At 33.6% G+C, this 72,089-nt stretch overlaps 2 protein-coding genes across 6 annotated transcripts; one reads left to right on the forward strand and one right to left on the reverse strand.

The window, feature by feature from the left end:
- The first annotated feature begins 11,738 nt into the window (after positions 1–11,738).
- On the forward strand, positions 11,739–39,321 carry LOC117788933. 5 transcript variants are annotated; one of them, XM_034627919.1, is made up of 5 exons: positions 11,739–11,770; positions 29,292–29,497; positions 29,567–29,683; positions 38,867–39,016; positions 39,080–39,321. In XM_034627919.1, the coding sequence occupies exons 2-5, from the start codon at positions 29,312–29,314 to the stop codon at positions 39,182–39,184; spliced, it is 558 nt and encodes a 185-aa protein (XP_034483810.1). In that variant the 5' UTR covers positions 11,739–11,770; positions 29,292–29,311; the 3' UTR covers positions 39,185–39,321. The 5 variants fall into 5 exon arrangements, with proteins under 5 accessions (XP_034483810.1, XP_034483800.1, XP_034483784.1 ...); XM_034627909.1 differs by having other exon boundaries at positions 11,758–11,855; XM_034627893.1 differs by having other exon boundaries at positions 11,761–11,897.
- Positions 39,322–70,577: 31,256 nt separating this feature from the next.
- On the reverse strand, positions 70,578–71,245 carry LOC117793721. Its single transcript, XM_034634100.1, has one exon. The coding sequence runs from the start codon at positions 71,183–71,185 to the stop codon at positions 70,694–70,696; it is 492 nt and encodes a 163-aa protein (XP_034489991.1). The 5' UTR covers positions 71,186–71,245; the 3' UTR covers positions 70,578–70,693.
- Between the last annotated feature and the right edge of the window lie 844 nt (positions 71,246–72,089).

Here is a 72,089-nt window from a genome sequence, read left to right on the forward strand (position 1 = left end):
AACCAAGTAAAATGCTGATGTATCAGTTTGGTCGAGATATCTCATAGAACCTAAAAAGTTTTTCGTACTAAAACGTGATTTTCGACCGACAGAAAAATGTGTATATTCAGTTAACAGGTAATAATTTAAAAACCCCTCAGCCAAAATTTATGATTCTTATACCAAAAAACTCAGAATTATAGGTTCTACAACATACTCATATTTAAAATGTAAAATGTTACCAGAGTAATTAAAAAAACAAAAACAAACAATGCGTGTTCTAAAAGTTTGGATAAGAAATCTCAAAAAACAAAAAACTTTTTCATACTAAAACTTCATTTTCGATGTAACATTCCTATGGCAGCTATATTTTCAATGAGCTCAGGGTATAAAAATGACACACGCGAAACTATGAACAACTTTCGGGTTTCTTAAATCACTGTGTTTATCACTGCAGACTACGTTATTAATGCCCCACTGAACTAATATATCACTCGGTATTATATTAAACGTATTTAAAATTAATTAGAAATTGATAAATTGGTAAATCGCAAGTCGTAATCGTAATCGCTTGCAATCGATGTAGAGTGTGTCAAGAGTAGCCACAAACTACAACTTTGCTCAGCCTGCATTCTGGCAGCACCCATTTTCCTCTCTCACGCAACACATTCGAGCCTGCCAAAGACTGCTGCAGTGCGCGCGAAATTTGAAATAAAAGACAATGTCTACTTTTATGAGATTTTTAAAGCGGAAAATGTTAAGTTTTTTTTACAATGATAACAAGCAGATACTTATTGTATATATTTGTGAGGAATCGGAAATATTAATAATTAAAATTATTATTTTGCAGCTTTCAAAATGATCGCTATTTCTCTCATGCAATTTCATGCATAGCTATCAGCTTCTGCCCGACTATATTGAAAATTGTGACGCCATAAGGAATTTCGTCATGCAAAAATACATTTTTATATATTAACACAATTATATTTTAATCTTATTGTATATTTGTATATATATAAAATATACATCAACAATTTCATTACATGATATCGATAATACATTTGCTCGATTCTTACTCAATACCCAAAAAAAAATTGGTAACTATTTCCTACTGTCTTTGTGCGCGCCTTGCATATAAACGTATCATGCTGTCTCGCTCGCACGTTCAACTTGCCATGCAAATGTAATTATTAAATTAAATGTAATTCCGAAATATCTTCTCTATTTATGGGTCAATCGATTTGAAATTTTCAGGGTCGTTTAATAGACTCACTCCCCACCTGATTGTTCAGTTAAGGAGTAATATCTTAAAAATTGCGCCTGTAAATCATAATGTGCGATTTGTGGGAGAAGGGGGCGTGGCATCCAAAATTGGAAACAAACTTGACCTGCGTATGGTATCCAGGAACCTACATAAAAAGTTTGAAGTCTCTAGCTCTTATAGTCTCTGAGATCGACGCGTTCAAACAGACGGACAGGGCTAGATCGACTCGGCTGTTGATCTTGATCAAGAATATATATACTTTGGGAGGTCTGCCACGCCCCCTTATGCCTGTTACATACATTCTGCCAAACACATTATACCCTTTTTTGCCCATTTTTAATGGGCTTAGGGTATAAAAAGGTACGCCTTAAAGCCCTCGAGCACACCTTTCCAATGATATATAGAAAATATATGTAGCTTCTATGGTTTGGAAACAGTTAAGGTTTCAATTTAAGCGGGACTTAGCGTTTTCCCGCTAAACTAGCGGTTTTTTCAAAAAGTCGTAGAACAAACGTTTCTAGATTTTTGAAGAGAAATAAATCCCCATCATTTCATCTAAGGTTTTTTAGCGCTTTGATTCCAAACGGACAAACAATTTTTTCATCTCATTTTGAGAAGTCCACTAAAAATTTCAAATTTTATTATCTTTTGAACTAATTGTCGGATTCGGGTGATCGAGGTATCAATCGACGCTTATTTTTAATTAGAATTTAAAAAAAAAACAAAAGGCTCCATCGGCCCCATGAGCAGAAATCATTTAAATTTTCCCACTAACACCCCCTTATCACATAATCCAGGTGAGTTAGAAAAAGTTTTAGTACGCCATTTTGTTAGTTTTGTCAGTAGTAGCAAATTGTCAATATTAGCTGTATGTATTGCTAGTCGCCTTTCGCACCCTTCGTGCTGCTTTAGTCACTAGCCCGAGCTGCCGTCCGCAGTAATATACCTTAAGAAACCGTAGAAGTTTTCATACTAAAGGCTGATACTGAACCGATCCCTCCTATGGCAGCTTTATGATATAGTAATCCGATTCAAACCAAATATGGTACCAAACAACAAATTGATATTCTGTGGGATTGGTTAAGGTATAACAAAAAAATACAAAAATATTTTATACCAAAGGTCATGCTGCTCCATAAGGAAGTTATAAAGATCGAAAAAAACATCTCTACAGATAAAATATTATATTATTTCGCCATAGATTTTTATGAATCATATCTTAAGCAACGCGTAATTAATACAGCTATGTAAATTAAATAAAAACAAAATTTAATTAAGTTTTTTCGGGTTTTCCTTAAATGTTAAAGTAAAAAAACCTGAAAAAAGTGAGCAAAAAATCATAATTTTGTTAATTCAAAAATGTATAGCTTCAAAACTACTGGTTTAAATCTAAGAGTGTGTATGAATGAAATATAGATATATTCATTAGCTATTAGAGAAATAAAACTTTTGAAAATCGGTTTTGGCATTCACCTCTAAAAAAAAGTAAGAAAAAAAGCTAGATTTTAAAAAATTGTAAAAAAAAACTGCCATAGAAATAAAGTGTTTTTCGTCATTTGTGGCCCCAAATCTCTCCAAAAATGTGGGTTTCTTCGTTTAATAGCCAAAAAAGTCAAATTTGTTGCCTACTGTTATATATACTGTCAAGCTATAGCAATCAGCTTTGGGTCACTCGCTATTATAATATTATTGTGTGATTAAATCCCACAAAAAAACCTCTACACGAGGTAAAAGTCTAGTGACGAAAGCAATTTCTTGCCCCGAAATTTCTGATATCCAATTTTGTGACGAACAAAATTCAGTTTAATATAAAAATTTTAAATAAAAATATAAATTAGTATACTCTTGTATTGTAACTGCCATAAGGCCGTCCATCAAAGGGACTCCTTCCAATGTGAGTATTGTATTCCGTATGTATATGATTTCTATAGATAGCTTCTGCATCCTGCCATAATGCAGTGCTTTAGCTCTTTCCTCATTGGAATTGGCTCTGAGGAGTGGTGCTATTCCAAAATATATATATGCCGGCCTACCGCACTTGTTATCTTCCCAGAATACCGAATTCACGATAACTCCTTGAATCTTGGAGCAGAACTGGGATGGAAGTAGACTGGATTTGGGGACTAGTTGGTTCAAGTATGGGCAACGAAGATCGAATGATTTGGAAAGACTTGAAGCATGCGGTTGTTGATGAGGATAGTTCTAGTATAGGACCAACATTTCAGGTGAAACTGTTGCCTGAGTGTCTTGGGAAGCATTGAAAATCTTGAAGAAATGCATCGGAATTATAATTTTCAATAATTTTCCAATGTTCTAATGGTTTCAGAATAGTCTGGGTTTCTAGATCAAATGTTGTCGACAACATAATCGGAGTCCCATCACCTTTATCACTGCTAAACTTATCATCGCTTCTACCGAAACTATCAACTTAAGCAAATGTTCATTTAAAACTGCTTACAAATTAATATATTTTATAAAGAATTGACACTCAAATTTAAGAAAATTGCATATTATTATTTATTGCACTTTAGAAGCAAGAAATTACAATACTTATCGTCAAAAGTCGCGTACGTTGTTCCCTTGTGATGCAAGCGAGCGGCCATATTTATTTACGCTCAAACCGACAAGACCTAGTCTACAGTCTACAGACGGTCTCACCCGTTAGAGGGTTAAAGAGTTTAATTTTGAATTTCGTCAAATAAATTATGAAAGTGAAAATTCCAAATCTACACAGGAGCTTTTGATTTCTCAGATTAAGCAGGAATTTGCTGAGACATTTAAAGACGAGCTAGTAACCTTCACAGGAGGTAAAATATCTTAAAAATTGTGCTCAGACGCTAAGCCAGTGTTTCTTAAACCTAGACCCTTGCCACTGATGTGGAAAGAAAAAGTTGAACTTTAACTCAGAGATCTGATAAAGCAAGGAATGTTAGAATTGATTGACAATTCAGAGTGGGGGACACTATTAGTACCGATTGCCAAACCCACCGGTGACATACGGGCTTGTGCCGACTATAAAATCACAATCAAAAAGTTTCTTGTTGATTTCAAATACCCTTCACCTAGAATTGACGAAATTTGTATGTCTTTAGAGGGAGGCAAGATATTTACAAAGCTTTATCTGCCTCAAGCATACAATCAATTGCTGCTTGAAGATAAGTCGCAATTGATGTGTTCATGGAGCACACACATACGTGTTTTAAGAGTAAAAAGATCACCCTTTGGTATAAAGACGGCGACAGCCATCTTTTAAAAGATCGAGAATCTGTTGAACAGAATTCGTCATGTTGTCGTTTATCAGGACGACATAACAGTAACAGGACCAGACACCAGAACACATTTGAGCAATCTCAAAACTATACTAAAAAAACTAGAATCAGTGGGACTTAACTTTATAAAGATAAATGTCAGTTCTTTCAAGAACAAATTTCTTATCTTGGGTTTACCATAGGTGCAATGGTCTTAGAAACGATAGTGGGAGAACGTCTTGCATTATACTAGCACCTGTTCCGACTAATGTTTCAGAAGCTAGAGCCTTCACAGGCGTGGTGAATTATTACTCAAAATTCATTGAACAGTTTGCAAAGAAAATGAATCTTCTCTATGAGCTTCTCAGAAAAGATACGGGTTTAAAATGGTCACAGGACTGCAAAATGGCATTTGAAATCATAAAGTAGCCGGTATATTGTCTATATCGCCTTTGTTTCTAGAGCATTGCAGACCAGTGAAAAAAATTACAGTACTATTGAGAAACAGGCTTTGGCCATTGAATTTTCAGTTACCAAACTCAAACAGTATCTCTTGGGTCAAAAATTCATTTTAAAAACAGACCACAAGCCGCTTCTCTCTATATGTGGTGAAAACAAGGGTCTGCCGCTTATGGCATCGGCCAAAATTCAAAGACGGGCACTGACTTTATCAAGATTGAATTTAATTACAAGATTGAATATGTCAAAGGAGCATCGAAAGAAGCAGCTACAAGAAAATGCTACAAGTGCGAGAAGATACAACTTCCATTCAAGATTACAATTAGTATACATAAATCCAGTTAGCGAAAATAACTATCTTCAGCTAAATTTCAAGAATTAAACGATTCAGTCTTGGCACGATGCAATTCCTTCAAAAGTGATTAACTCAGTTGAAAACGGTTCGCTCTCACAACTTAAAGACGACGAGTTTAAGCCATTTAAGATATAAGAATCTGAGCTATATGTTGAGTATGGATGCTTGTTATAGGGATACAGAACGGTCATTCCAAAAAGCATGCAATCTGACATCCTCAGCTATTTGTACTTGTCTCACCTAGGCGTGTTCTAGACCAAGGCACTCACAAGATCATACGTTTGGTGGTCCGGAAGAGAGCCATTTAATATCTTGGGAGCATGAAACAGCAGTCTGGAGTAGAATCTATGTTGACTTCGCTGGACCGATTAAAAATCATCACTTGCTAGTTGTGGTTGGCTCATTTTCTAAGTGAACAGAGATCTTCGCAACCAAGCACATAACATCTTAGTTCGTCATTATGAGTTATTCTGCTGTTATGGGCTAATAAACAATGGTCGACAATTTTGCTCAGCTGAAATCGAGCAATTCATGCAAATGAATGGCATTAAGCATGTTCTCACTGCACCAGGACACCCCAGCACTAACGGTCAAGCTGAAATATTTATTAAAACTTTAAAAACGTCGATTAACTCCACTCTTAAAATCAATCCGAATGAAGAGTTAGAAACGATAATCAATCGATTTATAGCGCAATATAGAAACACAAAGCACTGCACCACTGGCGAAACGCTAACAAAAATTTTCTTCAAACGTTCCGTCAAAACTAGACTTGATATTTTGAAGCCACCGAAAGTTAGAGAAAATATACTAGAAGCACAAAACGAAAGTGAAATTTATTACAAGGGAAACAGAAATGTAGAATTTGACAAGGGACAAAAGGTATACATCCGAGGTTATAGAAACCCAAAAAATCCTAGTTGGTCACATGCAACAATTAAAAAGAAATTGGGTGCGCGATCGTACTAATGTGCGCTCACACACCCAAATCGCAGCATACAAAATAAGAATAAATCCTTGTTATAATTTTAACTAATTTATTCTTCGATGAACGAAATCAATTTTCTTAGCGTCTTTCGTTATTCTTTTTGTGTGTTCATTCTTACTCATGGTGGGTTTATATAGGGGCACAATGCGACATCATATTCTGCGGCAATTTCTGACAGCCCGTGACACTAGTCAAAGTGTTCATATTGACGTCACTAAAAATGTGCTTCACAGCACTGTGCCAAGCCAAAATGACTGCCGTCAATGTCACTACTTGTCATTTTCACAAAGCGCCACGGCTTCAGAAAGTTCACAAACATTTACGTTTGAACAAGTACGTGCGCAATAAGCAAGTTCCACAAAAAGAATAAAAACAAACAAGTGACGCGCTTTTTCGTCCAGCAAACAAAATTAATTTTATGCATATTTATCAAATAATGATTATATGTTAGCTTTTCATACAACTTCGCTAGCATCCCTTCCTTCTTGCGGGTCAAATTATCATTGACAATTAAAAAATATTCATCCGATATCACCTTTTGCTTCTTTAGGGAATCAATTTCAAGATCACATTAATTTAAAAATTATAAAATGTACAATAAATCCATTTCAAAACTCTAGAGTTTCTAAAATAACATAGTTAGTCGTGCCACAGTGTCCCAAAAGAGCCAACTTGCTCGATATGCTTGGCACGGATAAAAAGCGTTTATTTGAGCTGGTTCTACTAAAACAGTTGTCAAACTATTTTCGGTCAAATCCGTGCCAACCTCTGTCACAAAATATATGAGGCACGGAATGACACCGGTGTTCACATTGAAAGTGACACATTTTTTGTGCCACTTGAATTTTATGTCACATCATTTGTGTTCACATTGCTCCGTGCTGTCAAAAATGACTCTCCGTGCCCCTATGTAAGCCCACCGTTACATTGTTAAATATATCGATGAATATCGTTTTCAACAAAAACAAAAACTCTAACTCGAATAGTCGCGGAGATAAAAGTTTTCAAACTGGTAAACTTCTGTCATGAATCTAATAGTACCCAATTTTATGTAACGAGATAATTATCATGCTATAAGTTTTTATTGTAGTAACATTCAATAATTTTAAGAAAATATTTTTGACACTGGAGCTGTTAATTTAATATGTTTTTAAAGGAATTATCTTTGTTTTGTTTATTTGCTTAAAAAAAGAATTGTAGGGGGTGGAGGGGGCGCCGACAAAATCTTTTCCCCGGGAGCAACTTTTCGTCGCAACGGCTGTGATCCTAACATTGACAATGACATTGAACTGAAACCTAAGAGGCACTTCCGTTTTTCGATCTTAATCAAGAACATCACAATTATTATCATTTTATCGTTTTATTTTGTTGCAAAATGCTCATAATGCTCATTTTTTACTTATGCCCGTTGCTTTAAAAATAAGTAAAAGGGTATATTGTGTTCGTTGGAATGTATGTAACAGGGAGAAGGAGGCATCTCCCACCCCATAAAGTAAAGGGTGTTTTTGTTAGAGGTTGGTTTTTCAAGTAGAGATAAAGCTGACATTTTTTTGTTAAATCTGGCAGCACTAATATCATTTATGTTCAGTTTGGTTTCATGAAGAGGTTGACAAAAGAACCACGCTTGCACATTGCTCAAAATTGTTTCGATAAAAATGGTTGAGTTCGCAAAGTTTACCGCAAGCTCCGTTCATTTTATGGTCGACATAATCGTCCATCAGAGCAATTAAATTCGGTTAACCATGGATCGTTTTCGCACTACGCTTACTCTATGTGATATGTTAATACGCATCCGCAGAGACGTCGAACAGTGCGCAGAGCAAAGTGTTGAAGAGGACCCGAATGAATCGATTCGCCACCGTGCACAGCAAATGGAGCTTTGTCCATCAACTTTATGAAAGATTTTGCGCAAAGATCTCGGCTTACGACCTTACAAGATCCAGCTTGTTCAAGAATTAAAGCCGCGAGACCATGAAATGCGTCGTGATTTTGTGGTATGGGCCAAAAATAAGATTGATCTCCATGCTGATTTTCATCGCAAAATTTTGTTCAGTGATGAGGCTCATTTTTGGTTGAATGACTACGTCAACAAGCAAAATTGCCGCATTTGGAGTGAAGATAATCCACATGAGACCCTTGAGACGCAATTGCGTCCACAAAAACTGAAAGTTTGTTGTACTCTTTGGGCTGGTGGAGTCATTGGGCCATGCTTCTTCCGAAATGATGCTAAAGACTCAGTTACCGTTAATGGAAAGCGGTATAGAGCCATGATAACCGACTATTTTGTTCCTGAATTGGATGGCATGAATGTGGATGATATATGGCTCCAACAAGACGGTGCTACATGCCACACAGCGTCACAATCGATTTATTGAAGGAAACATTCAATGAGCGCATAATTTCGCGGAATGGACCTGTCAATTGGCCACCAAGATCGTGGGATTTAACACCATTGAATTATTTTTTTTGGGGGGTATGTGAAGTCGCTCGTCTACGCCAACAAACCACAAACGTTAAGGGACTTGGAAGCCAACATTCGTCGCGATATTGCCGACATACGACATATTGACATAAGTAGTGCCAATGAAAAATTTGTGTATTTTAAAATTAAAAAAGTTAAAACTCTTCTTTTGGCACTAAATTACACTACACTGAGAAAAAAATCAAGAGCTTTCGTACTTGAATCAAGAATTTAAGAACAAAATTCTAAATTTCAGAATTTCTATTATATAAATAAGCCTGGCCGCGGCTTGTACGGTGTTTTTGCAAGTTGACGATTTCAGTAAGCGCCAAGCTGAAAAATAGGTTAGGATACGCTTGCAAAGTCTAAGCCAGATCGGAGATCATTTGATGGTCCCAAAAACAGGTCAAAGATCACCACAGGGCATTTGTATGACAAAATATAGTTATGCAAAACATTTTTGTTTCTAAAGATATCTTAACCAAACTCACAGATTGTATATTTGGGACGGCCTGTTACACCAAATTTGGTCAAAATCTGAGTACTGTATCATATAGCTGCCATAGAAACAATCGGGTTCAAATTAACCTTTAGTATGAAAAACTTTTTTGTTTCTTAGCCATACCTGCCGTTATACTTGTCCGATCTTAATGCGATTTAGTGGGATAGTGGATAATATTACCAGATAGCGGTAATATCCATTTAAACAGTACTATCATAACTGGTGGTTTTTCGCGATTTGTGGGGAAGAAAATAAGAAATAAGACATAAAAGATTTCATTATCACTTCGGTATTCAATAAATGAAATGACAATTGCAGCATATACGTCATGCAGCGTCATTGCTCCCTTTTTCTTCCATTCGCCCTACTCTTTGAATCACTCGGAAATTCATTTTGTAAGGTGGCCTCATTTAGCATTGTATAATATTAACATGTGTACGAGTATTTACGTTCCGACTAGTAACGTCTTTCTTACTTACCAGACATATATAAACCAAACATAATATTACTGGCTGACTACTCTTATGCAAGAGCAGTAAATTAACAAAAACCAGCTCTTGCAGTCACGCAGCTACTGCCGATAAACACAACAACTGCGCAGTCGCTGCTGCGGTGGCTTCTTGGTGAAGTCTTACTGTTGCTGCTAAGCTGCACTTTGATTACCTCGATGTGACTCGACTTTGTCGTCGTCGTCACTTTTGACTCTGCACAGTGGTAAAATTATGAAAATTTACATTGTTATATTGAGTATTTGTCCCCCCTACTCGTTAAAATGTATGTAATGTATGTAACAAGGGGGAGAAAGCATCTCGGACCCAATAAAGCATATATACTCTTCATCAACATCATATGGACAATTCTTTAATGTCGAATGCTTAAGTCTGATTTCAGCGAAACCTGGAGAATATTTTAATGTGCTTAGTTAAAGAATGTTATACATTGATGTATCTTAATAATGTCTTTTATTTGTTTCAATAAAATTAAGTAGCTTAGTTTTTATTTAACTTTAATCCCTTTAAGCTTCATTACTAGAATTTAAAGGGTTCACTTTGCATTTTCATTACCTTTTTCTTCCTTATAAAAAGATATTGTCAAGAAATCATTATAATACAAATACTCCGCTTTGACAGTCATCTTTCGGCAAAACAGGCAAAAATTTAGAAAAACTTAATTTTGTTAAAGCAAACCGACTGGATGGTTTGCTCGAACTAATGAACTAATTAATATGTAAAATGTTTAAACAAGTTACTTTAAAGTGTTTCTGTAAGAAAATTTCACAAGATGTGAGGTTTTGATCGATTGTAAGCTTTTGGCTGTGGTGGACATTTCTGAAGAATTGCCCAAATTTGACGCACAGGCTTCTAGAATGTGAAAGAGATCAAGCTTCAATCATATTTAATTCACGCCTTTGCCGCCCTTTAATTCGCAAAGATCTATCACATCAACATGTACAACTTTAAATATGACACTTATTGTTTAGTAATATTTATAATAGTACTTAATCTCATAAATATCGGGTGAATATAACGTTAAGTTGTTAAGCAACGCGTTGCAACGCTTGCGCCTAAAAGTAAGTAACGGGTAACTATTGTAAATATATATTCAGTCGATTCATCATTCACCATCACGAAAGGCGAATGTTTCAATGTCAATATTTTAAACATAAGGCATTTAAATCATTCATTTTTAAGATTTAAGAAAAATTAATTTGTAAATAAAACTACCCTATTAAAATCTATTTTATCATATGGTGACTTTGGGCTAGTCCGGGCCATACTTTTTGACAGTCTTAGCGTGCCGAATCAGGTGTTAAAATTTGGTTATGGGCTCGGGATGGATTGGGTCTCAAAAAAAAGACCCGTGCCCATCTCTAGTCTTAATTATAGCCTTTCCTGCTATTCCAGAAGGCACGACTAGGACATACCCTGAGTTCAGGTCTTAAGATACCCTATCATGTGCCAAGGATCACAAGCTTTGTTCGCTGTAGCGTAAGTGTTCAGTCCATCCTGACCAAAATTGTTTCTAAAAATTCTTCTGAACTGACTATCCGATTGTGATGAAATTTTCAGGCCACATCGAAACTAGGATATTAATCAATTTATTAAATGCCGTGCATCCTTTTCTGTACAAAATCATTTTGGGAAACCATTGACAAACATATGGGGTAATTAAAAAGAAAAAACTGAATTTTCGTACTGCGTATTCTTTGTGCTAGACAATAACTAATATTTGATAAACAAATCGTCAAGCGTCGAGTGATATTTACTAGCTCTGGTTTTTAAAACTGTGCCCTAATCATATTAGGACATAATCGTACTCACGCACCTTTGCCTATACCGTTTATGAATTTTTAAAGTTATCTCATAGAAATGATACCACTGTATTTCATCCGGTTTGGTCGCCGCGGCGTGCAGTGGCCTGCTAGTTTTTGGCATATATATTATTCACTGCATAGAGCTTGAACAATTTGGCCGTCGTTGTCGTTCAGTTCCCTTTAGAGTGCGATAAAATAAAGTAACAAAAAATTATTTAGAGTTCAAATATATTTTGTAATAATTACAAAATCTGAATTAATTGATTAGTGCCCAAGTATATGAGAGTGTGTTTTGTTTATGCATTCTTTAATGCAATTATATTGACAGTGGGTACTTGAAAATAATCTGTGCTATGTAAGACTTGTAAGCTTTGTTATGTTGTGAAAATTTACTTGTTTGTTATTATCAAGGGTGCAAACCACAAAAATTTACTAAAACGTTAGGTTCGGTGGTTCGAACCAGAGAACAAGGCATATGTTCGAACCGGGAATCGGTTAATATAACCCCTGAACCTAAGGTTTGGGCTTAAACCTTGGGTCAGTTTTTTAATGCAGCTACATTTTTTATTCAAATGCATCTTAATTTTGTTAATAATCTAAATTAATTTAATTAATAATCCCGGCCATAACTGCCGTTTTACTAGTCAGATCTTAATGCGTTTTAGTGGGATTATAGATAAATATAATAGTTAACTTTTATTACCACAAAAAGCGCAATTTCTTAATAAATGCAAGGGAAGTGGCTTTTCGCGATTTAGGGAGTAGAGGGGGGCGTGTCAAAAAAATAAAACTAACATTATCATACAGCCAAAAAACCGGATAGTTACGGTTAATAAGCAACTTTTTGTTGTTTCATAAGATCAGCCTTTTTTACTTTTTGTCTTTTACATTAGGATTAAGTTTTGCTGATATCGGATAGCTGTATAGAATGGTTAACATAGGGACAATTAGTCGAACTTACAATATACGGCGTGTCAAATGACTGCGATGTAACAAGAACTGTTGTACTATACTTGTATAGGAGCTTAGCACTTGAAATGTTGTGGAAATCTAACCTATATTAAACTAGAATTTCGGGAAAAAAAAAAAAGTAATTGTTAATTGGGCCACGCCTGACCGTCACTTACAACTAGTAGAAACAAAATGTCATTTTTTAAAAGCGATTTATTCGGAAAGGAACAAAATAGAGCAAAAAGGGGCAAAAGAAAATAAATCAGGGACTGCAATCATTATAAGTTTTTTTATGTAACTCTAAAAATAATCATTATTCTATGAGTTTTATTATTTTACTTATGATTATTTTTGAGCAAAAATAAAACTCAGGAATAATCATTATTTTGATTATTTCTTGAGTTTTATTTTTAATTAAAAAAAAAAAAAAAACTCAAGGTGTTTTGTTGACTTTATAAAAAAAAAAATTAATATTAAATAATTATATTATCGGAAATTTAATTTAACAAAATTTTTTTTAAACTTAACAATGGTTTACTGACTAGGAATGTTTATAAATTTTGTAAATCATTATTAACTGTCCCTGAGTAAATTACAATATAGACTACTAAGGGGATCCGATTTTGCCTGTTAAAGGGTTAAGGAATGATATACCTAACAATGGCCGATTAGCAGAGTTGGTCACAAACACACAAATTTTTATTTAAATGTTGCGGAACGTTACTAGTGCGTCGAGCTCACCCACAACACTTATGCAATCACCACTGTAATTCAAATTTCCCACAAAAAACCTCTACGCGAGGTAAAAGTCTAGAGATGAAAGCAATTTCTAGCCCTAAAATTTCTGATATCCAAACAAACAAAATTCAGTTTAATATAAAAGATTTAAATAAAAATATAAATTAATAAAAATAATTCCATACATTTTATGTTTTTCTTATATTACTCAACTATTTAAGACTTTGGATAAAGATTTCATTTAAATCTCCAAATAAACTAAGATTATTATCAAAATTCAAATTTGTTTAATAAACAGCTCAGTTGTATTAAAAAGTTTAGAAAAAAAGAAAACAATAAAGATAGGACGTTGTACTAAATTGAACAATGATTCGGTGTTTGCAGCCTTGCTTAACACATTTTAAAATTGTTTTGAGATTACTATGTTCCAAAGCATATGTCGATATCGACATCAGTGTGGCGTGTAAGCAATGTTTACCTATTCATTTGACGTGTTTGCCGTCAGATTTCGCCATTGCAGCTTCTGCAGGCGACTCTTGTGCAAAAATACTAAATCAATAATAACAACATAGTAGTAAGGAAGAATTATTGTATGCGAGCGCATTTGCGTGCTAAGGTAACCCAACCAGGGTATCCCGTAGTCGTAAACTCTCAAAGATTGTTGTTGGAAGTAAAATAATACAAACAGATATACATAAATGCATGACGGGAAAAACATAATCAAACAAAGGCGCAAATTGGTGGAATATATTTTGTCTACTCAATTTGGAAACAGTTTACGCTCTTTTCGTTGTCGTCGTTCGCTCAACTCTTATTGTTGTTTTGACAATGCCTACAAAAACTCATTGACCTCGACATATTTAATGCCGTCACCAATTCACTAGGTCGGTCTCGTTGTTGTTTGAGTTGTAATCAAAGTTTTTTATTACTTTGGCTTTTGACAAAAGCGTAGGCAGGGGGGTGCAGGGCAACTGCCCTCCCCCTCCCCCCTATACTCATGGCTAACAAACTTTTAACTTCCTTAATCCACTCAGGGCCGGTTTTCAGTGTTTCCTTACATTTTATCAAAAATATCACTTCAAACTTCACATTAATTTCTCTGATATAGTTATCAAACCTCTTAACTAGACATTGAAAAACTAGCCATCAGAGGGGTTTAGCTACACATCAGATAACAAAAAAATTTCAAACTTAGGGCTTGAAAGGTTTTGAGTATCTATTTAAGCTGTGGTACTATTCATAAAAGATACAGAAAATATTAGCAACATTTTTAATTATTGAAGTATTTGGTTAAAAAAAAAATTTTAAATTTGCTATACAGGTGTGTTCCAGAAATCTCTAGAGAATTTGCAGAGAAATGTTTTTGAAAACAACCGTATGAAATGTTGGTGTTCCTAAAATGTCGGAGATTAAATATTTTCGAACATATTTTTATGCATTCTTATTCAGTTTAAAGATATTTTAGTTCAATTTAATAAATATTTAATTTTGTTAAATATCTCAAATTTTTTCTTGAGGAACACCAACAATTGCTTTTCGGTGACTATATCGCTCTTATAAATTTGTAGAACTCACCTGATAGGTATTTTTATTTTATTTGAAAATCAATTTTTTTTTATTCAATAATTTTGGGGCAAAGAATACTGCTTATTCTATGCTTTTTTTATAGAAAATTTGTAGAACACGCCTGAATGCTCTTTTAAGATTATGTATGGTGAGTGCGCACATAAAACTACTCTCCAAAAAAGTCTTAGCTTATATAGTTTTGCAAAAATGCACGACTACTAATAACTAATGATGGTTGAAATTTGAAATAATTTTATGGCAGTCGACTTCAGTGACTTCGGAAATACATATTGTATATCAAAAATATGAAATCACAGACATTTTGTAAACTCCGAAATTTTCAAAGGGCTTTTCTTAAAATCAATTTTTTAAAATTTCTCTAGAGATTTTTGGTGTGTGGATATACAATGAAAAAGATTTGTCTGCCCCCCCTACGCTCAAAGCTGCCTACGCCCTTGGCTTTTGACGTTAAAGTCAAGAGCAAGCTTGTGGATGAGGTACGCCTATTTGTGTACGTTACCTACATATTTTTGGTGTTATGTGGCAATTTATGACAAACAATTTATAAGTATGAATAGTCTAGTCGATTTACGCCTGCTGTCTGTTTGATGCCGAACTATAATTTGTTATATTACACTACCAGCAAATTTGAACTATTTGGCTATTAAGCGAACGAAAACGACGAAAAACATTTTTTTTTTTTTCAATGAAAGAGTTTTTTTTTTTGAATTTTTTAAAAATCTGTCTTTTTTTTCGTACTTTTCTTTAGAGGTGCGCCCACTTCTGTTATGAATACTTTTGAATGCCAAGACCAATTTTCAAAATCTGTACTGTTTTTAAAAGCTAATGAACATATCTATATTTCATACACAGTCTTAGATTTAAACCAGTAGTTTTAGAGCTATAAATTTTTGAATGAAGAAAATGATGATTTTTTGCTTAATTTTTTTTTCAGCTTTTTTTACTTTAAAATTTAAGGAAAACACGAAAAAAAATTTATTAATTAATTTAATTACGCGTTGTTTAAAACATAATTCATAAAAGTCTATGGCGAAACGGCGATATAAAATTTTTAATTTTAATTTTAATTTTAATTTTGATAACTAAACTGATAGATTTGGTTGAAATCGGACCACTATATCATATGGTTGCCATATTTTATTCACATAGGTGCATTAATTACGAGTCGTTTGATATATGATTCATTAAAATCTATGGAGAGAAGGCTAAGAGCATATAAACAAAAAAACAAGTTTCACGCAAATGTTGATGTTCGACTGATTGGTTCCATGGCAGCTATATGCTATATTGGTTCGATTAGAACCAAATTTGGACAGGTTGTATAAGATAATAAGAGATTTTCAATTTGTAAGATTAGTACAGATAACTTAAAAAATTGAAAAGTTTCATACTAAAGGTTGCTTATCGACCGTTCGTATTGATCGTTCCTATGGCAGCTATATGTTATTGTAGTCCGATTTCTACCAAATTTGGTTAGGATGTAATGGGCGATTAAAGATACCCAATTTATGAGTTTGATTGAGATACCTCTAAAATCAAAAAAGTTTTTTGAATAATAAAATTTGATCTCCTACCGATTGATCCTATGGCAGCTATATGATATAGTTGCATGCAAATCTGTACTTGAACTTTGTCGCGATGTTAGTCGCAACGTCAGAACTGGTATGTAAGCACGCTTGCCAATCCCTAAGTAAACACACTCACGCGTTTGTTTAAGAACTGTCTCGTTTAATGGGTTCGTATGGGGTTTTATAGGTTATCTTATGTACTAAAGGATAGAGATCACTATTGTGTTATAATATTCTTTACTCTTTTCTTCTCATTGAGTAAATAAGTTTTATGTGACGGAGGTTTTTCTAATTTTTTATGTATTCAGTTTTGTTTATGTTGCCCTTGCCCATCTATTTCTAAGCGCCAGGATCGCTGCCCATGTGGTAATCCAACGCCTTGGTGACCTTTTCAAGTCGTTTGTCGCACATCTGGCAGCGCATTCCGAGGGTTGCTTAGATACCATGTTCATTTATGAACATAGTAGACCGATTTAAACCAACTTTGGTCAGGATGCATAAGCCAACTTCAATGCATATTCTATCAGTTAAGCTAATATATCTCTCAAAACAAAAAAACCGACTTAAAACAAATATGGTCATAATATGTAGGACAACAACAAATTGATATTCTGTGAGATTGGTTAAGGTATATCGAAAAATACAAAAACATTGCATACTTAAAGTCATGCTGCTCCACAAGGAAGTCAAAACTAGTGGGCTGGTGCTACTAGTGGGCGAGCATACTCGACTGTCGGAGACCCCGTACTTAATACGGCAAAAACTAATAATGGAAAAAATTAAAAAATATTTATTTAACTTAAATGTAAATTCTATCAGATTGGTTAGGATGTCTCATAAGACATAAAAGATTTTCATACTAAGACTTGATTTTCGCCCGATCGGTCCTATGACAGCTATATGATATAGTGATCTGATTTGAACCAACTTTGGACAGAATATCTACAATCAAGTTAAATGCATATTCTATTAGTTCGGTTACGATATCTCACAAAAAAAAAATTTTTTCATACTAAGACTTGATTTTCGCCCAATCGGTCCTATGACAGCTATATGATATAGTGGTCCGATTTGAATCAACTTTGGACAGGATATATAAAGCCAAGTTATATGCTTATTATATTAGTTTGGTTACGATATCCCATAAAGCAAAAAAGTTTTTCATACTAAAACTTGATTTTCGCCCGATTGTTCCTATGGGCGCTATATGATATAGTGGTCCGATTCGAACCAACTTTGGACAGGATATATAAAACCAAATTTAATGCATATTCTATTAGTTCTATTATAAAATAAAAGTTTTTCATACTAAGACTTGATTTTCACCCGATCGGTACTATGACAGCTATATGATATAGTGGTTCGATTTGAACCAACTTTGGACAGGATATATAAAACCAAGTTATATGCTTATTGCATCAGTATGGTTACAATATCTCATTAAACAAAAAAGTTTTTCATACTAAAACTTGATTTTCGACCGATTGTTCCTATGGGCGCTATATGATATAGTGGTCCGATTAAAAAAAAAGAAACAAACTTAATCTGCCTGCAATATTGAGGGATCTACATATGAAATTTGGTGTCCCTAGATTTTAAATTGATCTTATAATTTGGATATGAAATTTTTTTCGATTTGTGGGCGATAAAGGGGGCGTGGCCGAATTTTAAAATTAACTTGATCTGCTTGCAATACAGAGGAACCTTCATACCAATATTGGTGTCTCTAGCTCTTATAGTCTCTGAGATCTAGGTGTTCATACTGACGGACGGACGGACAGACAGACAGACGGACATCTGCTATTGATGCTGATCAAGAATATATACACATTATAGGGTCTGCCACGCCTCCTTCTGCCTGTTACGCACAAATTCGTTAAAAAACAAACCCAATACTTAAAAAAAACTACAGGGTCTAAAAATCGAAAAAAAACACCGATAAAAAATTGTATATCGCTGTTTGGTCATAGATTTTTATGAATCATATCTTAAAATAATTTGCAGCTATCTAAATGCAGCTATGTAAATAAAATAGAAACGAAAATTTAATTTATTTTTTAGAGTTTTCCTTGAATTAAAAAAACAAAAACTGAAAAAAGCTAAGCAAGAAATCATCATTTTCTTAATTCAAAAATTTATAGCTCTAAAGCTACTGGTTTAAATCTAAGACTGCGTGGAAAAAAAATATTGATATATTCATTTTAGAAAAAAAAGCTTTTGGAAATCGGTTTTGGCATTCACATGTAATGATGACAAAAGTGGGCGCACCTCTAAAAAAAAAATAAGAAAAAAATCCAGATTTTTGAAAAATTATTAAAAAAAACTCGGACATAGAAAAAAAGCTGCATTTCGCCGTTTTTGGCCCCGAATAAATTCTGTCCGATTTCAGAGACCATAAAAGCTAGAGACTTCAAATTTGGTATTTAGGTTCCTGGATACCATAGGTAGATCAAGTTTTGTTTTTATTTTTGGATCGGATCACCATATCATATAGATGCCATAGGAACGATACATCGAAATGAAGTTTTAGTATGAAAAAGTTTTTTGCTCGTTAAGAGGTACCACAAAGCCCGAACGTATTACAACATATCAGAAATAAACAAAAATCGTTAGAGCCATTTTATCACATATAAGCTAATTAGCCTTATTTCACCTGTGAAAGTAAGTACTGGGGCCTAAATACTTTAGGAAAAAAGCCCTTAAATATACTTTGCAACAATATTAAGAACATGATTGTAGCTTCTATGGATTGAGAACTGTTGGGGTTTAAATTTAGCGAGATTTTAAAATTTTTTTTCAAAAGTCGTAGAACAAACATTTCTAGATTTTCGAGGAGGAATAATTCCCCATCATCAAATCCAAGGTTTTTTTTAGCGCTTTGATACAGCAAAACTAACAAACAAACTGACTTTTCATTTCATTTTAAGAAGGTCACTAAAAGTATCTTTTGAACCAGTCATCGGATTTAGGTGATCAAGAAGTCAATCGACGCGTATTTTTAATAATTTATCCAAAAGGCTCCATCGCACAGTTGGCGATTCTGCTTATCTGGCATGAAATAATACAAAATTAAAAATTGAAATTTTTTTTAAATTAATTATTTTCTTGCAATCTAACACCCCGCCAGTATTTATTCCAGTGCTCAAATATTTTTCCAACACTGATAGAAAAATGATCTGAAATTTTAATACTTCCACATTAATTTAAGTATTTTGCTCTATGATTTAGCGTTAAATACGGATTAAATAAATATAAAGTGTAAGTACTTTAAATTAAAAACAAATATTAACATCTTCAATTTAAATATATTTTATATTTAAAAAATAAACATGACATTATTAAACTAATTTTGCTCTGGTATTATGGTGAAAAAAATATTTCAAATATATTTATTGCTTTATTAATTTTTTTTTATTTTATTATATTTTGTTTTTTATTTTTTGTTTTTTAATATCCTTTTTATTTTAACTTTGTTTTTTACTGCTTTTTATTTTTAAAACTATCTTTTTAATTTTTTTTTTTCTTTAAACTTTGTTTTTAACTGTTTTTTCATTTTTAAATATCTATTTTTTAAATTTATTTTATTTAATTTACTTTTAATTTATTTAATATAAAAATTAACTGAATTTTTTCCTGACTCTTCTCCTTAGCATGGCTAAGAGTAGGGCTCGAACCCAGACCTTCGAACTGAAAAAGATCTGTCTGTAGCAGGTCGGCCCCTCTAACAATTAATAGGCTATTTCCACGACCACTCACATTTTCCACATTTGATCACATTTGAATGTGGCTGATATTTGGCTTTCCACGACCAAATGTGAAGCTGTTAAGACATTTGATATTCACAAATTATAAAAAGCTGACAATAACAACATTTTAATGTTTATTTTGGTATTATAACTGGCGCAAATTTAATGCCTATTGTTTTTATTGAAGAAAACATTTGGTTAAGGTGATAATTGTTTTTTTTTCACGAGCTTATCGATAAACATCGCGTGTTCGATAAAAAAAATTTTGAAATTCGCCGGGGCGAATTACAAAAAATCTTCACATTCATTGTGAATGAGCCAAAATGATCATTCGGATTTTGTACTGAAATGAAGTCCACATTCGGGCCGAATGATGAAAATGGCGTCAAATGAGCCAAATGTGCTGTCGTGGAAATGGGCTATAAGCCACCGAGCTTAAAATAAATATTTTCTTTCTTTTAGTCTCACAACAATGTACCAACCGGATGCCATTTTAACAGGTTTGAGTTAAAATAAAGTTTATTAAATTTCATTTTAACTCGTTTTTTATTAAACCTGACATCAATTCGAATACGTTTTATTTAATTTTTCCGAATATTTAAAAAAATTATAATTTTGAGTTTGAGATACCGTATCATGATACCAGAGTTTGTGTATCATGATACCTGAGCATGTATCATAAAAAAAGGCTGTTACTTTGTTACTGGTATCATGATACCAGATTTTGTGTATCATGATACCTGAGCATGTATCATAAAAAAAGGCTGTTACTTTGTGCGACTTTTCTGCTCCCGTCAGATTTTCTTATCGAAATACATAAAATGTTTATCGAAAGTTTTCTTTGTTACACTCAGAAAAATATGCCATCCTAAAAACAAGTACGACCGTACTTGAATTTCTACCGTTCTAATAATTTTAAGATTCACGTGTACTAAAATCTTGAATTTATTACGAATCAATCTTAAATTTAGAATTCTGACTTCACATTCCTATGGCAGCTATAGTTCGATTTTAATCAAACTTAGTCAGAATATATAAGATCATGGCAAATATATAATCCGTGCGTCTCGTAAAGATACCTCCAGAAACAACTGTACTAAACTAGTTCAAGATTTTTTTGTACTTAAAATAGTTTTTTCAAAATTGAAAGGAAGTTAAAAATGAGAACGTTTCGTACTAAAAACAAGTACGTTTTGTGATATTTCTTTTTCATTGTCGCACCTTAGAATTCTCAACATCGCTGGTAAAATCAGCACCTATTCCGAAAGGTCGCTAAACAAGAAAATACACCATTATTAAATGGTATTTAATTTTGGTACTTTTCTTTATTTTAGTAAACATACTAGTGTATGTTTTAAGATTAAAATTAATTAATTATAACAATGTTTTGGACTAGAAACAAGTACATTTTGGGTTTAGTTCAAGATTTTTGTGTACTTAAAGTAGTATGTTTTCAATTTTTTAAGACTTTATTTAAAACAAAAACTTACTTAAAGTATCCCCGAAAAATCTCATTTTTTAGATTTCTGTACTTGCGAAAGCGGAACTTGAAATAAGATTCTTTTTTCAACTTAAGAAATTCCGAACTTTTACAGCTGTTCATAACTTTTATTACCGATAATTGGATTATCAGGTGTAGGCAGAAAAATGTATCACAGCGTTGTTTTTTCTATCAGTGTATCGATAGTCAAGCAATCGAGCTACGATTTACCACTACAAAAAAGGCCAGCTAATATTTGAAATATTTTTTGTAAACCGTCAATTCCTCATTAATTTAACTATGCATTCAACAAGTCGTCGGACATACATGATGGATCCGTTATATACATTTAAATACAAACTTTATGTACAACTTATAATAAATTTAGTAATGAGCAATTTACAATTTGACAATTAGACTTCAAAATATCGGCCTTTTCATTGGTGTAAACGACTTTCGCCGTAAGCTAAGGCTTTTAGCTTACCGGCCTCAGTGTAAATTGACTCTTATGTATATTTAATAAAAACAAGTGGGAAAGGCTATAGTCCAGATCCCGACCATACCCGTTACTTATTTCAATATATATTAAAGTACTTTAAAGAAATTACTGGTCTTACTTTGAAAACATTAAATCGCCATAACTGCAGTTCTACTTGTCCAATCTTGATGCGATTCAGTGGGATAATAGATGCTAATAATAACGTTAATTACCATAAAAAACTTACTATCGTAAAAACTGTGGGTGTTGTGGTTTTTCGCGATTTGCGGGGGCAGAGGGGGGCGCGGCTTAAATTTAAAACAAACTTGATCTGCGTGGGGTCTATATAAATCTGTGCTCCAATTTCGGTTGCTCTATCTCTTATAGTCTCTGAGATCTAGGCGCTCACACAGACGGACAGATACACATGGCTATATCGACTCAGCTCCTGATGCTGATCAAGAATATATATACTTTATAGGGTCGCAGATGCCTCCTTCTCCCTGATACATACATTCCAACGAACACAATATACCCATTTACTTATTTTTTAAGTAACGGGTCTAAATATTACAAATGTAGTTCTCAAGTTATTAGTTATTGCTTGACAGATTGACACAAGCGACCACTGTGCAACGGCCCCATTAGCTGCAATCATTTAAACTTGCCCCTCTTACTAACACACATTTTCTCATAAGCCCGGTAAGTTATCAAAAGTCTTAGTATGCAAATTTGTAAGTTAGGACTATACCATTCGATCGGTACATAACTGATCTGATCGGACAGTCGTATCAAATTTTCTATATTAGCTGTATATATTGCTGGTCGCCTTTCGCACAATTCGTGCTGCTTTCGTCACTAGTGCGGACTGCCGTCCGCAGTGATATGATTCATTAAAATTTATGGAGAGACGTCTAAGTTATTAGAATATAAACAAGAAAACAAGTTTCACGCAAATGTTGATTTTCAACTGATTGTTCCCATGGAAGCTATATGTTATAGTGTTCCGATCCAACCAAATTTGGACAGGTTGTATAAGATTATACGAGGTTTACTATTTGTAAGATTGTACAGGTAACTTTAAAAATAAGAAAGTTTTTCATATAGCAATATAATATAGTGATCCGATATCTACCAAATTTGGTTAGGATGTAATGGGCCATTAAAGATACCGAATTTATGAGTTTAATTAAGATACCTTCAAAAACAAAAAAAGGTTTTTCATACTAAATCTTGATTTTCTACCTATCGGCCCTATGGCAGCAATATAATATAGTGGACTCAATATGGTCAAAATGTGTAAAATTACAACAAATTGATATTGTGTGAAATTGGATAAGATATCTCAAAAAGCACAAAAAAAATTTTCATACTCAAGGTCATGCTCCACAAGGAAGTCATCAAAGTCGACAAAAACATGCCTAGACACAAAATAATATTATATCGCAGTCCCTCCATAGACTTAAATGAATCATATTTTAAACGACGTGCAATTAATGCAGCTAGAAATAAAAATGTAATACATTTTATTTAAGTAAAAAAAGATTTAAAAAAAAATCCTTAAAAAAAACAATCATATTCTTGATTCAAAAATTTATTTCTCTTAAAGTACTGGTTTAAATCTTTATATTTGTATTAATGAATTAAAGATTTATTCATTAACTTTCATTAAATATCAGCTTTGGCATTCTCGAGTAATGACGACAAATGTGAACGTACCTCTGAAAAAAAGTTTAAAAAAAATGCCAAATTTTTAAAATTCTAAAAAAAATTTCTCTATAGAAAAAAAAATTGTTTTTCGTCGTTTGGGCCCCATATCTATCAAAAAAAGTGGGTTAGGTTCTTGTAATAGCCAAAAAGTTAAAACTTTTTGCCGACTGTTATCTTATCTGAAGGGTTTAAAAAGATCTATGCAATCTCATGGGTTTTGGGTTGGTCATTGAAATAGATTAAATGTACATACACTGATAAAAAAAATGTTCTAAAATCAAGATTTTGGTCTCAGAACTAAGATTTTTGGTCTAAAAAATGCGTCGAGAACATCAAATTCTTGAATTAAGAGAACACATCTTGATTTTAAGAACATTTTAAATAAGTCCAAGTTCTTATTTTAAGAATAAATGTTCTTAAAATTAAAAAATTAAATAAATGAAAATTATTTTTTTTTATATTTATATTTTTTTTATTTTTAAATTCGATTTATTTATATTTTATTCTGTTTTAGTAATTTTATAAATGTTATTTTAATTTGTTACGAGGGGGATTCGAACCGCCGCCTACTGCTTCACAACTGAAGCGGCCTCTCTAACCAGAGCGCCACATTGCCATCATTTGCTTTATACGAAATAGTACCTATTTATACTTTCCTAACAATTAAAGATTTTTATTCTTATATTAAGATTTTAAGATTTTTTAGATTAATAATCTTAGCTTTAGAAATTTGGTCTTAAAATAATCCTATTTTAAGAACAAAATATTTAAGATGAATGTTCTTGATTTTAGAACTTGGTCTTTTTTTTCAGTGTAGAAATCTACCATAATACCTACCCAAAAGAAAATAAAAATTTGATTAAAATTTTTATTTATTTTTTTTAAATTTATTTTGTTTACTGGGCCTTGTTTTCTGGAACTTAGCTCCTGTTGTTAACTAATTTAAGGTCGCTGATTTTAAATCTGATCTAAATTTTTCTCCATCAGCTCGCGCTTTTGAGTTACAGGTACTAATGGAGTGTTTGACCTTTTTCGATCAATAAAAGTTAAAAAATCATAGCGCTACTTATTGGGCGATTCTCAAAATTATATGCTTAGACGCCGTACTTAAAAAAAGTACAGGAGTTTATTAAGTTTGTTTTAACGAATATGTGCGTAACAGGCAGAAGGAGGCGTGGCAGACCCTATAAAGTATATATATTCTTGATCAGCATCAATAGCAGAGTCGATATAGCAATATCCGTCTGTCCACCTGCATGAGCGCCTAGATCTCAGAGACAGGCAAATAATGATTGTTTCTTTTTTTGATAAGATCACTATATCATATAGCGCCCATAGGAACAATCGGTCGAAAACCAAGTTTTAGTACAAAAAACCTTATTTGTTTTATGAGATATCATAGCCAAACAGATAGAATATGATTTAAAGTTAGTCCCATACATCCTTACCAAAGTTGGTTTAAATCGGTCTACTATATCATATAGCTGTTATAGGACCGATGGGGCGAAATTCAAGTCTTATTACGAAAAGCTTTTTTGTTTTATCAGATGTCATAACCAAATTAATAGAGTACGCATTTAAGTTAGTCCTATACAACCTAACCAAAATTGTTTTAAATCCGACCACTATACCATATAGCTCTCCTAGGACCGATCGGGTGAAAATCAAGTCTTAGTATGAAATACTTTTTGTTTTTTGAGATATTGTAACCAATATAATAGGATATTCATTTAAGTTAGTCTTATACATCCTGACCAAAGTTGGTTCAATTCGGACTAAAATATCATATAGTTGTCAAAGGACCGATCGACTCTAGCACCGCAAGCGAAGCGAGCAAGGGGCGGAGCCCCCTAGTTTTAGAGATGTAATATATACCTTTGAAAAAAATCAAGCTTTTGAAAATCGTCCAATGAGGAGCAACTATGATTTTTATGCCCCTTACTTAAAAAATAAGTAAAAGGGTAAATTGTGTTCGTTGGAATGTATGTAGTAGGGAGAAAGAGGCATCTCCGACCCCACAAAGTATATATATTCTTGATCAGCATCAACAGCCGAGTCGAGGGAGCCATGTCCGTTTGTGTGAGCGGCTAGATATCAGTGACTATAAGAGATAGAGCAACCATATTTGGAACACAGATTTCTATAGACCCCACGCAGATCAAGTTTGTTTCAAATTTAAGCCACGCCCCCCTCTGCCCCCGAAAATCGTGAAAAACCACCACACATAAGAATATCTTTAAATTTGTTTAATACACCAATTGGTTCGAAAGACATTCAACTGAACTTCTATTTATTTAATTTTTACTTAATAGTTATTGAATACCTCTTATTTGTGACATTTAAAATAAAAATCAAAAATAACACTTGTTTTAAATTTTTGTTGGAAAAATCAAGAATAGGTGTTATTTTACAACTTTTAAATTAAAATTGTTATTTAATAATTATTTTTTACTTCTTTAATAAAAATGAAAAATAAGAATTAAAAATGATTTATATCGTTCTTATCGCAAATAAAAGTTTTTAGCTTAGATCGCTAATTACGACAAAAATAAGAAATTTTGGTGTATTGCATGTTATCCTAACATAATTCTATCCTATTGATTTATTTAGTTAAAATTTGCTAACATAACACTTATTTACGGTCCCTGTTTTAAAGTACTTTAATATATATTGAAATTAGTAACGGGTATCCTATGGTCGGGATCTCAAGTATGGTCTTCTCACTTGTTTTAACTTTTATTGATGAAAAAGGTCAAAAGTTCGATAAGTACCTATAACTCAAAAACGCGAGCTGATGGAGAAAAATTTAGATCAGATTTGAAAACAGCGATCCCAAAAAACATACATTTCAAATCAACACAAAAAAAGTTAAATTTTGTTCCCTTGTGTAATTAAATACGAATAGTTTGATTTTAAAAATGGCAAGCTCAATTTTAAATTTAGACCCATGGCTTCTTAAGCAAACTTTCTGAATATTGTTCGTAGATAACGATTTTGACAAAAATTGGCCCACTTTAATGAAAGTACTTACGTACATATTTACACTTGTTAAGAGTACATTAAGGTATAATAAATAGTACATATGCAAATAGTTATGAAAATCGACATTTATGTTCACTTTGAAAACAAAAAAATCCACAGATACATATACATTGTACATTCATACAAAGTAGCTCTGGTCGTGGTTGAGTACACTTTCCATCGTCTTAGCCGCAGTCAACTCAAATTAATTTAAAATGGCATGCAAAAATTATCTAAGCAGAAATGGTTGATTTTTGACTAATGCCACGTTGCACATGGTCGAATGCATATGACACACCCTTTCGAAAAGTTCTGTCTAAAGACATCGGTAGTCATTCGGCGGTTGTCTGGCCAACAGCAGCCACTCATTGATATAATTACAAAGTTTTGTTGCCAGTTGATGAGTTAGTTTAAAAACAAAATCAAGAATGCGATTGCCATGGCCGCTTTTCCGTTTGGCCAAAAAGTTTTAATTTCAAAATGAAGTTTGCTTCATTGCTTGGTGCAGGCTTCTCTGAGTGGGGGATGGCAATAAAACAGTCAAAGCATGCACAAAAGTGCAACGAAAATTGCCGAAAACCGGTTACAAATATCAGCAAAGGGCCAAAGGCAGAAAAGCACTTGAATAGCGCAGATTCTATACTCTTTCTTTGACAAACGATTTAGTTTAATTTATATATTATATTTATTATTTAATTCGTAAACTGGCGTAGATGAGTAATTGTTATACATAACATACTATACATAAAATCAGGAATTAATAACGAAACCGAATGCTAGTAACCGATAGAAATTTGTAACCGTAACTGAAACCCTATGTTTTTCATTGCACTGAAATTCTTTAACCAAAATTGCCGATTCATTACTAAAAGTTCCTTCAAACGTGCGTTTTTTCACCGACAATGTGAACACAAAATGGTGGCATTCAGCACGTAACTGTGATCACCAATGATGATACCTGATTATTACTTTTTGCATTAAGCAGCAAATTTTCGAGAGCCAAAAATACCAAAATTGGTTTCATTTATATAAAAGGGTATCATGTCATGCTGAATGCTCCCATTAAATGGATCGTCGTCTGTTCTGAAATAAAAGAATTCTCGATAAATACTAACACTCCATACTCATGTGCTGTTAAAAGTTGAAAGCAATATCATTAACCTAGCTCGAAAAATCAAAAGTAATAAATTAAGTACATAAAAAGTGGTCGATAATATGAACAAACATTTTTTTTGTGGATTGAAACCAATAGTGCATATTAAAAGCTCAAAACGAACAAAGGCGCAATCGATATTAAACCGATATTCTTTGCGCTTTGCTACGCTACATAAAATACTTTTGATGTTTTTATTAAAATATTTTAACAATTGTGTTTTCTTTTGACTTATATATTGCAGTATTTCGAATAGTAATACTTAGGGGTACATGTCTTTCCTTATCTAATATTATTTTATGAAAATCATATTTACATTATTTATTAACTGACTCAATTTATTTTATTTGAATTATGAAAGCTTGTTTTAGAATAATTGACACTACATTTTAACTTCTTGATCCGTTTGATATACCCTTAAAGTCACTTTTGGGAAGAAGTGCACAAAAAGTATTAGAAAAACTACAGGCCATGGCAAAACTTACCTGAATACAGTCAGACGGACAGATGGCCAAACAGATAGCAATTCGAAAGAAAAAAAAGCTAAAGTTGTGGAAAATACCAGCGGCGAAAGGGATTTCAATACCAATTAAATTCGCCAGAGACCTCGACGTTGCTCAAGCTAGCAAGTATGTATTTTTAGATAAAGTGAAGTAGAGAAGGAGGCAGATTCAGAGGTGGCTATTATGTGCCATTAGGGCATAATTAAAATGCTCAAGTTGCACAGCGGCCTGCAGCCTTTGGAACAACTGCTGAGAATAAGAATCCGGTGAGAATGACAGCGAACGACGCGAATAAAAACGACAAGAACGCTGCATTGTAGACCGAAAGCGAAAAAGGATAATGGGGACAAGATGTGTGGATGGAGGATGGTTACCTTGGTTTTAGCATTAGTTGTTTCTACATGTTGCTTGACCAAAATGTCGTGGGAGCTAAAGCACCTGGATTCTACTGCAAAACACACCACATAATAAATTTGGCGATTTTGGAACGCTTATAGATCGAACCAAAGATATACAGGGATGCTTTAAATACTAGAATTTAGTGATAAATTTGACAAATTATATCATTTGTTTTCATATAAGCATGACGCCCCAAAGTTTTTCTGTGTAAAGCATTATTGTTTTCGAAAATATTCTAATCATTTTAATCATTTTTTTTTAATATTATAAACACAAACACGCACTCTTTTATGCTACATGTTAATTAAAGTTTAATACATTTTTTTTAAAGCAAATTGCCAAACTTCGCACCGATTTAATGACAGGATTTCTTTCTTTTTATGCTAGTGTAACGCTTACGCCATAGAATGTTGATTTTAACATCACATCAATCTCTGGGACTGCTTGTAATGATCAGTTTGGTAATGCAACTGGTCGCTGCTAATGATCACAGGAACAAACTAAAGGTGTCATTGCCTCACGAGCGCACAAAACGTGGCATTTTTTTGGACTTCGTGCAAAAAATGGTGATAACCAAAAATCTTCTTGTTGACGTAAGTATGGATATTATAAATATGCTTGATTTATCTGTGTGTTTTGTGGTGTCTTCTGATGCATTTTAGCAATATACCGACACAAAGAACACTCTAAATGACATCTACAATACGGTAAATGAGCAGTTCAGTGATCCGGGCCCAATGAAACCAACAAGTCAACCAAAGCCAACGACAGAAAAGATGGTAAGTCAGATGAGGGCTCTTAGGGAATTAACTTGTAGATCTCATTTATTCAAAGATGTGACTCCATTCCAAAATACAATAAAAAACATAATTAATGGTGCTACAGTGAGGAAAAAAAAACAAGCAGGCTTTGCCCGTTTAACAGACAGACAGACGGTCATGTCTAAATCGACTAGCCTGTTGATACTGATCGAGAATATATATACCTTAGTGGGAAAGGCTATAGTTGAGATCCCAACCATAGGATGCGTGTTACTTATTTCAATATATATAAAGGTATTTTAAAGAAATTACTACCTAATAAAAACTACTGCATACTTTAAGGTGATTGTATTGAAAAATTAACTTTATTAATAACTTTGGTTAGCTATTACTTCCGTTCTACTTGTCTGATCATGCTGCGATTAAGTGAGATTACACTAGGCAACAAATTTGGAGTTTTTAGCTCGGTACCCAACAAAATGGGTACTAGAGCCTATTAGATTCGTGACAATTATGGTACACTTCTTTGAACACTTTTATCTCCGAGACTATAAAAGTTAGAGCAACCAAATTTGGTGACAATACTCCGACGATGTTGGCCTATAAAACCACGTGAATGATATAAAATCTAATAACAAGAGCATTTTAAAGCTACAGCCTTGAGACTTGGCACACAGGATAGGTGTGAGGTGTGCTGAAAATTTCATCGAGATCGGTTAATAAACAGAGAAGATATTTTAGGGAATATGATATATGGAGGACATATAATCACCTGGATCTCAGAGACTATAAGAGCTAGATCTTCCGAATCTTTTGTCATTATTACTTAAGAATGCCAAAACCGATACTTAAAAGCTTTACTTTTCCTGAAAGTTAATGAATATATCTGTAATTCATCCATACACAGTCTAAGAATCAAGCCAGAAATTCAAGAGCTATTAATTTTTGAATTAAGAAAATGTTGTTATCACTGCGGACGTCAGTTCGCGTTAGTGACGAACGAATCACGAAGGGTGTGAAAGGCGACTAACAATATATACAGCTAAGTTCGAAAACTTGCTGCGACTGTCCGATCAGATCGAGTTATATACCGATCGAAAGGTTTAGTCTTAACTTACAAAATGGCATACTAAAACTTTTTCTAACCAACCTGGGTCATGAGATACGGGGGTGTAAGTGGGAGGTGAAAAATTTAAATGATTGCAGCTAATGGGGCTGTTGGGGCCTTTTGGTAAAATTTTGTATTTTTCGAAAATTCTAATTAAAAATCGATTGATACCTCAATCACCCAAATCCGATAACTGGTTCAAAAGATAAATAAATTTGAAAATTTAAGTGGACTTCTCAAAATTAAATGAAAAGTTAGTTTCTTTGTTTGTCTGTTTGTATCAAAGCGCTAAAGAAGCTTAAATGTAATGATGGGGATTTATTCCTTTTCGAAAATCTAGAAATGTTTGTTCTACGACTTTTTGAAAAACACGCTAGTTTAGCGGGAAAACGCTAAATCCCGGTAAAATAGAAACCTCAACAGTCTCCAAACCATAAAAGCTACAGATATGTTCTATATATCATTGGAAAGCTGTGTTTGAGCGCTTTTATGCGTAAACTTTTTTTCTAAAGTACTCAGGTAAAATTGGACTGGTGAAATAAAGTTTTTTAGCTTACATTTTTGGCGATTTCTGACAAAACGTCTCTTACGATTTCTGTTAATAAATTTTAATATGTTGTAATGCGTACAATTTCGCGTTTTTTTGTGTATGAAACATAAATTTTGGTTGAGGGGTTTGGAAGATATTACGTGTTAAGTGAATAAATACATTTTTCTATCGGTCGAAAATCACGTTTAAGTACGTTTTATGGTTTTATGAGATATCTCAACCAAACTGATACAATATGCATTTAACTTGGTTTTATATATCCTGCCCAAAGTTGGATCAAATCGGACCACTATATCATATAGCTGTCATAGGACCGATCAGTCCAATATTAAGTCTTAGTATGAAAAACTTTTTTGTTTAGTGAAATATTTTAACCAAACTAATAGAATATGCATTTAAGTTAGACTTATATATCCTGACCAAAGTTGGTTCTGATCGAACCACTATATCATATAGCTGTCATAGGACCGATCCGGCGTAATCCAAGTCTAGGTATGAAAAACTTTTTTTTTCATAGTAAGTACGAAGTCACCGACAGTAGAGTATGCTCGGCTGTAGCAACGCGAGCAAAGCAAACAGGGGGCGGAGCCCCTAGTTTTTCTTTATAATTAAAGAAAAAAATTTTTTTAAATATGAAATACGTTCAACAACTAAATTTATATATTTTACTATTTGCCTGCATTAATGAGAAAGTTACAATGTGTTACAATTGCAAAAATTTCTGATATCCCACAAAAAAACCTCCACACGAGGTAAACGTCTAGTGACGAAAGCAATTTCTAGCCCCAAAATTTCTGATATCCAATTTTGTGACGAACAAAATTGAGTTTAATCTAAAAATTTTAAATAAAAACATAAATTAATAAAAAAAAAAAGGGAAAATTGGCATTCGGCACTGCGCAAAAAGTAATTTTTATGTACAAAGAAGCTTACCCTTTTTGCTCACAGTGCACAATGCCTATTTTCGCTATGTTTTTATTAATTTATATTTTTTTTTTTAATTTTTGGATTAAACTGAATTTTGTTCGTCACAAATTTGGATATCAAAAATTTTGGGGCTAGAAATTGCTTTCGTCACTAGACTTTTACCTCGTGCAGAGGTTTTTTGTGGGATTCCTAAATATCTTCTATATTTATGGGTCAATCGCTTTGAAATTTTCAGGGTCGTTTAATAGACTTACTTCCTACCTAATTGTTCAGTTAAGGAGTGATATCTTAAAAATTGCGCCTGTAAATCATTTTGTGCGATTTGTTGGCAAAAGAGGCGTGACATCCGAAATTGGAAACAAACATGACCTGCGTATGGTATCCCGGAACCTACATAAATTTGAAGTCTCTAGCTCTTATAGTCTCTGAGATTGACGAGCTCAAACAGACAGGCAGACTGGGCTCAATCGACTCGGCTGTTGATCCTGATTAAGAATATATATACTAAATGGGGTTTGCCACGCCCTTCTTCTGCCTGTTACATATATTCTGCCAAACACATTATACCCTTTTTTGAATGCTCAATTTATACAAATCAGTCTCCCAAATTTTTTTTAAAACGACCATTACAAAAATAAATATATTTTATAAAAATAAATGGGGATTTTCCACATATTACTTAGTAACGGTAAACTTAATTAACAATTGCTTGAGTTAACCGTTACTAAATATTTAACATGTGGAAAATCCTTAAAATATATTTATTTTTGTAATAAAAGTTCCAAAAAGAAGTTTGGGAGACTGATTTGTATAAATGTAGCATTGACTTACCAAAATACAGACTATATGAATCTTTTTCCTTTTTATACAACCAAATTGGAAAATTGTTTGCATTTTCATATCTTTATCTGATGTCAGATGAACAGCTCGTTTCCAGTGATTGCTAAACCGGCTAAGTCATTTCATGCCATTTCCTTAAAGGAAACAAGTCTTTGTGCTATTTTTGTAAGGAACTCACCTTGCTTCAGCTGCTCTGCGATCGTAAAGCTTGAGTCGAAAACTTTCTATGCAAGAAGCCACTTGTATTATATGTTTGCATTAGCGGCATTCATATTCACGAAATTATAGAAAATACACTCATCGTATAGTAGAATAGCTTTCTTAATATTTCTGCTCTTCATCCTTGGATTGTAAGTGCCCATTAGGCCGTCCATCCAAGGGACCCCTTCCAATGTGATTATTGTATTCCTCATTTATTTGGAGGCAACTGATTTCTTAAATAGCTTCTGCATCCTACCATAATGCAGTGCCTTAGCTCTTTCCTCATTGGGATTGGCTCTGTGGAGTGGTGATATCCTAACAAATATATATATGTATATATATAATTCCACAATACCGAATTTATGAAAACTCCTTGAATCTTGGAGCAGTACTCGGCGGGAAGTAGACTGGATTTGAGGACTAGTTGGCTTAAGTATGGTCAACGAAGATCGAATGCTTTGGAAAGACTTGAAGCATGCAGTTGTTGATAAGGATAGTTCTTCTATATCGATGGATATAGGACCAACACTTTAGGTGAAACTGTTGCCTGAGTGTCTTGAGAAGCAATGAATGAGAGGCTTAAATCTTGAAGAAATGCGTCGGAATTATCATTTTCAATTATTTTCCAATTTTCTAATGGTTTCGGAATAGTCTGGGTTTCTAGATTGAATGTTGTCGAAAACATAATCGGAGTCCCATCACTATTATAACTGCTAAACTTATCATCGCTTCTACAGAATCTATCAACTCATGCAATTGTTAATATAAAATTGCTTATAAATTAATAAATGTTATAAATAATAAACACTTAAATTTAAGAAAATTGTATCTTAATAGTTATATTAGTGATTATTAACTCAAAAAAAAACTTTAGAAGCAACAAATAGCAAAGGATATAACCCAAAGTTGCGTGCGATATTCCCTAGTGATGCAAGCGAACGGCCATATTTTTTTCCGCTCAAACCGAGTAGACCGTCTTCAGACGGTCTTCAGTTTTTCGCTTTTTAAGAATACTAGCAGGTGAATTTTTGTATTTGTTTTTTTACAAATCATAAGAGAATAATATTACCTACTAGCAGTCTAATTCACAAATCGATAGACTTAGTCAATATATTTTTTGTTGGCGATTGAAATTGCAATTTATTTGGTCATAATTAAATTTGGTATTTTTCACAACTTCAATGATTACAAAAACTCTGTAAAAAAACGGTTCATCGGAAAATAATTAATTAAATTTTAAAACGTCAGAAAATCAATTCTAAACTAAATAAACTCAAAGAGATTTTTCTCTAGTTAGTTTTCCATTTTTAATCTAAAAACGGAAGACCGTCTACAGACGGTCTTACCCGTTAGAGGGTTAAGAGAACACATCTTGATTTGAAGAAAATTTTAAATAAGACCAAGTTCTTATTTTAAGAATAAATGTTCTTAAGATATAAATCAAAAAATAAAATAAATAAATATTATTTTTTATATTTATATTTTATTTTTGTCTTTTTAAATTTTCATTTATTAAAATTTTTTTCTGTTTTAGTAATTTTATTAATGCTATTTTAATTTGTTAGAGGGAGATTCGAGCCGACGCACAGTGGGGCAGATCCTCATGTCTTTTGAACCAGTGAAGATATTTGCAAAATTTAAAAAGCATTTGATAGAAAACTTCTTTAGCTTTAAAATGAGTGCTTGTACTGCTGGTTAATTTAGGTTTGTCGGTCAAAGTTGAAAAATATTTTCAGTGCATATTTACATATCAAATTAAAAACAAAAATCCATTTTTTTTTTTAAATCTTGTATGATGCCCCTGGCATAGCGAAAGCGTATGTAATTGTACTGCGCTCTTCCTCTATCTATCACCATTTTTTTGCGAGGTTGCATCAGTTTTTGTCCTATAACTTCCCCAGACGCAGCTGGACGCATGAAAGACCGGGGTTATTTCGTTAGAGAATTGATTAACAAAGACTTCTGTGGTAGTGGGATCGAGTACAAATGAGTCCAATTTTTGTTCTATTCCATCAAAGTCAAAAATAGCCTAATTTTAGTGCTTTTTTTAAACATCGCTGGGATAAAAGGTCAACAAGTGAAGAAACAATTCTACGGCATTTAATTAGAAATGAATGTAATTTTCATATGAAAACAAAAACATAAAGATCGGTCATATAACTTGTCATCAAATCAGTTTTAAAGTTTGCATTTTTTATTAAATTTTCACATTTTTGCGCGCACTGAAAAATGGGTCAACTTTGAGAGGCTGTCACGTCCACATTTTTACCTGATTTCAAAAAACTTTTGGATTCGTAATCTTTCAAGTTTTCTCTATCGAATGCCTTTATAACTTTTTACGAACGCTTTCGTCAAAAAAATGACTTTTGCCACGCTTTTCGGCCTCCGACGCTAGCTGCTTCACAACTGAAGCGGCCTCTCTAACCAGAGCGCCACGGTGCCATCATTTGTTTGATACGAAATAGTTCCTATTTATACTTTCCTTACAATTAAAGATTTTTCTTCTTGTATTAAGATATAAAGATTTCTTAGATTAATAATCTTAGTTTTAGTAATTTGTCTAAAAATAATCTTATTTTAAAAACAAAATATTTAAGATGAATCCTCTTGATTTTAGAAGTTGGTTTTTTTTTCAGTGTAGAAATGCCCATATACATCTATGCATATTGGGGTCTGTCACTTCACAGCAGTTCCAGACCCTAAGGACAAGTTTTGGAATCCTTATGGACTTGTCCATAATCGATAGGGAAAACCTAGGGACATGGTATCAAAAACGTTGTGGATTTTAACATTGTCATGTCATAGGATTGAGGACAGAGGACATCTCCCTAGGTATTCCCTAAAATAGTCCTCACGAAAAACGTTAGGGACTCCCCGTGGAACTCTGCCGTGAAATCCCTAAGCATTAAAGTGAAAAAAAAAATATTTTTAACTTTGTTTTTTTTTTTTACATTGTTTTTTCCTTTTTTTAATTTTTTATTTTAGAATTTAAGATTACATGTTTAATACTTTGACGACGGGCTTGTATATTTATTTAATATTATTTATAAAGACTGTTTAGAGCGGAGTTCGAGCCCGGGAACCCAAACTGAATAGGTCTGCTTGTGGCAAGTCGGCGACCATTACGCCACTCGGCCTTAGATTTCTCGCCGTTGTGTCTGTTGCTACGCACACACGCGCGCTGTTACATTAGAGTGTATGGGTGGATGTCCCTGATATAGAGAGAGAGTGTGTTCGAGTGTTCGACCGCTTTTGTTCTCACGACGCATGTGTTCGATTGAAGCTCGATAGTCAAACGCGAAGTTTGATTCGTCACGCTGCCTATGTGTTTCTTTGATTTTAATAAGTCGATGGTTGCGCTTGCCGTATGTCACGAAGCCCAATCGTTTTGAAACCACATATGCGGACCAGTGCTGCCAATTAAGCTATTTCCCCGCTAGATCTAGCGGGCTGCAATTGAAAAATGCGGGATAAATTGTAAAATAGCGGGTATCGGGAATTATAGCTATTTTCCAAGCAAGGTGGAATCAACCAATATTGAAAAGATTATGTTCCAATACTCGAACGTCCACCTTATTAAGTGGTCCAATTAAAAGAATACCACAAGCTTTTGGACCAAAGTGTCCAACTGGCATATGGCATCATTACCTACCTTAACCCTTATATCGCTGTCATAGTCGAACGCAGAGGTGGAAAGAGTCCATAGTCAAATGAAAAAGCTTTAAACTAAACTTCGAAATAGAATGGCTGTTCAAACAATGAACTCAATTTTACACATAAGATACGGACTACGCAGGGAAGATAAATGCTGTTATAATTATTAAGTTTCAGCAGTATGCTTAAAAAAGATAGGGACCTACATAAGTTCAGCTGCAGAAGACGATATGCTTAAGGAACTTGATAACTTTTCAAAAATGCTGTATTAAATCAATAAAAATATCGTTTCACTACTCTAGAATTTTTTGTAGCCACCAACAAAATTTTCTGTCAATATCTAGCTTTTTTCAAAGGCAAGTTTAGCTTTTTTAAGACCCTAAAGTTGGCAAAACTGATGCTGACCAATGTCGTTCATAATTTCAAACAAAAATGGAGACCAGCATTGTTCGTGTTATTCGTGATCGCTAAAAAAAAACATCTACACGAGGTAAAAGTCTAGTGACGAAACCATATTACAGTCCCAAAATTTCTGATATCTAATTTTGTGACGAACAAAATAAAGTTTAATATAAAAATTGGGGCAACACAAGTTATTTTTTCCGCTCAAAAGCTGTCTGCTACATAGGTTTGGTGATATGACACTTTATTGCTGCTGTTATCTTTGGACTCTAAGTAATATGTATATATACACTTATTTGTTAATATCTTGAGCAAGTGAATTTATACAGATGTGTGTGATATATCAAAATTCGTGGAGTTTTATTGACCATAACATATTGAAGTTTTATAAGAAGATATCAGATGTCAATTTTTCATTGATAGCTGTATATATTGCTAGTCGCCTTTCGCACCCTTCGTGCTGCTTTCGTCACTAGCGCGGACTGCCGTCCGCAGTGATATATGGCCAGCAGAGCTAAAAAAGGGGCCCAAAATTGGAGGTCCAGATAGCACTACGTTAAGTACAGGCGCTGTGCCCATATGCCCGAAATCTTTGTTAAATGTAAAAGCTGGGGATTAATTTTTCAAATAAAAAAAAAAAATTTCATCAAATTTTAATTTCTTGTCTTATTTATTACAATTGAAAGATCTATATGTCTTAAAAAACACCTTTTACTGTTTGGTAGTTTAAGCTCATAAATTTTCGCAAAAGCCTAGTTTACACTCGGAGTTTGCCCTTTTTCCTCGCTGAAAATCAGCTGTTATGTTATGTACAGAATATTAGTATTTTTGCTATCGATATACGTATTTAAGCGACCCTGCGCTGTTTGTATGCCCTGTTAAACCAAATCAGCTGTTCATAAGCAAAACAAAATGACAAAAACTAATTTAACCAAATAAAATGCAGAAAAGCGTTAAATTAAATATGTTTGTTATTTGTATTTATGTAATTCCATAGTTATGCATGCTTATTGCATATATTTAATTTTATTTAATTAATATTATCATTGAAGATAGTTTTATTTTATTTTTATTATATTTATTCATAACTGCGTTTATAAGCTGCACCTTATCCACTTTTCCAAAATCATCAAAACAACGCTTTCTTGTTGTGCTCTTAATTGTCGCGCTCATTTTTTCATTGTTTTCTGACGAAAATAGGTTTGAAACCTATTTCCAATACGTAATTGCGAAGAGTGGCTTTAACAGTGCCATGTTATAGTTAACACAACGTTATGCCGATACGTAGCGTTACGTAGCGAGAAGTGTGATCCAAATATCAAACTGCAAATCGTACAAAAATTTGACAGTTTGTTTTGTATGGAGTTTTTGATTCCGCGGTCGTTTCACTCTAAGTGTAACCAGGCCATAAACAAACAAAAAGCTTTTTGAAATATAATACTTTGTAATAAATAATACTTTTTGTAAAAAACTGGTAATATCTAAATAACTTTTTCCCCTCTGCTCTATTTTTCAAAAGTTTTCTAATGCCGATGATAGCGGCAGTGATCCTACCACAACAACCACTGAGGGTTACAGCATTTCTCGCTATGAGCTGGGTCGTATTCTGGGTCGGAACTTCCGTGGTGTACAACGCCTGGCCCAGACTGAGTTTAAAGAGGCGCTTAATGTAATTATTACAATCATGACTTTTCTATTACTCCATTGCTTAATGTTTCATTTTTATTTTCAGGCCACACACTACAATTTGAAGAACTACAAAGCAGAAGCGGACCAACAGTTTGCCAACAGTTTGGCCGTGAATAAGAAGAACAAGCTCAAGAGTCTGAACGGTTAGGTTTAGAGCATTTATTGTCGCCATTTTTATAATTAATTAAGTACCTAATTGGTGTCTCTTATTAACTAAAGATAATACAATAAAATCATCGGTGTCGTAAAATGAGCTGGTGCATATGCCGATATACCTTCTCGTAATAAGTTTAAACGCACTATTATTCTCTAAGCTTCCCTTGCAGTTCGGTATAATGCAAAATGTTTAACATTGTTAAATATATTAATGCAGTGTTTAACTTATTATATTTGTGAGTATGCATTTTAAAATATTTAATTACATTTACATTTTTCTGCGAATATCATACATGCAAAATGTATGGCGTTATTATATTTTACATTTAAATTCCCATTTAAAACCAAATTCGTAATCCATTGCCAGAAAACATGCTCCGGGATCAAGTATAAAAAAAATGATATTCCCTGGCAGACTTTCTGATACATTCTTCACTCAACGCATACATTTTATAAAGTTGTTGTATGAAAACTAAGGGGCTCCGCAACCTGCGCGCTTCGTTCGCGGTGCCACAGTTTAGCATATGTCAGACTCGGACACCCCGTAGTTACCATGGAAAAACAAGCATTCCGCCTCATAAGCCTGCTCCCAACCTTTTCTAAAATGTTTGAGAGAAAGCTCCTGCGTAGGCTGATGAGCATTGAAGTCAATGAAGAAACTCTCCCTAATTATCAGTCTTCAGTGTCATCAGATAGTCAACCACATTGAAAGGACTTTAAAGGGAGGAAATATTGCTCTAGTGTCTTCCTCTATTTTAAACGGGCTGTTGGCCGATTATGGCACGATGGTCTCTTGTACAAGCTGTCGCCGCTTCTCCCGGCTCTTCTCTGGTGCTCCATTCCTTTTTCCTCGGACGGCACCAGAATTCAGCATCTTCCGGAAGTGAAATATCTAGGTATTATTCTTGATCGGCGCCTCACCTGGAAGTCACACATTCTCCTGGCTTGTTTAACTGTGCGTGCTAAGTGCAGGAAGATGGACTGGTTCGTCAGGCCGCAAAGTGGGCTATCTCTGTTAGCTAAGTTCCGGCTGTTCAAAACCATAATTTCTCTCACCCTCACATGAGGCGTCAACAATGGAGGCACGTTCTGCAACTCCTCCCTTAAGAAGGGTGAATCTAGCTAGAGTAATATTCAACGTCAAATTGTGGACTCGCCTCAATACGTAAGGGATGTTACTGTTTACCGGGATCTCAGTGTTCCTTCTGACTGTCAGCAACTTAACTAAGAGGTACGGAGCTCGGATCGTAGCCCACTCGAATTGCCTTGCCGTTGATCTTGCTAGCCGTTTTCGGGATGGGGGCAGGCCAGGAGGCACAACTCGGATAACTGGCTCTTTGGCCTGACGCCTGATGGTAGGCTGTTGCCTGATATCAGCTAAGACTGTTCAACCCTACAGGCTTCGTCTACTTGTATAAATGTTTCAAAATAACCAGATGGGTTTTCAGAATATGCACATAATTATCTTTCCACATAATACACTCTATTAATAAAATATATGGGCAACATGCAACCATGTAGATCGCCAATACATTGTGACCATGTCACAGCACGGTTAGAATATGCTAAAGAGCACATAAATTGAGCCGATGATGATTGTAAACGTATTGTCTGGACTGATGAGTCTGAATTTAACCATTTTCAGTGGGATTATAAGCAATAATGCTGACAAAGACCCGAAACAAAGCTCCAAAGCCATCATTTAATGAGCATGGTGGCAGAAGTATAACGGTTTGGCGATGATCTACATGGTTGCATTTTGTCCTTATTCAATTAATAGAGTGTATAATGTGGAATGATGATTATGTGCATATTATAAAAACTCATCTGCCTAATTTGATCTCTTTTTGGACTTCATAAGTCAAGAAATGTGGTTATTTTGAAACGTTTTTCCTTTTCAACTAGGTGGCAAAATTGTGTGCACAGCCAAAATGGTTAAAAAATGGCTTGGAATGTACAATTTTATATTGATAAATTAGTCAGCACAGTGTCTCGACCTCGATCCGATTGAAAATCTTTGCTCAAATGTTGAACAACGACTTGGTCAGTATGATTTAGCCTCATCCGCCAAGGACGATCTTTGGAGCCGTGTACAAGTGGAGTGGAATCTTTTTTCCAAAATAGATATTTAAGAATGTGGTAGAGAATGTACCAAAGTTTATAAATTAAGTAAACAAAAACGTTTTTCTATGTCGAAATAATATAATTAATTTAATATACTTAAAAGTGCAAATGTGAGTACATGCGAGTTGTTTTGGTTTTTTATTTTCCACTCCTTGAAAATAACTATATTATGTCTGTTATTTTTTCATATTTCCTACAAATAATATTATATAATACAGTTCCAAATAGACTCTCGCATCGACAAGACGTGTCCACGCATAGTCATTTTTCGCGCGCTTATCTCGTTGATCTCAGTTTTTGTAAACAAATAAGTCTCAAAGAAGAAACAAAAAACTGCCGTTATTCGATAACCGTTTGTTACTCGCTACGATGTGGAGAGATGACCCTCCAGACAAAAACAAATCTGAGCACAGATTTGTTGTTGTCAAACGACTAGATGACAACTCAATGTCAAATGTTTCACCGTTTGTTATTAAGAAAATTATTGACCACACCTGCGGCGGTGAAGTTCTTTTTGCAAAGAAGACCCGCGACGGAAATTTATTAATCAAAACTAAGAATGGAACACAAGCCCAAAAATTGATAAAGATGACAACATTTAGTGATTTCCCTGTGGAAGTTAAAGAACATCTCTCGCTGAACTCTTCCAAAGGAGTTATTTACTCCAACGACTTACGACACCTTGATGAAGAAGTTATCAAAAACGAGCTTACGCCTCAAAATGTTACCCAAGTGAAAAAAATCAAGAAGAAGATTAATGATCAACTAACTGAAACAGGCCTATTAATTTTAACTTTCGGAAGCGCCTCTTTTCCGGAAAGTATTAAAATTGGTTATGAATCAGTTAAAGTGAGGGCATTTATTCCACCACCACTACGTTGCTACAATTGCTTTAGATTTGGACATATTTCAAATTTATGCCGCAACAAAAAATCTGCATTAATTGCGCCAACGATCACCATACTGAAGACAACGAACAATGCTCAAATGGAAAACGCTGCATCAATTGCAACGATGCAAAATTACTGGACTGTAATCACTCCTCGGTATTCAGAAAGTGTCCACTCTTCGTTAAACACCAGGAAATACAAGCGATCAAAACGCTTGATAAGGTTGACATGAAAACAGCTATAAACACCTATAAAACCAGACACGCCCACGATGGATCTCTGTCTGTCTGCAGTTTTATATTTTATTTTACTCACTGTAGTTTGTGACTGTATATGCGTATTCATATGCATATATGGTCACATACTAACTAATCTATTGTTAATTATATTATATATATCGACTATTTCCTCCTTATCAATACATCATTTATCAATTGACAATTCTCCAATGGAATATTAATGGCTTCACTAATAACTACAGTGAGCTGCAAAATCTAATAGCCAAATACAAGCCTCAAATTATTTGCCTTCAAGAGACCCACTTAGCATCTCATTCCATTCATCCAATACCCATAAACTACAGAATGATCTCGCTCAACTCTCTGCCATCCTATGGTGGTGTCGCCATACTTATTCATAACTCCATACAATACAAAGAAATTTGCCTCTCTACAGAATTCGATGCCATCTGCGTAGAAATCTGTTCAAAAAAACAATTAAATATTATTTCTACCTACCTCCAACCTAAAGCTGTCTTTACCCTTTCCAACTTAATTTCTGTTCTTTCCCCTCCTAATAACAAACCTTCGTTTATAACTGGAGATTTTAATAGCTGGCACAAACGTTGGGGTTCCCCAGTCAACAATAAGAAGGGCCTAATTCTTGATAAGTTTTTGACCCAATCTAATTTAATCCTTCTTAATGATAAAAGCCCTACCCACCTCAGTACACATAACACTCTTACTCACATAGATCTTAGTTTCTGTACTCCGGATCTGGCAATTGACTCGGAGTGGAGAGTCGAAGATTGCTTCTTTGGTAGTGATCACTTACCCATTATTTCTCGCCTTTTCCAGGACACTCAGTCCCATGCAAAAATTGTTAGACCGTCTTTTAAACTTAGTAAAGCTGATTGGAAACTTTTCCAATCCTTGTCCAACTCTAACAACCAATCTACCCCTATCAGTTCCAACATTAACAAAGAATCAGCCAACTTGAATAAAATTATTTTATCTAGTGCACATCAAAGTATCCCCAAAGTTGCTCAATTAATTTCAAAATCAGTTCCGTGGTGGAATAAAGAACTAGAAGCACTACGCAACTCAAAAAATTCTGCGTGGCGTACACTTAAAAGATATATTTCTACGGAAAATATCATCGATTTTAGAAGGAAGAATGCAATATTCCGAAGGGCTCTAAAAGCAGCCAAAAGACAATCCATTTCTAAATTTACTGAAGAGATTAACCCTACTACTCCGGTCGTCAAAATCTGGAACAATATTAGACGCTTTTGCGGTATGCATCCTACTAAGGTTATCCACTGTATTATCCCACCCTGTAATCAAATAATCTCAAGTCAACAGGATATTGCTGATTTCTTTTGCAATAACTGGTCCGTTCAGTCTCAAGACTCCGCATTTTCTAGTCTCTTTACTGTCAATAAAATTAGAACTCTTTCCGATTCACTAATTTACCCACATAGTAAACGAGCACATCTAATAGAAGTTGACATTAATTATACAGAATTCTCGGCTGCCTTAAATTCTCTAAAAGGCAAAACTCCGGGTTTTGATAGGATTAACTATCAAATGATAAAAGAACTACCTATCAATGTCCATAAGAGACTAATTCATCTCTTTAACTGCATTCTTCATAAATGTATTCCTCAACAATATAAATTGAGTATTATAGTACCTATCCTGAAACCTGACAAAAACAAGACAAACCCATCGTCTTATCGTCCAATATCACTGAACTCTTGTGTAGCTAAAATACTAGACAAAATAGTAGCAAAGAGACTTTGGTGGTTTGTAACTAACTACAAACTGCTACACAAAAGTCAGATTGGTTTTAGGAAGGGCAAATCGGTTATGGATTGTCTGTTATTTGCAGACCATCTAATCAACCGAACCCTTAGCTCAAAAAATCATTTATCTTTAGTTTCGCTTGATTTTTGTAAGGCATTTGAAAAAATTGGCGTTCATGTAATTATTGACCAACTTATTAATTGGAAAGTAGGCCCCAAAATAATTAATTACGTAAGAAACTTTATGACACACAGACAAATCAAAGTTAGAGTTGGTAATTACCTCTCAAAAACTCATTCACTTAATAATGGCATCCCGCAAGGCTCGCCACTATCGGTCATTTTATTTGTTATAGCATACCAAAAACTTGCTGAAATAATTGACATAAATAAAGAAATTCAAATTAGCGCTTATGCTGACGATTTCAATCTCCTTGTCAAATTAGATAAGGAAAAAAACATAACCATTAACCTTGATTCTTTAGCTCTTAATATTTCTAACTGGTGTTCCTACTCAGGAGCCAGTATTTCGCTTGACAAATGCAAACACATGCACATTTGCAATAAACATAACTGTCATTGCACCATCTCTTTTGGTAACTTCCATCTTCAAAATGTCCGTTCGCTGAAAATGTTAGGCGTTTTCTTTAACGCCAAACATAACTGGAACTCACACATTGATTATCTTATAGATCCCCTTCATCAACGCCTCAATATTATCAAATGCCTTTCGAGTCTTAAATATAATTGCAGCACCCTTACATTTATCTCTGTAGTTAAAGCCCTTCTTTTATCTAAAATCGACTTTGCACTTCCCCTTTATGGCAATGCTCCTAAAACCTCTATTAAAAAAATAAATACAATTATACATTCAGCAATTAGATTCGCATTAGGGGCTTTCCGCTCCACTCCTATCAAAAATTTGTTTTTTGAAGCTAATATTCCGCCACTTAACAACAGAAAAGATAAACTTACAGCTAATTTGTTTACTACCATAATCAACAGTTCTGATTCCCCGTTATACATTATAATGAAAAATTACCGCCCGCCCAAGAGTGGCAAAAAATTTTCGACTATAGATAGAATCATCTCTACTCACAATTCATTAGGGATTCATCTTAAGCCCATTTCTAAACTTAAACATAAATCCCCGCCTTGGAATCTACACCCAAAATCTATTAATTTATCTCTAAGCTATATAAATAAAAATTCAAATCCTCCTGAAATTTTCAGGAAAGAGTTTGCTAGAATACAGTCGGAACAAAATCAAAACACTACTTTCATATACACAGATGGGTCTCAAATTAATGGCTCTACTGGTTATGGAATAACCTCAAGTCACACCATCCTCTCTTACGGTGTTCTTCCTCCGTTCACAACAGTGTTTTCCTCTGAAATTATTGCCATTTACTTAGCTATTCGCCTATTACAAAACAAGAGGGGCAGATACATTATCTGCTCAGACTCTCTTTCCTCTCTCAAATCAATAAAAAACATATCCAACTCCTCCTTTTACCCAGACTTAATTCGTAACCTTCTAATACGACTCTACCCTAAATTCACTTTGCTATGGATTCCCAGTCACATAAACATAACAGGCAATGAGTTGGCAGATCAAACAGCTAAAAAATCTTTTCAGTTTCCTCTTGTTTATACTACCAACAACAACAGCAATGACATTAAAAAATACATTCAAAATAGTTTCATTTTATCCAATGGCAATTCCTTTGCTGAAACTTCGAATTGGTATCAAAGCACCAACTCCCAAAAATTAAGCATCTGTAATTTTCTCAACAATAATCATTTATCTATTTCACGGCTAGAGGAAACGAAACTAATTCGCATTCGTCTAGGCCACACTAAAATTACCCATTCTCACTATTTTACCAATGACCCACCCGGAAATTGCCCTCTATGTGATTCTATATTCTTTAATCTGAACCACCTCTTGAACTCCTGCTCCTTCACTCTACAAATCAGATCCCGTTTCTTTCCTAACAACTCACCTTTGTCCGCTTTAACCAATCCTACTGCCGAAAATATAAATCTCTTAATCAAATTTCTCAAACATAGTAACATCTTTCATTCTATATAAAGTTAACCTAATGGTTACTTAGGTTACATATACTCACATGTATACACATATATTTGTTGCTATTCTAATCTGTTCTAAAATTATATAAACAAAATTAAAATATGAAAATTATTCACCCTCATGTAAACATGTATCAAAACTATTATATTTACTTTTTTTTTTTTCTTTTCATCTTATTCATCATTGTTAATTCATACCTAGAATTTTAAGTGTTCACTATATTTTATAATTAACTTGTAAAATTAAGAATGTTATTAGTAGTCGAAGACCTAAGTTGTCATGACTCTTCTCCAAGTAGGCTAAGATTTTTTTATAAATTTTTGTCTACTTTCTATAAATAAATAAATAAAATAAATATTATATAATAAAATTTAAAAAACATCATTTTGTGGCCGTTGCTTTCATTGTTTTATTACTGTGGATGCCGAAAGACAAAGATTGTGAACTTGTACTCACATTTGCTCCCCACTGTATATCGATTTAGTTCGTCATCCAATAAGGATAATTATCAGATATTTTAAATGCCCCAAAAAATGCAAAAAAAAAGGTTTTTTTTTGAAGATGTCAGAAACTTCTTGAATTTCATTTGCTTTTGACCTTGTTACTCTGATAGAAGGTTATTAATATGCTTATTCTTAAATTTAAAATCAAATCACAATTACATCAAAACAAGCAGATTAGTCAACCGCATTCAACAATAGGATATCATCTGCTCAGGCATTTAGAAGTCGTTAAGAACGCCGAAGATTTTATGCCATTGCAGACCGCTGCATTAAATTTTCAACTGATTGTTATAATGACAGGTATATGATATAGTCAACCGATTTGAATAAAGTTTGGTCAGTATGTATAAGACCAACTTTATTGCATTGTCTGTCAGATTTATTAGGATATCTCAAAATACAAAAAAGCTTTACGTACTTAAACGTGATTTTCGACATGCATTATCTGTCGACTGGTTGAGGTATATCAAAAAACAAAAATAATCCATCAAAACAAAAAAATTATATAGAAAATTGTTGTTATGTATTGTATTCCAAATGGGAAAAATTTAATAAAAATTATTTAAAGGATCTATCACAGCTCAAAATTATCAAAATCATTGCAATAATACAATCAGTTGATAAAATTTTAATTTTTTTTTGCAACAAATGAGAAAAGTTTGCATATACTTGCGTAGACAAATGAGCAGTTTTACACATTAACAGCTCCTTTTTTATCTGCGTCTTTTCAAGATATTTTAGTGCATTAGCTTCAATTTTTATACTTGGTAATTCTTTCTTTGCCGACTGCTTTTAGTCGTGCATAAATAAATAAATAAATTAATTAATTCTCACACATTTCTTAGCTGTCATATCCATCTGGGAAATCTTTGGTAATTTTTCTGCATAAAATACATAGTTATTAAATTATCCATTCTTGAAATGCAAGAAACTTTCAACATTCTCCAAATCAAAATAACCACAAAATGTAAGCAAACACCAAGTTAGGCCAAATAATGTTATCAAAATGCACGGTCTCACATATTATCGAAATGAAATCAAAACGAAATCAGCCTCAGACCTGATTTTGTGAAATCACTTAGGGTTACCACACTTTCAGCATAATTTTGTTAATTTTCCTGGCAGCCCTACACATTTTGTATGGAGCAGCTGTGAACAGCTGATCACCGAAATCATATCTATAACGAATCTGTTTCAGGAATCCCACCATTATTTTGTAGTATTTTATATAATTGTGGTATGTAATTGTAGTAAATTTCCCATAAATTATTTACTTCTCGAAAGTGTTCAAACATTTTTAAACGAAATTGTGTTGCATTTCTAATCTGTTTTATGTTGTTTGGGAGTTGGCTCCATATACGAACAGCATAAATGTAAAATTGCCTATCTGAACTAGACCGCTTAAATCTTAAACTAACATTGTTATTTCTCCTTGTTGACGATTTAAAATTTAAATAGTTGTACAAATAGGACGACTCCTTGGTATATATTATTTTGTGCAATAGTATCAAAGCTTTTGCGTTTGTCCAGTCACTTAAACTCAATTTAAAAATTTGCTTTGCATATTGAGAGACATGATCGTTCCGCCTGAGGTTATAAATATAACGTAAATAATAAATAAAATTAAATTTTTGATTGCTGTTTGCGTCATAATTCCCAAAAACCTCAACCCCATAGAACAGTGGGGGCATTTTATATGTTTTGGCAATAAGCATTCTAAGATCCTGAGGAATGAAGTTTTTGGTTTGCACTATGGGGCGTTTGCCATTTTTTTTTGGCATAAATTAATAACTCATTAACTACGCATGAAGTATTATTACCCAGAAGTATTTTGAAAAAGTGGGCGTGGCACCAACCCCTCATTAATTTTTATTTTATTTATTTTTATTTTTTTTAAATAAGTGGGAATATTGAAATAATCCTATTGTAAATAACAATTTCTAGTATTTTATATTATTTGCATTAAACATAATCATGATTTTTTGATACAGAGAGATGTGAGCCCTCTCAGATAACTGTTAGCATAATTTAAGAATAAACATAAATGGCGGCGGGGCTACGCAAGTTACGTATAACCCCACTTCACTTCCCACATATGTCCAAAACCCAATTTCTTCCTTACCACCTCGTAATAATAAGTACGAGAATTGCTTAATTCATTAAATACTAAATAAGCAATATATTAAAGTAATACAGTAAACAGGAAATGAACAGGTCGACGATCTGGTATATGCTTACCAAAATAAGTTCTAAAGAAATATAAAATCCAAATAAACAATATATCACAGTAAACAGGTAATGCATAGTTCATCGATCGTTATTAAATTCAGGCTAACTTAATGCCAACGATCTTACACATGTCAACCAGAATAGTTCATAACAAAACATAATAAGCACTTCTGTAAACCTAAATTAAGTTGTCTTTAAAATATTATCAATAAAGAAAAGTCAGTTGATTTTTGCCCACCAAACCAGCGTATTTTATTTACAACTAATTTATTTTTTTAAGACCTCGCAACTAATTTAACAAAATTGGCGCAGCCGGTAGGATCCTTTTTAATTAAAGAGGGTCCAGTGAATTTCAAATCGAACTTAACGCGAAGTGAAAAAAAAATGATAAAATTTTTTTTGTAATCAAAAAGAAAAACAAAAACAAAACAAAAAAAAGTCAGCGAACAAATCGATTGGCGACCTTTACGGGAACGGGAAAAATCTCCATCAACTCCTTCTTCAGTAGCGTGGAGTACCTACTACAAACGATAGAGGACCCACAACTTAAGAGAGAAGCCACAAGGACAATATTCTACAGGACGATTCAGGCAAAGATTCAAGCAAAGGATGCGGTGATAAATATTCCTGAGCCAGACAATTGGGACCTGATCAAAGCCACCCTGAAGTTGCGATACAGACCAGACACGGAACCTCATCAAATCTACAAAAGGATCTGTGACCTGCTAGTGAATTCGGTGAGCGAGCTTGCAGTAGAAATTCAAAGTATTAAATATAAAGCTGACGAATTAATTGTATATCATATGAACGATAATTTTATAGACTTAAGTAATGTCGAAAGTTTACTAGTTAACACAGCCAAGGAAATGACCCAAAGCACGTTACTAGACAAGATCTACGAAGTAAGAGATTTGAGCACTATATTAAAGATAATGATGCAACAAAGATATGAGAATAGTTGCATTAGGTATCATTAAAGGAAAGTTAGACCCAATCAAAACAATTATAGGAACAACAACCAGAATACCAATCAACAATATAATCAGCAAAACAGCACAATGCGAAATGCACAACAAAGCAAGAATAACCAACAACAATATAATCAGCAAGACAACACAATGCAAAATGCACAACAAAACAGTAATAACCAACAACAACATTATCAGAGCAACAATTCAGGACAGGTTAGACAGAATAATACCCCTCAGAACTTTAGAGGCAACTACTCCGGACAAAGTAGGCAGTACCAAAATAATCAGAATTATCAGCAAGCAGGATCACATCAATCCAGGCAGAATAGGCCAGCGAATGTGGTACCTATGGAGGTAGATAACATAGAAGCCAACCAATACCAAAACAATACTGAGCAAAACCGAAACGAAAACGACAACTACAACATTGACTACAATGACTCCAACTATGAACACGGTAGCAATCAAATGAAAAACTATCAACAGGCAGAATTCAATAATACCGTTTTTTTTTACGAAGCCGCCTCGGAAGGGTTACCACTAATAGAACTTAACATAGACGGACAGAAATACGTTGCATTAATAGATACAGGAGCTACCTTGAACTTAGTGAACGATTAGATTAACGGTTACAGAAAAATTAGACTAAATACGCCCATATTATACACTACAATTAACAGCAAAGACGTAATAGCGTACGAAATTCATAACACAGCACCAAAAGAATTTAAATTACCAAATAACGCAAGAGTACGATGGAAATTAGCCCAGTTTAAGGGAAGAAAATACAATTTTATCATAGGGATAGACCTCCTCAATTTTTTGAATGCTTTTATTAACGTTGAGAAGAAGGTCCTAATTCTAAATCATAAAGAAAACGTAATTATAAACAATCCATATCAAAACGAAGAAGTTTCTTTCTTATAAAATAGCAGTAAAAACTTAGAGAATTTGAAACTCGACCACTTAAATGAAGAAGAAGTCAGAGAAATTAAAGCCATTGTACAACGATTTAATAAACTATTTTTAAAGAGGGAGACCAACTAACTAGTACGACTGAAATTGAACACGAAATACGGATCACTACAGATTACCAGTTAAACTCAAAACTCTATAGATATCCACCAATGGCAGAAATGGAAGAACAGGGTATAATTAGAAAAAGCAATTCAAGATATTCCAGCCCACTCATTGTAATCCCGAAGAAGATCGACAATTTAGGAAAGCAATAGTTTAGAATAGTAATAGACTACAGGAAATTAAATGAAATCACTATTGATGACAAATTTCCTATTCCGAACATTAATTCAATTTTGGATAAACTAGGAAGAGCTCAATACTTCACTACAATAGATTTAGCCAAAGGTTATCATCAGATTTTAGTAAGAGAAGAAGACAGAAAAAAAACGGCATTCGTAACGCCACATGGGCTATACGAGTTTATAAGAATGCCATTTGGGTTAAAAAATGCCCCTGCCACTTTTCAGAGACTTATGAATGAAATACTTAGGGATCATATTAATAAGAAATGCGTCGTGTATCTAGATGATATACTTATTTTCAGCACCTCATTAAAGGAACACATCCAAGCTATCAACGAAATTTTCCAGATATTAGAAAAGATAAACTTAAAAATACAGGTTGACAAGTGCAATTTAATGAAAAAGGAAACTGAATTTCTAGGACACATCCTTACAAAAGAGGGCATTAAGCCAAATCCAAATAAGATTGCGATCATAGAAAAATTATTGTTACCACGAACAGAGAAGCAAATAAAAAGCTTTTTAGGTATAACAGGTTATTACAGAAAATTTATAAAAGATTATGCTAAAGTAGCACAGCCAATAACCAAGTATTTGAAAAAAAAAATGTTAAAATAAATTTAAAAGACCCCACCTATGTCGAAGCAATTGAAAAATTAAAACATTTAATCAGCTCTCACCCAATTTTAAGATATCCCAATTTCGAAAAAAATTTCACTAACCACAGATGCATCAAATTATGCAATTGGATCTGTTTTGTCTCAAGACGGTCATCCGATCTGCTTTGCATCAAGAACAGTGAACAATCATGAAAATATTACTCAGCAACAGACAAAGAGTTTATATCAATACTATGAAGCGTAAATTATTTCAGACCATACCTTAACGGGAATAAATTCAAAATATCAACCGACCACCAGCCAATAAAATTCCTACATTCAAAATATAATCATTTTTTTTTTATAGAGGAAATAGTTAATAAATATAAAACACAAATAATTATTACAGACAGTAAAACAGACGAGTATATAACAATTCATGGAAAATCAATAATATTTATAGCAAAACATGACTTTCCAACAATGGAGGATATTTTTAGGAGATATATACACAAAGGAAAAGTCGAAATCTATTCAGAATTATCGTACAAGAATATAACGTAGTCCAAGAAAAACTAATAGAAATGTTTTTAGACAATAAACAATTAGAATTTATAAGACAAATTTCGTTTTATTATGTAAGAGAAAGTATGCACTCAGGAATTCAGGAAACATAAACCCAATTGGAAAACAAAATTTACTTTCCAAAATTGTTAGAGTTGGTGCAAATGGTTATAAATCAATGCGATTTTTGTAAAGAAATAAAATATGATAGTAACCCTATTAAAAATAAATTTAATAAAACGGAAACACCATCAGATAAAAATCAGATAATACACTTGGATACATATGTAATGAAAAATACGCATTATTTAACAATTATAGATAAATTTTCAAAGTTCGCAGCAGTAAACCCATTAAATGATAGAAATCATATTACCATAGTAGAACAATTGGAGGAACATTTTACGAAAATAGGTCAACCAGGAAAAATAATAGCTGACAACGAATTTGATTCATTCAGAATTAAAGAATTACACTGGTAATTCAGATGTAGAAAGACTGCACAATTCACTAGCAGAAAAGTTTAGAATTACATATAAAACGGAAGCAGCGAATATGTCAGTAAAGCAAATTATGCAGAGAGCAGTGAGAAATAACAACGAAAGATATCATTCCCCAATCAATTGTATCCCCAGCGAAGTCCACAATAATAAGATAGAATTGACAAAGATAAAAGAAAATATAGATAGCGTTAAAAAAATGTTAGAAAAGCACAACAGTAACAGGGAACATTATGAGGAAAAACGTAAAGAGGGTTTTATAAAGAACTACAAGGCAGTCAGACACAGGGAAGCTCCGAAATTCAAAAAAGCAAATCTCAGTAATATTGACCCAATAAATATTAAACGACCTTATAAATTTACAGAAAATACTAACGATGACAATGTTAATGACGGCAATACTGATGACGGTGGCGATAACAACAACATTGGGAACACTAACGATTCAAGAAATACTTGATGAGGACGGGTATGCGCAAATAGAAATGAAAAACCAAGAGATTACCATTACAACGGATATAGTTGTACACATAATAAATCTAAAAGATATTGATAATATTTTAAATGAAATAGAAAAGAATATACAAATGACGAACAACGACAACAGACATATACTACAATCGGAACTGACGGAATCAAAAAACAAGTTATGTACCCTATATGGTAGCCACAATGGCAATAGAAGAGGATTAGTTAATGTAGTTGGTAGTTCAGCTAAATGGTTATTCGGAACAATAGACGAGGAAGACAGGAAATAATTTGAGAAGCATATCTCAACGTTTAGAGAAAACATGCAGGAAACAGATGAAGCATTACGTATTTACATAAATACGTATTTCAACGATACAATAAAATACATTGAAAAAATAGTTAAATCAGATAGAGATGCAATAGAGAGACAATTGAATGCAATTAGCAAATTCGAATATAACAGATATCAGGAGAACTTATATTATGACCAACAGATAAAAATTCAGCTAATAAAAAATAAGATTGAACATTTGCAGGATAACGTTGCTTCTGCTAGATACAATATATTACACTCCAGCATACGAGTATTAACGGAGCACGAAATTAAAAAATACAATATCGATTTTAACAAACTAAGCCATATCAAGTTAGCTACAGCTATGTTCAGAAATAATCTTTTAGTCTTCGCAATAGAAATACCAAAAAACTTTATAACAGTAAAAATACAACAGATAATACCGGTGCCTAATAAAGCAAACTTTGAAATAGATCAGGAATCAGAACTGATATTTAAATATAAAAACTCAACATACACCTATAAAACAAATAAAAAATTTAAAGAAATGCGAAAAAGTAAACATTGTATATTTAAGCAAAATTGCAAATTGATACAAAGAAATTAAATGCAAATATTAGAACTAGATAAAGAAACCATAATAGTTAAGAACGCAAATTATGAAACATTATATGAAAATTGTAACAACAAAGAAATTAAAATGAAACAAAATATGCTAATACGAGTACACTTTACAAATTGTACGATAGGTATAGAAAATAATTATTTTACAAATTCATACGAGTTAGATAAGAAAAAAATGTTATATAAAAAATCAAACCAAACACAAAATTTCACTGAACATATCACTTTTGAGAAAATATTGGAAAATAATAAGATTAACTGGTTGAACATAAGAAAATTAAAAACACATAAAGACATAAATTATTTTTGTAATGCAGCCATACTTTTGTCAATAATTATATTAATTGCTTACATTGTTTTAAAACACAAGAAAATTAAAATTCGTCTCAATAAAAAGAGAATTCAGGAGAATTCTTATCTAAAGGGGGGAGAAGTTACGTATAACCCCACATCATTTCCCACATATGTCCAAAACCCAATTTCTTCCTTACCACCTCTTAATAATAAGTACAAGAATTGCTTAACTCATTAAATACAAAATAAGCAATATATTAAAGTAATACAGTAAACAGGAAATGAACAGGTCGACGATCTGGTACATGCTAACAAAAATAAGTTCTAAAGAAATATAAAATCCAAATAAGCAATATAGCACAGTAAACAGGAAATGCATAGTTCATCGATCGTACACATGTCAACCAGAATAGTTCATAAGAAAACCTAATAAGCACTTCTGTAAACCTAAATTAAGTTGTCTTTAAAACATTATCAATAAAGAAAAGTCAGTTGATTTTTGCCCACCAAACCCGCTTGACGTATTTTATTTACAACTAATTTATTTTTTTAAAACCTCGCAACTCCTTTAACAAAATTCGCATGACACTAAAAAAAAAACCGCATCAAAATAACCACGCGCTGTTTATGAGCTATTAAATAATTTCATTTGATTTTTAAAAGTGATTTTCTTTACACATAAATATTTTAAAATGCCCTGCAATCTTATACTTTACCAAAACACGTGGTCTTTGGTTACAACGTCTGACTTTAATTGCTGTTATTTTAACATTGGAATGTTATGTTAACATTTCTGGTACGCAACATAACAGTTTGATATATGTATTGGCATCATTTGAACACATGTGAAATGAGTTAATGCCAACAAAACTGGCAAACGCCCCATAGTGGTATGACTCAATTGCCTAAGCAAAGCATAAGTTTTGCCTACTGCATTTGAAATGTGGTCGCTCCAGCTCAGGGTGAAAATTGTACTAAATATATATGGTTTGTACTGCAATATACTGGGTAGCAATATTTTAACAAATTTTGGATTTGTATTATTTAAGCCAATAGCGTTTGATTTTATGTCAAGAACCGACTCAAGGACATCACATTGATCCACACACACGAAATTAAAGCTAGTATCACAGTTATTAACAGGGATAATATTCAGGTACGAGTTTACTACGACTTCAGGTACATTCGTGAGTACAAATTTGGCATTCAGAGCATTCACATCAACTTCATCATCAACGTGTGACCGTTGCTTGCCAATTCCTAATTGCTTTAGTTTCTACCACGTCTGTCCAGTGTTTATTACACTTTGAAAAGAAAGAGCATAGTACTCGCTTTTAGCAGTCAAGATTAGCTTATTGGAATTTCTTCTTAATTTTTTAAACTTGTTATATTGCTGAGTTGTCCTATAACAGTTCCATTTTGCATATGATTTCTTCCAAAGTAAAATCGCATGCTTGATTTTATTTGAAAACCAATAAGTACTTTTAGGCTTCTATAGTTTGCTGCGGATCCATACAAAAGCATTATATAACAAGGGGGCTCCGCCCCCTGCTCGATACGCTCGCCTACCTCCGGCTCGCTTCGCTCGCGGTGATGTATGAAAAAACTACAGGCGAGCCCACTCGATAGTTATATGCTCGCTACCCACATCTTCCCGGCAGTTAGATTTAATAAATACTTAAAAAACTGCAATTCGTACGGAGGCTTAATTTAATTGACACTTTTACCTATAATAATGTTAAAATAAGAGAAAATTTAACATAGTAACCATCAAACATAAATAAATATGTGCAAATTTAACAGTTACAGATTAACATAATTTCATGAACAATTGAATTGATAGAAGAAATGTATATTAGCATAAAATTAATTAACATAACATTCATATAACATGTCTAACAAAAATTATACTATGTCAATATAACATTAATGTAACATGTATAACTAAAATTATATTATGTTATTATAACATTAATATAACATGTGTAGTACACATTTTGTACCTGGTGTTACCCCCACCCCTCCAGACTGTGCGTACCACGGCGTGCATAGCGAAACTTATTTGCTTAATAATTTGGTTGTTTATTACTCGCTCGAAATAAATTTTCAGCATACATCATAAGAATGGTACCCTATACGTGTGATAAATTTAAGATCTCTACCTATTAAATTGGCTTTGAATTTGGGTATTTTAGATTTTTGTCGATTACAGGAAAATTGGGAGGCGTGGCAAAATTCTAAAGCAAACTTTATCTGCGTGCGCAACATAGCAGTATTGGCACTGAATTCGATAGCTCTAGCTCTTATAGTCTCTGAGATCCAGGTGATTATATGTCCTCCATATATCATATTTCCTCAAATATTTCAGCACACCTTAGGACTCGTCCCCCCATCCTGTGTGCCAAGGCTGCAGCTTTAAAATTGCTCTTGTTATTAGATTTTATATCATTTACGTGGGCGGAAATGAGCGTGGCCAACTTTTGAAATAAATTTGATATAGGTCAACATCCTTGGAGTATTGTCACCAAATTTGGATCACCAACTTTTATAGTCTCGGATATAAAGGTGTTCAAAGTAGTGTATCATAATTGTGACGAATCTAATAGGCTCTAGTACCCATTTTTTTTGGGTACCGAGCTAAAAGTTGTATATTTCTGTCTAGGTACTCGAGTTGGGCATCAACCGTTGGTAGTGCGTATATTCGACTCCAGTTTAATTTATTAAGTTCGACATTAAACAAGTTTATGTCAATGTTTTTGAAGTCTCTGAAGTTAAAGTTTGATCGTCGGGCTTAATGCAAAGGTCATATATCATAAAAATTAGGTCATGTTTGGAGAAATAAGTTACAGACAGTTGGTCATATAGCAAGATTTTTTGAATGTCACTGGCGAAAAATAAGTCTAGAAGTGTATTGCACGTGTTTGAAAAATGAGTTGGCTGTTTTGAGTTCACTAGAAATAACCCAAGTGATTCCATATTGTCAGTAAGGTGTTTCTCTATTAGCGTATTACTGTTAAAATCACCTGTCAAAGTAATGTCTGTGTATGAAAGAGATAATCCTGTCAATATATTTAGTACATCACTATATTCGACATTTTTATGAGGTCGATAGAAACATCCGATTAAAGGTTTCGACGCCATGTCTGAATTGTTAATTTGAAGAAGAAGGTATTCTATCGCACTGCCGCTTGGTTGCATACTGAGCACACGTGCTTTCAGTCGTTTGTTTATATAAATTGCCACGCCCACACCATGTCCTTTAGGGTCGGATCGGAAAACATTGTATCCATTACACGAAATAAGTGAGTCACATATACTAGACATAAACCACGTGTCTGACACACAAATAACATTCACATTTGAACTAAAAAACAAATATCTAAATTCGTCAATCCTATTTGTCAAGCTCTGAGCGTTTAAATGACAAATGTTAAGACCTTTCCTTTGCTTGCTTAAAATTCTTAGTAAGGCATGGCTGTTCGCATTGGAAACGGTTAAATGTTTCTCCATGTATTCAGATAAAGACAGATTAGAGACGCAATTATTTCATATAAGTTCTTAAATAAGTTATATGAAGGGGAAAAATAAATATTAACCCTAATGGCCCTGAGCAAATTTTTTCGAATTTCTTTATGAAACTTTCAGGACTGTGAAATTTGAGGTCACTGAATCCGAAAAAAACATTATTTTTTCGTCCTTGTCAGGATAATAGACAGGATCATTTTTTAGGCTGTTACCATATGGTAACGCTAGTACCAACAGGGTACAAGTTTGTTTAATACTACAAAATACAAATATTTGAGAAAAAGTCTACTTAACAAAGCTTTATCCAAAAGGGGGGCTCCTCCTTGGTATATCTGACCAAATTTGGTTAAAATCGGCGTACTATATCGTTTATATAACATAGCTGTCATAGGGGGTCACATTCACCTTTAGTAGGGAAAACTTTGTTTTCTGAGATATCTCAACCCAACTCACACAATATGCATATAGGTTGGTTATGTACATTCTGACCAAATTTGGTTCAAATCGGTTTACTATGTCATATAGCTGCCATAGGAACAATCATATTTTGTGAACAAAACAATACCCAAATGCGAACAAAATGTATGGAAAAAAACCTGTACCCTATCGGTACTAGCGTTATCATATAGTAACAAGAAAAAGAAAAGCGTAAATTTACCGAGAAAAAGTGTTTTTTTTTTTTAGAATTATAAAGAACACTCTTTTACATTTCTAATGATGTGTGCATTGCATATTGTTCAGTACTTAAATAAGTTAAACGATCTAAATTTTCTTGCGACGAATTGCCAAATGCCGTTTTTGTGCACTGCAGAATGTTGTGAGCAGCTAAATGCGCATTTTTCAATTAGCTAGCTTCAAGAGATAGTTTCAATCAACTTTTTATCAGTTGGGAACAACAATTTACTCTTAAAATATCACATTAAAGTTAGTCTAATGTTCATATTTTGTCTAAAAACTAACTTTTAGTAAATGTATATTGCGTGTTACCATATGGTAACGCTGGGGCTTTTCGGCTTAATTAAGGAAAATACACCACAAAAAATATATAAGATGCTTAAAAAATTATAATGACTTATATACCACAAAAAAAAACAAAAGTAATTTTTAGCCCCAAAATTTCTGATATCCAATATTGTGCCGAACACAATTCAATTTAAAATAAAAAATTTAAAATAAAAATATAAGTTAACAATAAAAAAAAAAAAGAAAATTGGCATTCGGCACTGCGCAAAAAGTAACAAAGAAGCTCACCCTTTAGCGCACAATGCACAATGCCAATTTTCTTGTTTTTTTTTTGTTAATTTATATTGTTATTTAAAATTTTTATGTTAAACTAAATTTTGTTCGTCAAAAAATTGGATATCAGAAATTTTGAGGCTAGAAATTGCTTTCGTCACTAGACTTTTACCTCGTGTAGAGGTTTTTTTTGTGGGATATCAGAAATTTTTGCAATTGCTTTTGCTTTTGACATTGTAACTTTATCATTAATGCAGGCAGATAGTAAAATATATAAATTTAGTTGTTGAATTTCTTTCGTATTTCAAAAATTTTTTAATTATAAAGAAAACTAGGGGGCTCCGCCCACTGCTAGCTTCGCTCGCGTTGCTACAGTCGAGCATACTCTACTGTCGGAGACAAGTCTTACTAAGACTTGGATTTCGCCCGATCCGTCCTATGACAGCTATATAATATAGAGGTTCAATTATAACCAACTTTAGTCAGGATCTAGAAGTCTAACTTAAATGCATATTCTATTAGTTTGGTTACGATATCTCGTAAAACAAAAAAGTTTTTCCTACTAAGACTTTATATTGGACCGATCAGTTCAATGACAGCTATATCAAATAGTGGTCCGATTTGAACCACCTTTTGTCAGAATATATAAAACCCAATTTAAATGCATATTGTATCAGTTTGGTTGAGATATCTCATAAAACCAAAATGTTTTTCATTCTAAAACGTGATTTTCGACCGATAGAAAAATGTGTATATTCAAAACTCCTCAGCCAAAATGTATGTGTCTTATACCAAAAAACGCAAAATTTTACTACTACAACACACTTAAATTTAATAAAAAATCATTGGATCCGTTTAGTCAGAAGTCGCCAAAATGTAACCTAAAAACTTTTTTATACTAAAACTTGGTTTTCGATATATCGTTCCTATAGCAGCTATATGATATAGTCGTCCGATCCAAAAATAAAAAAAAACTTGATCTGCCTATTGTATCCAGGAACCTACATACCAAGTTTGAAGTATCTATCTATTATGGTCTCTGAAATCGACGCGTTCAAAAAGACGGACGGACGGACAGACAGATGGACATGGCTCAATCGACTCGGCTGTTGATTCTGATCAAGAATACATATACTTTGGGGGGTCTGCCAGGCCCCCAGGCCCCCAACCGTTTTCAAAAAGTAAAAACGAAACAAAAACGAACGTTTTACTATTTGCTGTTCCCAATTCCGACCAAAACGGACTTGTTTTTACTTTTCGAACTCGGTTTCGAAAACGTTTCGATAGCAGTAAGTCATTGAACGTATCAGCTGTTTTAGCCAATGGAGAAATAGAAATTGCTTATATAATATAAATTTCTAATTTAACTCTGCAAAATTCCGACTCTTATGGTTATTGGTTGCTTGCATTTTTGCATTAAATTTTTTGATCACCAGCTGATTGCCTGGCTTGTGCATATCGACATGAACCAGAGTTGTCATGAATTCAAAAATAAAAACATTCAATCCTCGATTTTCGTCTTAAACCTGATTAGAATTACTTAACATTTTTTTTGATAGTTAATTTTAAATATTTCAAGTTAAATATAGCACATAGAAGCTAAATTAGATTAGAGTTTCGTTGTTCGAATTTTATTTATCAATTGAAGTAACTCTAGCAGCTTTCGATTGCGAGAGTTAACAAAGAGCGAAGTGGAATTCAGAACAGCTCGGTTTAGTCATTGCCGCTCGGTTTTGTTTTGTATGCAATATTTTTTTTAAACAGTTGAAGTAGTGATGTTAAACGATTCTGAAAATGTTAAAGGTTATTTGAACTTTCAGCTTATTTTTTTAGGGAATTATTTTAATGCTTTATGTGGCATTTACTTTTGATTTGCCGCTTTATTGCTGCTATCATCTTTGAACTCTTAGTAATATGTATATATACACCTAATCGAAAATATCTTGCCGACACGAAAGTTTACAGATATGTGTGATACATATAAAAAAAAAGACGAAATTTATTGACTAAAACCTATTGAAATTTGATAAAGATCTCATGTGTCAATTTTTCAAAAATCGATAAAAAAAAAACCTTTTTTCACCTGTAAAATGTTACTTGAGTACTTCAGAATAGTCACTCAAACTCACCTCTTCAATGATATATAGGACATATCTGTAGCATTAATGGTTTGGAAACTATTGAGGCTTACATTTCAGCGGGATTTAGCGTTTTCCCGCTAAACTAACGGCTTTTTCAAACAGTCGTAAAACAAACTTTTCTAGATTTTCGAAAAGGAGTATGTCCCCATCATTACATCTAAGATTTTTTAGCGTTTGGATGCAAACAAGCAAACAAACTGACATTTCATCTCATTTTAAGAAGTCCACAAAAATTTTCAAATTTATTTATCTTTTGAACTATTGTCGGATTTGGGTAATTTAAGAAATAAAAAAATTTATCAAAAGGCCCAACAGCCCCATTAGCTGCGATTAAATTTTAAATTTTGACCCTCCCACTTACACCCCCGTATCTCATGAACCGGGTGAGTTAGAAGAAGTTTTATTATGCCATTTTGTAAGTTAGGACTTAACCTTTCTATCGGGATCGGTCTGATCGGACAGTCATTGAAAATTTTCCATGTAAGCTGTATATAACTGCCGTCCGCAGTGATCTTTAAAAACAACACAAGTTTTCATACCAAATCTTGATTTTCTACCGGTCGGTCCTATAGCAGCTATATGACAAATTGGAATGATTTGAACCAACTTTGATTAGGATGCATAAGACCATCTTAAATGCATATTCATAGAGAGAGTTCTTTGTTTGAGCGAATCAGAAGTGTTTTATTTGGCTCGTAAATTTTTATCTGTTTCTGTGAATTATAACACACCGCTTTTATATTTTTAGATCTAAAATTGTGCATAAGTGAACAAGCTATCGACTTGCTGTGTAAGTTGTAATCATTTGTGCATTGTGTTCCCAATATACATATAGCATTTTATTTTTGCTAAACTTAGTTTTGCAGTTTTACTTAAATAATTACATTCTTGTGCGTGTGTTTGTTTGTGTATTTCGGTTTTTGCTTTACACCTCGCTCACACAAGTTTGTTGTTATTGTAAGCACAGCGATTGTTTTTGTTTGCGTTTACATCTCCTTATCTCAGTTTCGGCTCTTCGCACCTCTTAATACATTTGTTTGTGTGTGTGTTCGCTGTTGCATTTCGTTCTTATTTAGCAGCGCGTTCTCACAAGCAAAGTGTCTTTGTGTTTTGCTCTCTTGTTTAGAGCTTCATTTGAGTGCCTTGTGCAATTCTGCCTATTTATTTATCTGTTTAACCCCTATTGGAAATATGTCGTGCTGCAAGAAAAACTGCACTATGTGCCGCTGATTCTGAGCAACCGAGATTTATTTATTGTTGGTTGTGTGAGAATATCATGCTTGCAAAGTGTACTGGTTTTACAGGTCGAGATTGTGATAAGATCATTGCCAATTCTAAAAAGGAACGTGGTGCAGTGAAATGGTCTTGTCCAGAAAGCATCGACATACAAATTGATATCTCAAGAATGTATAATTCTGTGAGAAACCAATTCTCAAAACTTAATAAAATGGCTAAACTTCTTTCGAGTGATTTTGACTCTAGTTTGGAGTTGCTTAACCAATATAAATTTAACTCACCACCTGATTCTCAATTTTCAGCAGTTCCCCCTAATATACCGGTTACTCAGCCTCTCGTGACTCCATTGGCATCTCGTCACTATCTACACGCTTCGCCAACTTTGTCTTTATCGGCCTCTCCGGGTATTATTAACCTATTCAATTCTCCTACACTACTACAGGTGATTCTATGACTCAGACAACTGAATCAGTCCAAGTCATTGTGTCTTCGGTGCGGGGTGGATCTGGTCGGAAGGGTAGACCTTCTCGCACTGCAGCGACTAGTAATAGAACTGCTAACGTAGCTGCCTTACATCTGAGATCCCTATTTTAAATGTTGTTGCTCCTCGTAAGCAGTATTTGTGTCTAGGTTATCCTCGGACACTACTTGTGAAAATTTGGAGGCATACACCTGCTCTTATATCCCTCCAAAAGCTTCTCCGGCAGTTTACTTGCAAAATTTCACCTGTATAGAAGAAATTAATCTTCAAGTCAAAGACAATGACTTATTTATTGTGCTGGGTGATTTTAATTTGCCTAAAATTATCTGGTCATTTTTCAGTAGCACAAATTACCTTGTTCCCTTAAACCAAGATACTTTTTTAGATAACTTGCTTGATCTCTCATTGTTTCAAATGAATATAATTCAATAATCATAATGATCGAATTCTTGATCTGGTTTTATTAATGAATTTGCAAATACTGCTGTCTCTAGGGTATCACCATTAAGTATCCCTGAAGATTTACATCACCCTACTATAGAAATTTCTATCTTAATCTCAAAACCTTTTAGTCCACCTCTATTATGTCAGCAATCACCTCGTCGTTGTTTTCGGAAGGGAAATTATTCATTGCTTAATGAACTTATCCTTGCTACCGACTGGTGCTTTTTAGAGAAAGCTACTGACATTGATATTGCCCTTAGGTCTTTCTATGAGACCCTAAATGCACTCTTAGATGTGTGCATTCCTAATTATGTTGCAAAAGACAGTTTTCCTATGACCCTAAACAATTTTATAAATTTATGAACTTGAAGCATATATCCCCTAGTTTACCTTTCTCTTTTTTTATGGGATAGATAATGACAGCAACAAATCTGCAGCCGCTGAACTATTTGCTAACTCTTTTAATCCACCTATTCTCCAATCTCCTTTTCCAATTCATCTTCTCCTTATTCTATTTTTCAATCAAACACTTTGTTTGCTCCCTCTATTTCTTATAACACTATAATCTCTTCTATTAGCTCTTTAAAATCTTCTTTCATTCCTGGGCCAGACAACATTCCTAGTTGTCTCCTTAAGGAATGCTGTTCTTCTTTAGCTGCTCCGTTGCATAAGCTTTTTAATCTTTCCCTTGAATCTTCAATCTTTCCACATCTTTGAAAAGAATCTTATATCATTCCCCTCCACAAAAAAGGTGGTAAGTCTGATATTTCGAACTACAGAGCCATTGCAAAGCTAACAGCCATTCTTAAATTATTTTAAAAAATCCTTGTTTCTTCTTTGTATCATCTCTGTAAATCGATAATTTCCCCTGCACAACACGGCGTTATTAAGGGTGCTTGAATTTACCTCCCAGGTAAATGATGCATTTTCAGAGAAAAGGCAAACTTATGTCATATACACTGACTTCAGTAAAGCCTTTGACTCTTACTTCATAAACTTAATTGCATAGGTTTCCCTTCCGGCTTTGTACGTTGGGTTTCCACCTATTTAAAATGTTGGACCCAAAAAGTGCGTCTTAGGTCAACCATTTCGAGTTCGGTTCACGTTACTTCTGGTGTACCTCAAGGTAGTCACTTGGGGACTTTTTTTTTAATCTGTTAATTAACGATCTACCTTATATTATGTCTCATTCTTATGTTTTAATGTATGCGGGTGATGTATGTATGTTCATGACATTTAGTCGCACTAGGTCCTATTTAGGTTCTTATACGATTGACAATACCCCTTTTCAGCGTATAAAATCTGTAAAGGATCTTGGAGTTTTATTTGATTGCAAATTATGCTTCAATTTCACATTTCCACTATAGTAAATGACGCCAAAGGGGTACTTGGTTTTATTAAACGTTGGTCGAAAAAATTTAATGACACTTTCACCACTAAACTCCTTTACGTCTCTTTAGTTCGTCCCATCCAAGAATACTGTTCATGCATTTGGACCCCGCAGTATCAAATAAACCAGAATCGAATTGAATCAGTTGAAAATCAATACTTGCTTTTCGCCTTACATGGTTTTAATTGGGATCCCAACGTTCGTTTACCACCGTACTCCCATAGGCTTCGTCTTCTCAATCTTTCGTCTTTAATTAATCGTAGGAAAACTCTTGGTGTTGTTTTTCTTCACAAATTGATTATTGGCGAGATCGATTCTAGTTCCCTTCTTCCCGCCTCACCTTTCGGTCCCCGCAGGTCTACTAGGAATTACAAGCCTTAATTTTCATCTACATGCACAACTGATTACGCTTCACACAGTTCATTTCGTGTTTTATGCCACAACTATAATAGCCTCTTTCATGTTTTCTCCTCAGAACTCTCTCTTCGTTCCCTAAAATCCGCACTTTTACAATACATATCGTTAAATCCCTGACCTTACTAATACTAATAACTTGTTATGTGACTTAATAATAGTCTAACATTCATAATGTTACTATTACCAACACTAATCTTTATTGATCTGATTGGATTTTTATGTGTTTTCCCCAATCCTTGCAACAAATGTTGGATCATTTATAATTTTTGCTTACCCCAGATCTAACTTTAATTTTTTTTTCTTTACAGTTCATAGTTTATTTTTAATTTTATTTGCATTTGTAATCTTTAACTTAAAGTTTATACTTGGTAATTTTTTCTTTGCCGACTGCTTTTAGTCGTGCATAAATAAATAAAAAATAAAAATGTCAATTTTCGTGCATTTTTTTAAATAATTTTTATAATTATTTAAAATTTTGATATTAAACTATATTTTTTTCATCACAAAATTGGATATTAAAAATTTTGGGGCTGGAATATGCTTTCGTCACTAGACTTTTACCTCGTGTAGAGGTTGTTTTTTGTGGGATATCAGACATTTTTGCAATTGCTTTTTTTTACATTATTTTGTAACTATCATTAGTGCAGACAGATATTAAAATATGTTAATTTATTTGTTGAATTTCTTTTAATTAAAAAAAAATTGTTTTCTTTAATAATAAAGAGGTCAAGGGGCCTCCGCAACCTTCTCGCTTCGGTCGCGGTGAGGTGCGGCTATAGTCGAGCACGCTCGACAGTAGGATACCCTGCTCCGATTTGAACCAAATGTGGTCGGAATGTAAAAAACCAACATAAATGCATATTCTATCAGTTTGGTTAAGATGTCTCAAAAAACAAAATACTTTTTCGTACTAAAACTTCATTTTCGATGTGTCGTTCCTATGGCAGCTATATGATATAGTGGACCGATCCAAAAATAAAAACAATCTTGATCTAACTATGGTATCCAGGAGCCTAAATACCAAGTTGAAGTCTCTAGCTCTTATGGCTTTTGAGATCGACGCGTTCAAACAGACGGACGGACATGACTCAATCGACTCGGCTGTTAAACCTGATCAAGAATAGATATACTTCTGCCTGTCAATGGGCTCAGAGTATAAAAACCTTATGTTTCAACGCTTTTATATAAGCAAAGAGACAAACAAACTGACTTTCATCTCATTTTGGAAAGACCACTTAAAATTTGAAATTTATTTATCTTTTGCGCCAGTTGTCGGATTTGGGTGATCTAGGTATCAATCGGTTCGATTACATTAGGCAACAAATTTTAGCTTTTTGGCTATAACAAGAACCAAACCCACTTTTTTTTATAGATATGGAGCCCCAAACGACGAAAAACATTTTTTTTCTATGGTGAGATTTTTTTAAAATTTGTCTTTTTTAATCTTTTTTTTCAGAGTTGCGCCCACATTAGTCATCATTTCTCAAAAATGCCAAAAACGATTTTCAAAGAATTACTTTTTCTGAAAGCTAATAAATATATCAATAATTCACTAATACAAAGTTTAAGATTTAAACCAGTAGTTTAAGAGATATCAATTCTTGAATTAAGAAAATGATGATATTTTTTTCTTAGCTTTTTTTTACTTTAAAATTCGAGGAAAAGTCGAAAAAAATTTTGTACGTTTTATTTACTATTTTATTTGCATATTTGCTGCATTAATTTCGCGTCGTTTAACATACGATTCATTAAAATCTATGGAGAGACGGCAATATAATATTATTTTGTGTCTAGGCATGTTTTTGTCGATTTTGATGACTTCCTTGTGGAGCGGCATGACCTTTAGTAAGAAAATTTGTTGTGATTTTTGAAATATCCTAACCAAACTCACAGAATTTCCTATTGTCTTACACATTATGACCAAAGTTGGTTCAAATCGGTTAACTATATCATGAAGTTGCCATAGGAACAATCGGTCGAAAATCAAGTTTTAGTATGAAAAACTTTTTTGTTTTTTGAGATATTTTAACTAAACTGACAGAATGTGCATTTAAGATGGTTATTTGAACTATTAAATTGTAAATGTAATTAATTTTTTCGACTTTTTCTGGAGTTTTAAAGTAAAAAAAGCTAAAAAAAAAAAAATATCATCAGTTTCTTAATTCAAGAATTGATATCTTTTAAATTACTGGTTTAAATCTTAAACTTTGTATTAATGAATTAAAGATATATTTATTTGCTTTCAGATCGGTTTTGGCATTTTCGAGTAATGATGACACCTCTGAAAAAAGTAATAAAAAAAGCTAGATTTTTAAGAAATTCTAAAAAAAAATCTCACTATAGAAAAAAAAACAAATGTTTTTCGTCGATTAGGGCCCTAAATCTACCAAAAAAGTAGGATTGGTTCTTGTTATTTTTTGGCTGTTGCCTAGTATTATTTGATAAGAGTTAAAAACGAATTATACTCCCTTATCACATTAAGCAGATGAGTAAGCAAAAGTATGCAATTTTTTTTTGTTAAGAGTAAATCTTTCGATCGGTATATAACTCGATCTGATCGGACTGTCTACCTAATTTTCCATGTTAGTTGTACGAGTATGTGTTGCTATTCGCCTGTCAATTTCAAATGACAGAAATAGTTGAGTTATTTCTGAATACGAAATTTATTCGTTTCGTTCCTGCTCAAGGTCTCGAGTTTTTTTTATTAGCAAACACATAAATGAGTCTTACTATGATAACTCGATCAGGAACAAATTTTCGAGTTCTCATGGAATGAGCGTCTACAGATGAGCAAATCGTAAAAGGGGAAACAAAAAGGTCTTTGGAAACACAAGCAAATGGAAAACGAATCAAGTTGTCGTTGCTTGAGCATTTCCCTCATTGAGAGAAAACAAAATCAAGTGCGTTTTTTCCCAACCTTTTTGGGATCTGTCCAAATAAAAAAAGATTTCTTGCTTTATTCTCATCTGGAGCGACATATGCATAAGATAAAGTGATTTAGGTAAAGGTTAGAGAAAACACGTGAAAATTGTTGCCTACTGATTGACTTAAACAGCGCACAGTGTGGCAGATCCTCATTTTGCGTTGCAAAAATCATATCTTTTGAACCAGTGAAGATATTTTCAAAATTTAAAAAGAATTTAATAGAAAACTTCATAAGCTTTAAAATAAATGTTTACACAGGGTGTTTGGCTCACAGGGTTGTTGGCCAAAGCTAAAAAATATTTTCGGTGCATTTTTGACATGTAAAATTAAAAAAAAAACAATTTTTTTGTGTGTAGTATATTTATTTTAATCTCATTTCATTATCAAACAATATTTTTTAACATATTAAATAGTTTTAATAATTTGTTTTTAATATTGTATGAGCTTAGCTGTGTATATATTTATTTTATGCCTGATTTTCTTCAATATATTCATCAACATTTGGATTAATATCTAATAAACTTAACATTTCGGGACTATAATTATTTTCTTCTAAATCCTTTCGTGATTTAACATGTCTAAAGGATGAAACAAGTGGATCTGAAGAGGCCGACAGCATATTAAAAAGGTCTTCATTCTGCCTCTCACGTGAAATCTTGCAAGTATTCGTGTATCTAAACTTTTCATATTCCTTGTTTTTGCATTCCCGTGCTTCTTCGAACAACTCTCCAAGCGGTAGGCATTGGTACTCAATTAAATCTCCGCCATGATCCAAAATCCTGTGAACGGTAGGTGTAAGCAAATTCTTGGGGTACATTTCAATCAAAAGTTGCTTTGTTTTTGATGCATACTCTTCATATTTTGAGCAATTTATCATTTCCTTAGAATTTATAGCATTAAGGATAACTGAAACCTTTTAATAATGTCATTGTGAACACCTGTTTTTGAGAGGTCACTTCATCATTAGCAAAAAATCTTCTGGACGTATTCCCGTCACTGGTATTTCCATAATTGTGTATGGGTAGTCCACCTTTAATCCAAGCCTGTTAGTAAACTCTGCTTGAATAATCTTTTTCCGGTCAGCTCTGATTTCCTTCTTTGTTTGTTTATCGTCATATTTTGTTCCTGGCCGTGGAAGTGTGTACGCAAGCTTTAAAATAGAGTCCATACACTTTATTCTGCAATGTAATGGAGAAATTCTATGCTTATAGCATTCCTTATCCTGCGTTGAATCGTTTGACTCGGTAAAAAACTAAAACCCTATTGAAAAAGAAGAGGCAGTGATCTCCATTCATATTGCATCAGAACGGATAGAAGTTCGTATAAATTTCCTCAACTATCGGTTTTACCTGTAATACATACCTGCTCAAAATTTCCCAAACATAATTTGCGCAATAACGGCTCTAAACGATTTTAAGACAGGTACAAGTTACAATAATGCTAATTCATTATATTTGCATCTATATTTTTTTGCATCTTATTCATTAACAGACAGGCATACCGAAAACGTATGTAATTGTACTGCGCTCTTCCTCTTCTATCACCATTTTTTTTGCGAGGTTGCATCAGTTTTTGTCCTATAACTTCCACAGACGCAGCTGGACGCATAAAAGACCGGGGCTATTTCGTTAGAGAATTGATTAACAAAGACTCCTGTGGTAGTGGGATCGAGTCCAAATGAGTCCAATTTTTGTTCTATTCCATCAAAGTCAAAAATAGCCTAATTTTAGTGCTTTTTTTAAACATCGCTGGGATAAAAGGTCAACAAGTAAAGAAACAAAATTCTACGGCATTTAATAAGAAATGAATGTACGTTTCATATGCAAACAAAAACATTAAGATCGGTCGTATAACTTGTCATCAAATCAGTTTTAAAGTTTGCATTTTTTTATAAAATTTTCACATTTTTGCGCGCACTGAAAAATGGGTCAACTTTGAGAGGCTGTCACGCCCACAAATTTTAGCTAATTTCAAAAATCTTTTGGATTCGTAATCTTTCAAGTTTTGTCTATCGAATGCTTTTATTACTTTTTACGAACGCTTTCGTCAAAAAAATGATTTTTGCCACGCTTTTCGGCCGCCTGCCCCAGTGTGCAGCGCCGAAAGCTCGAGTTTTTGTTATTTTATCATCGACAGAGATGAATGTGACTTTTTGCGTAGCAACTTAGTTTATTTTATAAAGTAGATGAAAATTATAATTTCTAGATGAACAAAACGAGAAATACACAAAAAAAAAATCTCAGCTCGAGCAGATTCACATTATTTCCTTAGCCTGCTGCAATTGCCCAACGCATCTAAAATGTGCCCGTGTCCACACTGCTGCTCACCCTTTAGTATGTCTGGATTGATGATCTCAACGTTGGCAAGAAATCCCCCATCTTTGCTCATTTCCTCAGCAGAGTCTTTGGCAAGCTTGTCCCGAAAATCATCGAATCTGTCCTTAATGTTGCTGCCCAAATCCTTTGCACGTACTCCCAATTTCTTGGCGCCCTCCTTGATTTCGGTGCCTATATTCTTTGCCTTTTCGCTTAGATTTTTGGCACCATTCTTTATTTGGCACCCAACACTCTTGAAGAAATTGCGCACCTCGTGTTCTGAACTACTGCTGCTGCCAGTAATTTCCGACATCTTATCGCCTATCTCCGATATGACAGCAGGTAGTCTCTCCTCGCAATCCAGCAGATCCGCTTGACTCCAGGAGGCTCCTAGAAGCAGCAGCGCTAACACCAAAGTTTCATGTAACTGACGCATGTTAACTAGTCCAGTATATGTAGGTTTCCCGATACTGGAAATTTTCCAAACTGAACCAGCACGCTGCCGTCGAATAACTGACTTCAGCCGAGAATTGTCAAAGTGTTTTATGCGCTTCCTGTTGTTTTGTTGTATAATAAGACAGGCTCGCTATTTATGAAAAATTGTCGCTTTTTGCTCGTTGTCGCTTCGAGGCTTTGGTCTTTCTCTTAATTCAATTTGTATTCTGCTCTAATTTGAAGTCAACGTCACGAATGACGCGGCTCAAATTTATATTACGATCATAACAAATCAACAATACAAGCGTCGACAATTGTCAATAGCCAATTAGTTTCAAGCTATTTTTTGCAAATTTAATTTATTTAAATACGCACAGAGATATTGTGGATACACATTCGCTGCGCAGTACTTCCCTTAGCTCAGACTGTTAGCAGTGGAACAGCTAGTACTGGAATTATTACTCGTCAAGAGTTTTGCTCGTATCTGATGAAGCATTCAAATTTTATAGTATCTGGATGATCAAAAAGTTGTCAATAAATCGAATATAAGCAAGTGCGTAAATTGCATCTAAGCAAGGGTGTAGCAGCTTTGCGCGAAGGGTTTAAAGGTTTTTTCTTTTTAACGTGCAAACCGAGGAACCCAAAAAGTTTGTGAAAATTGTTTATTATGTTCGATTTTAATAAAAATGATACTTGAGCAATAACTTTCAAACATGCAACAATTTTGGGAAAAAGTCCAAGCCGTAAGACATAGATTGCAATTGATTTATTATATTGATCAGAAAAAAATATTGGTTTAAAGTTTTAATTAAGAAGATCAACAAGGGGACTCCGCCCCCTGCTCGTTTTGCTCACAGAGAGGTGCGTTAACAGTACTCTGCACTATAAAGTGATTATCGACCGTT

The sequence above is a fragment of the Drosophila innubila genome, chromosome X, assembly GCF_004354385.1.
Source record: "Drosophila innubila isolate TH190305 chromosome X, UK_Dinn_1.0, whole genome shotgun sequence".
NCBI lineage: Eukaryota > Metazoa > Arthropoda > Insecta > Diptera > Drosophilidae > Drosophila > Drosophila innubila.

Bases quoted from the DNA above. Each gene is read 5' to 3' on its own strand.
- LOC117788933 (XM_034627919.1), top strand. From the start codon at position 29,312: ATGTTGATTTTAACATCACATCAATCTCTGGGACTGCTTGTAATGATC. The intron at 29,684-38,866 runs GTAAGTCAGATG...ATTTTTCAAAAG, and splicing joins AGCCAACGACAGAAAAGATG to TTTTCTAATGCCGATGATAG. The intron at 39,017-39,079 runs GTAATTATTACA...TTTTATTTTCAG, and splicing joins AGTTTAAAGAGGCGCTTAAT to GCCACACACTACAATTTGAA.
- LOC117793721 (XM_034634100.1), bottom strand. From the start codon at position 71,185: ATGCGTCAGTTACATGAAACTTTGGTGTTAGCGCTGCTGCTTCTAGGA.